At 35.2% G+C, this 61,101-nt stretch overlaps 3 protein-coding genes across 7 annotated transcripts in view; 1 reads left to right on the plus strand and 2 right to left on the minus strand.

The window, feature by feature from the left end:
* LOC138336590 (tripartite motif-containing protein 10-like) overlaps positions 1-7,800 on the minus strand; it is a 7,891-nt gene extending 91 nt beyond the window's left edge. Inside the window, 3 exon segments of the mRNA XM_069286104.1 lie at positions 1-3,927; positions 3,929-5,087; positions 7,706-7,800. The exon segment at positions 1-3,927 is cut by the window's left edge and continues 91 nt beyond it. Coding sequence (XP_069142205.1) covers positions 3,055-3,927; positions 3,929-5,065 — 2,010 coding nt within the window. The 5' untranslated portion in view covers positions 5,066-5,087; positions 7,706-7,800 and the 3' untranslated portion in view covers positions 1-3,054.
* A 7,316-nt stretch (positions 7,801-15,116) lies between these two features.
* On the minus strand, positions 15,117-51,487 carry LOC138336595 (lysine-specific demethylase 5A-like). 4 transcript variants are annotated; one of them, XM_069286115.1, is made up of 31 exons: positions 51,200-51,487; positions 49,587-49,664; positions 48,817-48,876; positions 48,299-48,361; positions 47,648-47,821; positions 47,242-47,385; positions 46,646-46,742; positions 45,965-45,984; positions 41,529-41,687; positions 40,870-40,989; positions 39,712-39,867; positions 38,615-38,707; positions 38,235-38,323; positions 37,699-37,861; positions 37,236-37,355; positions 36,875-37,069; positions 32,181-32,295; positions 30,670-30,861; positions 30,402-30,552; positions 29,895-30,012; positions 29,323-29,469; positions 28,509-28,717; positions 25,893-26,031; positions 25,437-25,616; positions 23,902-24,054; positions 23,321-23,492; positions 22,264-22,920; positions 21,312-21,535; positions 20,163-20,454; positions 19,565-19,852; positions 15,117-18,826 (listed from the first exon to the last, which is right to left on the minus strand). In XM_069286115.1, the coding sequence occupies exons 1-31, from the start codon at positions 51,350-51,352 to the stop codon at positions 18,153-18,155; spliced, it is 5,595 nt and encodes a 1,864-aa protein (XP_069142216.1). In that variant the 5' UTR covers positions 51,353-51,487; the 3' UTR covers positions 15,117-18,152. The 4 variants fall into 4 exon arrangements, with proteins under 4 accessions (XP_069142216.1, XP_069142214.1, XP_069142215.1 ...); XM_069286113.1 differs by having other exon boundaries at positions 45,893-45,984; XM_069286114.1 differs by having other exon boundaries at positions 47,209-47,385.
* A 300-nt stretch (positions 51,488-51,787) lies between these two features.
* On the plus strand, positions 51,788-60,686 carry LOC138336599 (coiled-coil domain-containing protein 77-like; the record flags this gene model as incomplete). Of its 2 annotated transcripts, none has more annotated exon segments than XM_069286118.1 (8): positions 51,788-51,932; positions 53,185-53,324; positions 55,071-55,192; positions 56,259-56,396; positions 56,983-57,148; positions 57,384-57,633; positions 57,863-58,085; positions 60,561-60,686. In XM_069286118.1, coding segments are annotated over 8 exon segments (1,197 nt in total), but the record flags the coding sequence as incomplete, so codon positions are not given.
* Positions 60,687-61,101: the final 415 nt, after the last annotated feature.

Consider the following 61,101-nt stretch of genomic DNA (forward strand, 5'->3'; position numbering starts at 1 on the left):
TTTGAGATGTATGATTATATATACTGTAAATGTGGGCGAAATCCTCCATGACAATAATACAAGGCGATTGTAGTTTAACATTGTTATTTGTCATTATTTTATCCAGATTTAAATTTTATTAAATTTGATGCTGCAAACAATCAGCCTCTATGTGGCGATAGTGAAAATGTGTGATATGGCGACTAAAAATATGTCTGAAACCATTAATTATGTAACGTCCGGATAATATGATATTTTAACTTGTAGAATGGCTTAAATCAAAAGGCAATGAACTGACGCCGAAAATGTTGACAGACCATAGGTCGCTGATTCTCCAACCCCAACATGTCATAGTTGGACATTTATTTATCATAAAGTCTGGTGTATATATCACTTACAACACTTTGTTGTCATTCACCAAAACCAAACTATTAATATTATTGCACAACTTAGGACAAATATGTTTTGTGCATCCTCAATACCTCAGGGATCACTATCACTGTCGTTATATCCACCCCTGGACTACGTCATAACAGTTCATGGAAGGACTAAAACTACTTCTCACATCAGCTGTCATCTACAGGATTGTGAGTACTCGTACTCGGTTTTTTTCGCTTGAACTGCCTTCAGTTTTGAGATATTCCAGGGGCGGATGTAACGACGTTTTCGTAGATAACCATGACAACCAAATTACATTTGATGTCTTATATTCTATGTACACGCATTGTAATTGTCATCCTTTAAAACCACTATAGGAACCGCAGAATCAAACTTAAAATATATTACTGAAAATCCCCATCCGGGCAGTTAAGGTGAATGTTTCAGAGCCTACTGTATGTTTGGGTTTTCAGGGTGCATCAGTTTCAAATGTTTAAGGTGTAGGTTGGGCAATACAAAGATTTTAGGAAGATATTTAATGCGTAAAGATTTGGAAATTCTTGTCTGTTTCTGACATGGGAGAAAATCAAGGTTGCAATTTTACGAGAATTTTGATCTTTTTGGTGAGGAATTACCATACCTGAAACTTTGACAATGGCAAACGTTTTCATTGTCGCCTTTGAAAACTCGTTTGGTTCAGTGATTCCTCTATAATATAAAACATTATCTCAATTTTAATTAGGCATCCATATATTACAATGCAATACATATTATCCAAGTTTGAACAATAACTAATGAATTATAGAGATCTAGTTACCACAGTATCTAACATATATAACACTGTTTCAAGAATCAACAAAATCATGTTATCTTCATAAGGATTTTTAGTGCTATTCTATAATAATACCATATTGTAAAACAAAGGACACTGAACGCGTACATATAATTTTAACGGACAGATGGATTTGTACATCTATTTCAGACACTACTACATTTGACATTGCTATACAAATTTCTTTGATTTATTGTTGTTGGATTAACCGCGGTAATTATTTCTGCTTGTCACTTAAAGTTAATTGAGTAATTATTTTATGTACACTGGTCCCCCAGGTGGTGTATAACTAGCATCTGAGTACTGACCAGCAAGATTAGAGCTGTAAATGTCAGGTGTTTATCTTTTGTATTGATTCTTCATTTAAGTCCAAGTTTATACTTTGTAAAATCAGTGAAGGCTACGACCACCGAACGGACAACAGGGCACTATTTTGGAATATCCAGGATATGCCTACCGTTCACGGCCAAAGTACTAGTGTAATAAAATTTCGTCACAAGAAGTCATTACAGATCATTGTTTCTTTACGAAATCAACATTTTGTATAACAAGTGAAACATTTCCTTGTTATACAAACAAGCTATGATAAACAGAGGTGATTTGATTAGATATTTGTATGCATTATGACATATAACAATAATTGATAATAGGTCACGAATAGGTTGACAAGAAAAAAATAATTAATAATTAATTTATTTCCCTTTTCCCAATAAGTTTATGATAAAATACCATTAATTAAATATAAATATCGTAATGCTGCACAAATGTGTCAGAAACAATCTGGTGGTATAAAGGTCCTGAATGATGATTAATTGACTGAGATAACTATTTGTTATGTTTATAAGATATGAAATATTACCGGTAGAAATGTTTAACTGGTGAAAAGTGAAAGTGTAACAGTTCTGTTGTACGGTGAGCGTTGTCAAATCACTATAACGTCGATAGATGCGAATAAATGTTCATTTACCTCTGTGTTGTTTTCTGGATCTGAATGAACTTTAGTTTTTAATCAAAACTATTTCACAATAAATAACAAAAACGACTAGATACGAAAACTCCAACGTATTAGCGATAAATTGAAAAGTAATTTCTAAATTATATCATATAGGTAATTCTTAACGTTTTGAACTATTAGAAATAACAAGTAACAGATTACGATGGATTACAAATATAAATGCTCGAAGTTGCAAATTATTTGGCGTTTTCAAGAGAAGCTTCGATATTTGTCCCACCTTTCATTCATGTACAGCACCTGTAAACGTTGATTTTTTCCCTTTGTCATTCACGCTTGTCATTTTTACCTCTGTCATTTTTCATTCGTAAATGTTCATAATTTTTTTTCACGCTTGTCATTTGTAAATAACTAATATCACAATGCAATTGCTGGAAAATATCCCGGATGATAGGTGTGAAAAAATTCCACTACTATATGTTTATCCATCAATCAATACATGTATTTTACTGCTTTGTTACTGTTTTGTTGCCGATAAAATGTAACAGCACTATGTATATGATTTGTAATGTAAGATTTCAAATCAATCAATACATGTACTTTACTGCTTTGTTACTGCTTTGTTGCCGATAAAATGTAACAGAACTATGTATATAACTTGTAATGTAAGATTTCCAATAGGATTAGTATCATGATTAATTCGTCTTCACTATTACCGTGTAGATATCAACACAACACACAACTCCACTATTACCGTGTAGATATCAACACAACACAAAATTACACACTATTACCGTGTAGATATCAACACAACACAAAATTACACAGCGAGTACAGGCTGCATATTAATATTCCCTCAATGTTTTCACGTTCAAACAGTATACAAGTACAGTTTATATGACTTTGTTTTCTTTTAAACAAGCTGAAACAAATGAACAAAGTTCCGTTGTTTTGATTTATTTGTGATCACTACTTTTTCCCCCAACACGGAAATCGCCCTCGGCCGTTCTATTCCATCTGCAGACGTCAGCAGTTCCCTGACGTTGGTTCCGTCCCCAGACATCTGTATGACGTTGTGGGAGTTACACCCACAAATATATACGTTACCCTCCCGGTCTACGTCTATACCTGTTGTATCCTTCACGACCCCGACCTTCAGTACATCTGTGTGTATCCCGTCACACAGTCGGGTGACGGCTACAGCGTCAGGGTCAGAGGTGTAGATGCTGGCAAAGACACGTCCATTCCTCTGATCACAGGCGAGATGCAGACATTTAGATTCAATGTTATGGAGCATGGTAGCTTTACCTCCGTTTTGTGGTACACTGTAAAGTGATGTTACTGTACTAACAACAAACGTGTTGTTATTGTATGTGACACCAAGACAGTTTTCAGTAAGGTTTTGAATTTTAATTTTAGATAGGACGGTCAAGGTTAAATCCCTTACATTGACTGTACATAGGGTTTTATCTTCGTCCAATGTCACTGCCACAGTGTTATCATCAATACGGCAAAAGTCGCAAAATTCTTCACTTATTTCTATCTCACATTTAAAATCACCGTTTTCCGTAAATAATTTCACTTTGTGATTTGCATTGTCTCCTACAACAATACGACCACCAGACAGGAGGACTATTCCATACACAGTACAGTCTTTATCGTCAGTGAGAACTTTGATGTTGATCTTTCTGGTTATCTTCAACTGACGATTGGATAATGCCCACCATACCACAGCGGTCGGTAGTTTCCTCTGTTGTTGATGGACGAGTATCTTCCCCAAGGGTAATGCTGGTCTTTGTGTCCAATGTGAGTATGTCAGGGTTATACTCGTGTCTCACACTGGTAGACCTTGACGACTTCTCCAACTCCTGTATCAGTCCCTTACACGACTCGACCTCCGCCTGACCTCTCTGGAACAGACTGATCGTTCCCACGGTGTCCTCCTTTAGGGCGGCATCCTGTGATGACGTCAGTGTCTTCTGCATAGCGAACATCAGCCGTTCACACTTCTTCCTCGATATATCTAGGTTTTCCTTCTCCTCTTTGAATGATGCTGTCAGTTTGTCTGTAAGCTCTTTCTGAAGTACATCAAACCGCTCGTTAATCTTTGTACGTAGGTCTATTAAACTTTCTAGTGCTGTGACTTGGTCTTCTGTCATGGACTGCAGCTGCTCCTCGACATCTTTTATTAGTATCTCCATTGAATTAACGCATTTTCGAAGTTCTCCAAGAAGATCCTCAATTTTCGTGGTTTGTATCTTGTCCCGGAAATCGTCTGCTGATGTCACCGCTTCACATTTCCGATGATCGACGATGATACACTTGTGACATCCAAGGATCTGATGATCCTCGCAGTAATACTCCAGTTTCTCCTGATGTTTACCACAACCAGTAGCCGACATCTTCCGTCGAATGGTGGCTGATTTGTTCCTTTCTGTGATATTCTCGGGCTCACAATCATCGTGAATCAAGTCATGGAAGCCGACTTTACAGGATTCACAGAAGTAAGATTTGTTATGCTCGCACCAAAACATTGCCGGAATGTTCACGTTTCCTTTCTTCTCACAAGGTTTACACATGATCAGCGTGCTTGTATTTTGTAAATGTTGCATCATCTCTACCGCCAGATTGTTGGTAGGAAATTGTTCGGCCCAACGTTGTTTGTCGTCTGACTGGTTTAACGGCTCGGTGTCCCTACGACATACTGGACACGAGAAAGAAGACGCCGACGCCATATTACCTGACGATTCATTGACGATATAGCTAGCGAGACATTCTTTACAGAATGAATGAAGACATGGGAGGGACTTGGGATATCGGAGCTGTTCCAGACAGATAGGACATTCAAGCATCAGAATGTCGAGAGATTGACTACCGAGGAGATTGTCTGATGTCTGGTCCTGAACAAATCCACCTTCCGCCATGGTAATGTGGCGTTTACCAACCCTTTAAACAAAAACAATAATATACAAATTAAAAAGCGCAACAAAATCTTTGTCTGTCTTGAACTTAAGAGATGAATGAAAAGTGTCAAAAGCGTCACTTTGGATTCCCCAACATATCACTTAAGAGAATATTTAGAAATAAAATCACCGGGTTTTAAGGCTCTGAACACGCTATATACATAAGTTATGGGAAACACCAGTTTAGATAGAAGACATCGTTTTGAGAAGTAGGCATGATAAATATGTTGTGTTTAAATTTCGTGAAAAATCAAGGAAGAGTATAATAATTCGTCAATACGTAGAAACAAAAGTAGTTTTTTATTGTGCTATACTTTATCCTCTATTTCGCACACATTACAGACATGTAAATAAAATCATTACAATTTAAAAAAAAAATGTCGATTTAAACGATAGACAAAGCTAAAACTGGATTTAGTGGATCTAATTATTACATTAATTGATTTGTTATTGTAAATGTGGCTGTTATAACTATTTTATCTCAATTACGCAGGTGGACTTGTAAATTTATATTTGATATTACTTCATACAGACCATGTCAAAATACATATATCTTTGCTGATATTTAATTACGTTACATGATTATTAAAATTGTCAAAAAAACCCGCTAAAAATCAATATAAATTTTTTATCGAGATATATATCTTATGCGATGAACAAATTTCTTGATTCCAATAGTCCAAAGAACTAAAACATTTAACCGCTGACGAACTGCTTTTAGTTTGCAATCTAATCAGAATAAGGTAACTCAACATAACATCCGAAAAAATGAAGAAAACCAATCGTCAAAAACGCGATACTCCGAGCTTGATTTCAATTTTTGTCAAACATGGTACACTTAACTGTTTAATGATTAAACAAATCAAGATCAATTGTTCAGTCTGCTGATCTTGAGAAGATCGGTATTAAATATGGTTTATCAACCAATCATTTCACGACTGAAATCAAAGATAGCTATATAAAATGACAAGGGTTCAGCTATCACAAAGAGCCACAAAATCAACATACTACAGTCTCCTAAACACGCCTGCATGGACTTCACACACGCAACAATCCGCTTACACGGAAGGCCGTCTTTAAGATCCCGGATGTTAATAGGACGTAAATCTAATCAACCAAGAAACCAAGAAACAAATCGAAGACGATCAATCGCTGAGCAGACATTTAGAACATTTCGGAGGTATGTCGCCGCTCATTTGTGTGAAAGTTGGGTGCACAAATATATCAAATACTCTAAATATATCTTCTTGATTCACGAAAAAAAAGATTATTTATTCTAACAACATTGTAAAATTCTACATTTATATATATTACTTTCGAGTAGAAGAAAGAACGATTTTCAAATTGGGTTTCTCCTTGATTGCTCATTATTTTGAAAGTGGAGTTCTCTTAACAAAACTGTAGATTGATTAAACTGTATTGCTATTTAACATTGATTGCATAATTTTCTTGTAATTATGAATTAAGTAATCAATAAAAAGATATTGCTATAATGGTCGATATATTGGACCCATTTAAGCGATGCATATCGCATGTCTTATTTACACAAATATACTATAGCCACATGTATAAATAGTAGAAAATAACCGTAGCCTCGTGAATAATTTAAAAGTAAATAAATAAATAAACATCATTTTGATAGTTAGTTCATTCCATGAGGCACTGCATTAGCAAAAAAACAGCATGTGTTCAATCAGTGCTTATATGGAGGGAATGAGTTGTCAGAAACAAATGTAATTTAACAAATATCGTATTTTGAGCATTAAAAATATTGTGCACGCAATAAAATCAATCTAAACGAATAGATGTGTTCACCCAATATTAAACGAAAATAAACACATCCAAATGGTATATGCACCAATATCTGATTAATAAAATATTCTCAATATTAATATATTTACACCTATATGTTATTTCTATACAGCTACGATTTGTCTATTTTCGTTTTAGATTACAGATATACACCATCACAGTTGTTTATGCTTTTCTGTCGTGTACGAAATGGTCCTTACATATGTGTGCTAGTGAAACACTGCCGCAGTGAATCATTTGATTAGTTAACATCCATATAATGGCGGCCAGGTCACCACAATCTATTCGGTGGTCCCACTTACATGTCTCGCAGATATTATTTGGCGGCTACCACATATCTAAATGACGACCGCTTTATTTCTAATTGACGGTCGTCGGATAATTATATATAGCGACCGCAAGTAACCTTTATTGTATTTTCGTTATCTTAAATAAAAAAATGTTTCTGCGTAAGCCTGATCTGGTTCAGTAGGTTTCCCAATATATATCAGTGTTAACCCAATAGAAAACGAAAGTAAACACTAAAATGTCATCCAAATGTGACATGAATCAATATTTAAAATATGTACCAATATTTAATAATAAATATTTATAAATATTTAAAATGTATGTACACATGTACGTTATTTCAACACATATACGACTGTCTACTTTCGTTTTAAACATATTACTGTACAGAGGTTAAATCAAACTTCTTAATTGTTAGATGTATTGTCACATAAATAACCGTACATATACCTTTTCAAATTTATTGTCAGTATAAAATTAATAAGTAATAGGCCTACTTACTTAAAGTAGCAGTTTTCACAGGAACATCGTCATTGTTGTTACCCTCGACCACCTGTCGTAACGTTTCGTTTCGAAGAAAGACGATTCTAACATACAAACACGGTCATAAATTAATCTAGTCCGGAATATTTTACACTCTTATTTTGCATTCCACGAATTTTCTATTTAACAGCTAAATGTTATAGTACATTAATAACAAGGACGTACTTGTGAAATTACATGAATGAAGATTAATTATGTATAATTACCATTTTAGTTTATAATGTAAAGCAATGGCTGCCTTTTGTTATTTCCATGAACATTTTGAGTGTGTAATCCGGCAACCTTGTCATAGAGTCCGTGAAACTCATTCAGTGACGAAGAAACAGTAATAGAACTCACTTCTAGTAGCCTTACTTGTATTGCTATTTAATGATATAAAGAAACAAATGACGAATACATTTTTTAATGCTAGGATTTTTATCAATATGCAAATTTTGAAATCAGAAATTGTTTTTACTTCATTTACATTACATATTTTACTTCTTAGCACCTGTCATCCGCATGATAAATAACATTAAGCAAATAAGCATTGCATGTAGTGATTTTTAAATCAATAAGCATGTAAAGAATGTAAAGACTTTAAGTTTTTGAACTTTTTTTCTTTTTTTTCGATTTTAATTTTCGATTCATAGACAAACGTATTGGCACAGTGAGAATATCTATCCATGTTATACATTAGCAGAGCCCTGTCCATTTTACAAATTTGCTACCATACAATGATGAATTTCGTTTTATATCGTAAACATTAGAAATACATTGCTTATCTGTTACCTCAGAAGTATATGACACGATTAATTAATTAATTACTTAAACATTTATGTCAAATTATGAAATTAGCTAACGTTGCCATTATTTTATATATAACAATAAAGTAAAATGATCGAATACTATCACTACTAGAAATCAAAACAATTCTTCATCGATAATACTACATTACTGAGCATATCTTGATATATGGAGAGATCCAAGAATTGACAAATCTGCGTTTATCCATATCTGTAATGTGACGTTCGTTTGATAAGATTATTTCGTTGTTGAAAAACATATATTTTGGGAAAAGTCTGGATTTTAAAAAGTATGGCTAATATTTCAGAGGTGTCCACCAGATGGAGCCCGTGGTCAGGTCAATCGCTTGACCTCCTCGGATTCGTAAATAGCCACACCCACTTTGCCGAGGAACCAAGGCACGTGAGCTATGAAATATTTGGGTACAAAGGTCACACGGGTACCGCCTGTTTCTGTCGACGTGTGTCTCGACCCCTTTACCGCCGGGGTAGAGAAATCGTGGATGGAAATGGTATGGACAAAGCAGTGACATTTGTCAGAGAAGTTGATACATGTTATGACAAAGAGCTTAAAAACATTGATGAATCAAAACGTTTTAGGACGAAAAACGTTAAGACAATGGAGGACAAAGAAGAAAATGATTTGGGGATTGAAGGTGAAAACGCAGACGTGTTGGAAAGATAACGATAATGCACTTCTCACATTAATTTGATTATTGTAAGCAATGCATGTTCTATGAAACGATTGTGTTCGGAGATCAATTGATGTTTTCATAATTTTGCTAAGAAAGAATTCAAGGTCATATGACGGTTACTCTGAAAAATGCATCAGAATTTTGGAATTTTACACAATTAATTCAGTAAAACATTTTCATCACCAGCATGGCAACCATAACTTTTAGGATTTATCTTCTTTTTGATGACAACACTAACATTTCACCAGCTACAATACCAGCGAAATCATCCGTATGTTGGGATACATTATTATGTATATTAAATCTCAGTCTATGATCATGAAGTGTACAGTCAAGATATGAACATGCAATACAGAACCATCGAACCATCTTAATGCAACAAGCAAAGAATTTCCAAACATACTCTCAAATATAACTGAAGAATACGTAATGCAGAGATATGGAATTGACCGTGTAAGAAGAAGTGTCTGTCAAAGCTGACAATATCATAATCATTATTATTGATTCCTTCGATTATATAACAGTTACATGACAACACCATAGGAATAGATTCATTGTTTGATTATTATTTACATACTTTCATTTCCTTCGTACTTCTGAAAAATTTATATTTTCATTCGCTCTACCAAGACAATTATAGAGGGACAAACTAACCTGAACTGAGTTGGAGCTAATTGATTATCTTAAATCTCGTAATTCGTTGTTTGCATGTCCACGTGATGACCTTTCGGCTCTGTGTTAAGAAACAATTTGTATTTTGAGGTACACAAACCACATGTGGAATGAATCCCTGCATGCTGACGATCCTTTCTATACAATTGTTTGTCCGTGTCATAGATTATTTTTTATTCTAAGTTGAAAACAAATCACGTGTTAAATTAGTTTTCCAACAATCAGCCCGCTAGTGCATCAGTGAAAATATTTACAGTGTTATTTCTATAATTTTCTTCGTGTTGGAAAGCATGGATTATACAATGATATTGTTACAGAACCAGTGAACATTGTATGTGTGTCGATTCGATGACTAGTACGATGTATACGATGTTACATTCCTCAGACAAAGGACAAGGCAGCATAAACTTGAACAGAAGGTGTAAAAGTGTACGAGTTGTCTTTGAAATGAAAGTCAACGATCTATGCTCAATGTCAGAAGTGCTGTGATGCTCTACGATTATAATGAGCCGAAGATAACTCGACCTTACTACTCTTTGCCTAATATCTTGTGATATTTGTGCGATAATCTGGAAAAATCCAGATCAACTGACCTTCCATATCAACACCATCGACGCCAGTAATAACATTGAACTCATTTATGAAGAAGAAACCGACGGCACTATGGCTTTCCTAGACACCTGGAAAAGAACACCGGAAAAGTGTTGGTACATAGGGAAAAGACCCCTTATAATATCTAAACTTCAATACTCACCATCTATTAATCAGAAACTAGGCGCAGTGCGTACATTGCTCGATAGATGCGAGACCGTTGTCACAGAACAGCAGGACCAATTTGAAGAACAAAATAAAATATACGGGTACAAAAACAGTGTCATAATACAGAGAAAACCAAAAGAAAACCAACAAAGGATAACACCAAAATCAAAATCCAAGTCGTCATCTCGTAGATCAAAGGTATGTCTGAAACCTACAATGAATAATCATACCCTGCCTTCACTCCATTTCTAACAGGAAATGCCATCCGTCAGAAATATTCTGTCCATATCCAGAGTTACGTCATCGTAGCTATCTGAAACCATCCAGAGAATATACTGAGGCTATGACATAACAACAGTCATGACACCACTCAGGACAATCCACATCATCCTATAGTACATCCTAAGGATAAAACATGTTACAGAGTGTGTCTACAAGATCGGATAAAAAATCGTGATGCATCGTATATAAGAGAGACAGGAAGACGCTTTGAGGTCGGCCTTGAAGAACAATTGCAAAATGCGGAATCCCAGCCTCAATCTGAAAGAAATCAACAGTTTCAGGTCAACAAATCGACTGCTTTAGACCATGTCACATAAAACCATGTGATGAACTGGGAGTAATTGACAACGAGAATGATATCTTCAAGTGAATACGCCGCAGTAGCCCAGTATTAAATCGAGATGAGGGGACACAGTCTTCGCACACATATGATCAGATATTAGACAAAGAGTATCGAGATCGAGTCATTTCGGCTCATACAATTCTACATCTTAGTACTGTAGTATACTCTGCAGTGCCGAAATTTTTATTAGGCAACGATGTTCGAGTTTCATTTTAAAGACATACACCTTTGTGGTCTGATGAAAGTGAAAGGGTACGCATCGTTCTAGTCACCGGAACGCCACACATAACATTATAACGGGTTGTTTACCATTTCACATTTTATGTGATGATTTGAATATCTCCAAAATTATAAATTTTATGTGATGGCGGGAAATCATGTTGACTATCACTTATTCATATGGAATTGAGCAATTTTAACGTTTTTATTCTGTTTGTTAGCAGGGCCCAGTAACATGGACATTCCTACACTTTAAAGAAATTCCTTGTCTTAAATCTCCCCATAGAAAAGCATTACAAGAGTTAAAGAAAAAAATGAAGTTAAGGAGCCTTCCTTAAATCTGTAATGTTTCTCTATGGAGAATTTTAAATTAATGAATTCCTTAAATCTAAGGAATGTTTATGAAACTGGGGTCAGTTTGCAATTTATTTTGCATGTGAGGTGTTGCTTTATTTAGTTATAGTTGTTTTCCAGTACAGGAACATCAAGTTCCTCTACGCCGGAATTGTATTCGTAATCTATAATGTATTTAAAGTTCGTTTATGGTGCCTTATAATCATATTAAAATTATTGTTTATCCCCTTTTGGAAATAATGAAATAACATTTTTAGTGCACATTTTATATAAGTTTGTGTAAATCTGTAATAAACCTCAAATAATCCCCTATTTTTACAGGGATAAGAGAACCTTTACAGGTAAAAATATTCAAGGTAACAGATATTTTGTGTGGTTTATTAGATTTAACTTTCTTTGCTCTTATTTTCGTTTTATACACCTGGATTACCGTGGTACACAAATATGTCTGGGCTTAGTTGGAGTAAATCGTTCATACCAGTTGAACTAATTTCTTGATGTCACTCTTTCGTCTTGGTGATTTAACAGATGTTTTGTATTTGTATGATTATATAGAGCAAATATGGGCGAAATTCTCGATGTCGATAACCACAGACTGTAGCTTAGCATTGTTGTATGTCATTGTTTTATTCAGATTTTGATTTTATCAAATTATATGCTGCAAACAATCAGACTCAAAGTGGTATTAGTAAAAGTGTTTGATATGGCGACTAAGAATATTTCTGAAATCATTAATTATGTGACGTCCGGAAATTATCTAATGACGACGAGATTTGATTTATGAAATTTTATTTTAATAGATTTTACAACTGTGTATGATATCTTAACATGGAGAACGCCGTGAGCTAGACAGACCATAGGTATATGATTTTTCTCTAACATGTTATAGTGATTTATTAGACATTAATTTGTCATTTATCAATAAATCTGATATATTAATATATATTACTGTAACACTGTTGTAGTCATTTATCATTTAAAAACCTAAAATTATATATTATGGCATATGACCCACGTATCTGATTCACTACAATCCAAGGGAAGGTTCCACGGTATCCAATACAGTATGTATGTATCCCCGACTTTCTAGGGGTTACTATCACTGTCGTTATAATGACAATGATAGTAACCCCTAAAGTATCGAGGATGGTTTTTGTGTATCTGGGTGATCATGGCAAACATGGAGACATGAAATAATCTCAGCTAAGTTGGTGTGATTCTTTTATTTTTTAAGGTTAAAGACACGTTGTTTTAGTCCCTAAGATAACTTTTTGGCTTGGTTTTAACTTATTGTATAGAATTTGTATTTTGGATAGAATCCTAAACAGATCAAACCAGGATGATTTACACAAGCATTCGTCCGTAATACATATGTAAAGGCAATTTAATATGTACCTGTACTAGAATATGCATCAATAATACATACATGTACTATAAATATTGTATTATAATTCATGATTTTATGCTTCCATATACCATTGGTATCTTTTTTGTTGCTCATGTATGTCAAAAATTATAATATTTTGAGCGTGTAACATGATTTATGGGACACCCTGTATAACTGCTGTTTGTAGTGGTATTTTGTAGAAGAAAAAAACAAAAGCGTGGCCCGGTTGAGTATGATTTAAATGATATAGATATGAACCAATTCAGAGTTTGAACATTATTAGCTGTAAAATGTCAAAATTATATTATTAATAGCTAATGATAAGCCTAATATTGAGGATATAATATCCAAGGAATTGTATTGCGAACATTTTTTTTGTATTTCATTATATTTGTAAATATATAACATATTAAATATAAACCTCTTCACATTAAGATATCCATCTATTATTTGCACGAACTTCGCATGTGTGTTATATGACTTTTATTGTTAATGTTATTTTTTCTGTTTTTGAAATCTTCCTATTTTTGTAGGAAATAAAGAGAATAATTATTTATGGGACACCCTGTATAACTGCTGTTTGTAGTGGTATTTTGTAGAAGAAAAAAACAAAAGCGTGGCCCGGTTGAGTATGATTTAAATGATATAGATATGAACCAATTCAGAGTTTGAACATTATTAGCTGTAAAATGTCAAAATTATATTATTAATAGCTAATGATAAGCCTAATATTGAGGATATAATATCCAAGGAATTGTATTGCGAACATTTTTTTTGTATTTCATTATATTTGTAAATATATAACATATTAAATATAAACCTCTTCACATTAAGATATCCATCTACTATTTGCACGAACTTCGCATGTGTGTTATATGACTTTTATTGTTAATGTTATTTTTTCTGTTTTTGAAATCTTCCTATTTTTGTAGGAAATAAAGAGAATAATTATTTTTTGTTGTTGATTTGCTGAATATGAATGTTCATGAAGAATAAAACAATGTTTACTTAATACAGATCGTTTTGGCTCTCACTTAAAATTTGGTACTCGAATTTTACATCGGTAATCCTCTAAAATGTGGATTTAAACCATCCTTCTGCCCCTTCGTCTGAAACGAAGGGAAGTAACTCTCAGTGGGTTGAAATTAGTGTTTTATCCACTAAACAAAATCTCGACAAATAAATGTTATGACTGAAACATAAAACAGTGAAACTAAAATGCCAACTGTCCATCAAACCGCACGTGACTATGCAATTTGTATTGTGTTGCTACGATGTCTGCTCAGACGTTGAATAGGTGCACGTGCGTTTGCGACAACGAGGTGTGGCTATATTATACCTAGCAATTAGTCAATGGGAAAAGAAAAAGTTGACAAGAGATATTTTACTGGAATCCTATCCACAATAATGGTTATTGCGGCTAGTTATGATCTAAAATGCTATATATCTAATTTATAAACATTGATAAATACTTATGTCCAGTCTAATCTATTATTGGATCTTATTTACTGAAATCACATCCTCAATCAAATTGTTTGCAGGATGAACTGACTTCTGGGTGTTAAACTTGCTATTGCTGTTGGCCCCTTGTAGAAATTTCTGAATGAAGCATTATATGTCTTTCTGACAGTTGACGGCCTTTAACTTACTGATCACAATCTAGAACGCTTGCACATCAATGTTACTTCATCACCACAATATATATGACAGGTGTAGATTATCTGGTACGATCAACCGTGGGTCATATCAGTTTTACAAACATCACCACTTGTTGAATTGTCACAGGAATCAATTAATAAATATCTGGATGGTAATCTAGTAAGTTGAGCATTTCGTTGTGGTAAATGGTGATAGAAAAAGTCAAAAGCCCATCTATATGTATTGATCAAAGTCAATAAAATTTATTTTGTTTTGGATGCATTTCTGCGATGTGACAAATTTGTACAGAATTGGACTATTTATACAACAGATGATACTCTATAAAGATCATATACTGATATTAAAGCCCTATTCACAAAGCACTTTGTCAGCATATACGATTCTACTAATACAATAATATATGTTCAGCTATAGAAGATATGGAGGATTTAGTTTTTCTATGTTCTCTGAACATACAATTAAATCTTTTATGTTTACCAATATCCGTGTCCTGTAGAATACAAATAAAGGCTCTTTTTCACATCACTACCTGACAAAATTTACATGTACACCCTAAGCTGGGGCAGACTGACAGTGACCTTGAAATCTGCCATTCTGGAGTGAGACGTATCTCCTGTAACAATATCATTGATGTATGATATAAAGAGGGCATGTAAAAAGGTCAATGTGTATGAACGACTTCATTAACATTGTTTTAAATCTGAAATACAATTATTCTCTATTGTGCTGAGTATCGATTGATATTCAAACAAAACTACAACAGATAATCGTTCAGTACAACATAAGGTCTCTCTCTATAAACTTTGTAGTCATAAAATTCTATCATCTGTGCCAATGTAAATAATGAACAAATGTTTAACACAAGCAAAAACAAAACTTCAAATATATAGGGACAAACTTTTAAAATTTATAATACCCCTTGAATTATTTCCCTTTATTTCAGATAACTTCCTGTTCAATGGCTGTTATTATAAAATTTATAATACCCCATGAATGATTTCCCTTTATTTCAGATAACTTCCTATTCAATGGCAGTTATTAAAAAATTTATAATACCCCATGAATGATTTCCCTTTATTTCAGATAACTTCCTGTTCAATGGCTGTTATTATAAAATTTATAATACCCTTTGAATGATTTCCCTTTATTTCTGATAACTTCCTGTTCAATGGCTGTTTTTATAAAAGTTACAACGCAGGAACAGAACCAAAAAGTTGTATACCTTAACAACATGAAAAATTACATAGGTAAAATGTTCATGGTCAATTGAACAAAAAGGATTTAATACATTTAATAACATGATTATTCAACTCTTTCAATCATGAACTATGGCGAACAAAATCTAAAGTATACATATTTTCTGCATGATTCCGTCATGTTTCGTATTAAAATCAAAATGTAGAAGGCAACAGTAGGACAGTATTAACAGATTGTTTTCTTTGTATAAAAACCAGATGCACAGGTGTAAAGAGAGTTTGAAAATAAAACTATACAACAATTTTTGCATTTAATTTGCTTTCCAAAAAATTCTTTTTGTACTTTTGCCAGCTAAAAATTTCAGACAAGTACCTACTTTTAAATGTAATAAAGAATTCACTAGGTAATGCAACTGCTCATAGCTCACTAAGTTTTCCCAAACGTTGCACAGTGGACAACAGTGATATACAAATATTCAAGTGCACCTATATATATCTACATTATATATAAAACAATGCATTTACAAAGCAACTAAGAACAAAATAAATTAATACTCCAAATTAATTTTACAGACACTTAATATTCTTTCACTTTAAAATCTTCTTATTTGTATTAATATTTTTTGTCTTAACAGCAAAATTGTTTTGTAATTTAGCTAAAACGTCCAGTTTCCCTCTGTGACTTCCTATTGTAAGAACAGACATGACCACATCATATTTCATATATGTAACACACTCACCAAAGTAAATCAAAACCCTACTCAAATCTTTTATCATCTGTACATGTTTTCACTTGCTGCTATTTTACATCAAAAGGATCTCTGCAATTTGTTTAATTTTATCGACAATAGAGGAGGTATGTAAACTAAATGCTTCTACCAACAAAAAATACCTGCTTTGTGGATTTCAGATGCCATTACCTTGAAGAAAAAGACATTTCAGTAACATAAAGAAAGCAATCCATATTCGTCTTAACTTAATTTCTTAACAGGTATTGTTAACATTAATGTACATGTTTTCTACAAACACTTCATACCTACTGTATTTCAATGCTTTATATGTAATTACGTTTAAGGTATTTGTACCTAAACTCCGGAAAAGTTAAAAACAGACAACTTGACTGAAACTATACTCTTTTTCTTTTCTGAGAATATGATGCTTTTGTCTGTAACATACCGGTTAAATTAACTTTAAAAAAAAAAAAGTAAAATCCCCTGTGAGAAAAATCTGAATTTATACATTGAAAGATTGTATACACGAAGTTAAAACAAGTATAGCTACACAAGTACCTCCAAAGGGAGCTAAAATGTATTGTAGGCACAGATCTATACGTTTAGCCTGTATGTAACACTGCCATTCACATCCATTCACGGCCCACAACATCCAAAAGTAGGACATAATTCTCTTAATCCTCTGCTCCGAAGAAAAGCAACTACCAAAATCCTCCATGACAAAAAAAAAAAAAAAAAAAAAAAAAACTTTTACAATATGGATACAGATTCAAACTCCCAATGCTGTCGTACAATATAATGATGAACAGAAGCAAACCGTTTTCTTTGTATTAGATTCAATGAGGTAAGTGAAGAATATATATATATATATATAGAAATACTGAGAAACAACATCCAAAAAATGTCTGTACACAACTATTGCCTTTCCATTCATACTTATTGGTATTCTTCGATTCTCTCACACTATTTCATCAAAATATAAGATTCAAATGAAAGCTTAGCTCTCAACTAGGACTAGGAATTCACAAAATGTGATTTCTGGTTAACTGTTCAGTCTAGGCCCTGATTTCATCGTGTAATGTACCTTGAGACATCAGACAAGTTCAAATTTGATTGAAGGTTTGAGATGGCTGTTGAACCCAGGGCCTAGCCAACACTCACATTTCTGTACATATGACAAAACATCATATGTATAGTTCCGAATCAAACCGTCCAGCTTCCTAGACCAAAAGCCTCTGGAAACCGAACACAAGCACTGACCACTACTGGATATCAGACAGCTTGACCAGTCAAAAAATATAAGGTATGAGTCACACAAGTAAATCAGGACACAGACTCGATCAATGTATCTATCTGACCACTGTCCATGAGAGGCGTGCCACTGTTTGAATCCCCAGAAGTGACTTCCACACTACAGCCATTCACTGATGGTTCATTCACAACACTATTGTCCATTACGGATTCTTCCTCTATCACAGTCTCTACAATACTGTCCCCTAACCCAAACTTGGTTGATGTGGATTCAGGTACTTCCTCATGTAGCACTTCCTCTGTCATGTCCATAGCATCAGAGTCTTTTGGCATGACCTGACACGTTTCATCACCAACAGTAGTAGCTTGCTCCTGTTGGAGTGGCTCACCAACGTCGCTGAGCGTGACTTTACTTGTCAGTGCCGAGTCTGCCGTTACAGACGAGTGAGGTTCAGACACTGACGGCATGTCCATTGTAAGGTCCATTGACTCATGACATGTCAAGTCTTGTGGTTCTGACTTAATGACCGGCACTTGGTTAAAGTCGGGAGCCTGTAAGTCCATGCTATGTGGCATGCGGGGGTCAGACATGGCTGGAGGAATGTACGGGTCAGAACACTGCTGACTCCTACATTTTAGACACTTGTATTCCTCGTCCTCCGAGATCTCCTCCTGTACCAGGCCCACACACAGTAGATGGTACCAGTCCTCACAGCGATCACATTGTACCCAGTTCACTTCCTCACCTGTACAAAACAAAATGTCAGTGTTACTAAAATATGTATTAATACATATATTAAATATAATATAATATATATATAATAAGACTTTTTCATATGTGGATATGAAGTATAGGGATATTTTACCCCAGGGTCACAAAATGTTGTAAAACCCAAGGCTTGTAGAGGGAGAAATATCTCTACACTACAGGCGACATATGTGTATTGCCCTAGACCAGCCAGTATTACATGTGTAGGTAGGAGAGAAAAATATGTGTATACAATACCAGGAAAGTGAGTTTCTTTGTTTTTTCTTTTTTTTTCTCTCTCTCCACATTTTAACGAGGACATTGTAACTGTATGATATTTACCTTCTTTTTCATAGTAATTAAAACCTGTAAATCTGGAAGTCTGGCTATAACGGCCAAATGTGCTGGTTCGTGTGACATCCAGTTTTGATAAGTTACACTGTAATACCAACCCTAGACAATCTTGCCTCAGCACTAAACTTACCTCAATGGACATAAATGCTAGTTTAAGAATGCAGCTAATGCTCTGGGAAATAAAGAAATTTCTGTTGGACATGTACATACCCTTGAGTCAATATGAAATCAGAACAGGACACGACAAGTGAAGACCAGACAGGACGGACTAGAGTAATTCTACATGCCAGCCCGTTTTGTGATAGAGGAGGGAGATGGAGGCCATTATAAGTTATTCTCAAACCCCCTAATGCTATGGTAATACCCAGTTGATGATACCTACCTGTAGGTTTCAGGCATTTAGGTGCAGCACAATCATCATCATTCTCATCTTCCTTATCATCATCTTGCATGACCAGACATTCCTTCTCCTTCCTCTCCCGTTTCACTTTAGGTTTTATCCTTTTCTTCTTTATAAGCTCATCAACCATAACTACTCCTTCTTTCTTGACCAATTTTTTCTTCTTTTTCAGTTTTTCTTCTCCTAATTTTTTCAATCTATCCGCTTTTTCTCCAGCCTTCTTTATCTTTTCAGCTTCCGAGGCTATGGTTGAAATGTCCATACTGGCAGCTGATTAAGAGGTAAAATTATGATTTTTGATGCAATGCTCGTAAATATCTTTAGCCCTCTGAACAATGTAATTAATAATTAAAATGAAATATTTAAAATTAATTTAATCAATACTCTCATCGAGCAAGAAAACACTCTTTGTCACAATTTTTAAATTCACAGCGAACTATTAATGGCATTAAAGTAAATTTGAGTAAAAAAATCTGATATTTCCCTAAATCCATTGAATATCATAATTAAATACATATATAATACTCTTTCACTCTACATAGCATTTTTAACACTTATTTTTTATCATTCAAATATTTACCAATCTCCATGTTGTCTAGGTCCTTTGCTACTTTCTTTTCCTTGATGGGATCTTTTTCCTTCTTGATTTTGATTTTCTTGACCTTGATCATGGCCACATTTCCACCACCTCCAGCTTCCCCAGAAACAGCTTCAGGCAACTCCTTAATCTCTTTACTTTTCTTGATCTTCACCTCTGCTCCATCCTCTAACTTCTTCCTCTTCTTCTTTTTCTTCTCTGGATCTTTTTCTTTTTTAATTTTGATCTGGAGTTTCTCCCGTTCAGCGGTGATAGGAATATTGGTGATGCTATCCTATAATAGAGAATAAAGATGGGTTTCCCTGATCATTTTATTTCATCATTATTTCATCAAGAAAACACAGACTGCCTTCTCCATTAATCATTATGACCTTAGTATGTTTTGAGGGTACAATTCAGTCAAAGATTCAGAGATTCATCATATATATTAAGATTCAGAGATTCATCATATATATAAGAAGAGTCAAATATTTCTTCAAAATTGCAAATAATTAAGTGACGGGTATATGAATATGAACAATTATTTTGGTTTGAATTTTATCAGGATCAATTTCAATAAATAGATTGAAGAGATCCAGACAAAGTTAAGTTCAACAATTCTAGCAGAAACATGATTGTACCAAGCAGTTTGAACCATGAAATTAATTGAAATAATTCCACAGCTTGATTCTGATGGATTTTATGTTGCTACCATTCAGTTCCATACCACAAATAGAGATAGTGTAATGGTAAAAGCTATTGGGTAGCTCTAAGGATGTGCAAAAATAAAAGTTAACACAATTTAGATAACAGATTAATAGATAACATATTTGATCCAATAAACATCTCTACCTCTTTGTGCGGCCACAATTCCACTGACCTACTTACAGACTGCAACTATGGAAATATCTAAGTGTCTCAATTTGCTTTGTTCTGTTTTCTAATTAATAAATGGCTGGTTTCAAATTTCGTCCTATTAAGCACCTTAACTCCCCTCTCATTTTTTTAAATAATATTTTAAGTGCCCTGGACGCTTATTGCTTCGAGTATGATATATGTATTAAAGTAGGTAATGTATGGATGTATCTTCTAAGGAATCTAAAATGAATGAATCAAACTTATTAACTTGCATATCAATAAGATAGGGCATACCTTATTATCCTCAAGTTCAAGGAATTTGTGGTCAGCCCGTGGTTGACAAGCCTGTAGGATCCTCCAGATGTGCTGGGTTTCGTCCAGTGATACTTCCAGGAGATCTCCCTCCATCATCAGTTCCTCTAACTGACTTTTGGCCGTGCCGGACAGCTCCAGGACGGGGGCCTCCAGGGTGCGAGCCACAAGTGGAGATTTCCGTTGGTGTTTACGTGGTGATGCACCTACAAAATAAACAAGACAAGGTCAACAGTTGTTTCCATTAACATTGAATATGATTTTTCCTACTGAATTTTTACATGTTAATTTCTTAGTGCAAATTGCGTCTTTGCAAAATACAAAGTAAGCTCCCTTGTGAGAAGGTATCCATTGTGACGTCATTATTTTGTGTGCTAAATTTACATTGTTTTCTTTGAAAAAAAATGATGTTACATTCGCAAACACTTGACGTCACAATCAACACCTTTCCGCAAGGACAGATAATTCTGTAATATGCAAATACAGAATAGTAAAAAGTGTTTATAATCAAGTTTTAATATAATGTCCTGTAAAATTATTTTCCAGACTTTTAATTACCAGTATTGTATGGAGGTGTTTGAAGGGAATTTTGAATCTTACTCAATGTCTAAAACCAAAATATTGAAAACACTAGCAGTACTCCTTTAGGAGCTTTACTCCAAAGCTTGTATTTCTAGAACATGCGTGTACATTGATATATGTATAGAATCAAACATCACTTAACAAAATCAGGCTCCAGGATCATTAAAGAATCTTAAATTTTGAATTAGCCAATCTTAATGACATAACTTTTTGTAACATCATCTTTGATTGGCTAAGTCTAAAATAAAGACAGTTTTTGACTGTCTGTTTCATGATCCTGAGGCCATTGATGAATGAAGGTGTTACACATGGTCTGGACTTCTAACACACCTTTCAAATGAATGCTACTTACTGTTGCTTGTTTTGGAGGCTGAAGAATATGCATGCTCTGACATGCCACTGTGATTTTGTTGGGCTGAACTGATCACTTCCACCTCCATCTGAACGTCATCCGAGTTATGTGATGACTGAGGTGACAATGGAATTGTAAAAGAGCTTTCTGAATCCAAACTGAAGTTCCCCGAATCTGAATGCTTCCCTGACAACGGTGCACTAGCAGTGCCACCCCCACTTCCCGCAGTCCCCCCAAAAGCACTCTGAGTTACACTGGCTAAATGCCCCTGTAACTCGGGATTATTAGCAGCTTTAAGCAGTTCTGCGTTAATGATTTTCTCTGTTTTTTCTCGAGCCGCCTGTTCCACCATTCTTTGGCTCAACACACTGAGTTTAGCCAAAGCTGAGGCAAGTTCACTTGTGGTAAGGGCTTGGCGGGCACGGTCCTGCCAGGCCATGGCACGTTCTGTTAAACACTGAAGAGCCTCCCCCTCTGGCAAGCGTACAGGAAGTTTCTGGAGGGATACAAGCAAGGAAAGAATTGTCTCTAGTCGAGGGCGCCTCGACCGTAAACACTGGGGACATAAAAACTTGAGATCTTTGGCAGCCTGTACTGCTGCAGCTTGAGACGATTTATTTTTCATATTTGCAGATTTCGGCAGAGGTACACAAGTTCCTGTAAAAATAAATATGAATATTAATAATCAACTTTTGCTGAAGCTGTTTCCTTTCTTTCTTATCTCTGTTTCCCTCTTATCAGCATTAAGCTTAGAGTAAACATGTTCTGGGAAACTGTTTTAAATAGTTTGAGTAGGACTCCAGATGTCTAAATCATGAAATCAAATCTATGCGAAAACGTCCTTAGAAACTTGAGACCAAGTTGCCATGAAAATATAAGCTGGTTAACAGTACTCCTTAGCTATGAAGTATATGTATCTTTGGGTAAGATTCTAATTTGTTGCATAATTTTGGATTTAAACACTGTATTGCATATGTGTAAATACAGAATACATGAAGTTAAACATGAAGAGATAGACAAGGTACCACTGTAGAACTATGATACAGAAGACACTTACCATGGAACCAGTCCTTGCAGAGCTCACACTGTAACATGAAGCCAGAGGCTCCCTTTCGACACACACAATATTTGACCTCGTCCCCTTCCTGGCTGATCTTGCTCACATTCCTTTCTCTTAGTTCACACATACAATCCACCTCTTTCTGTTCTGCCACTTTGAATGCTGCAACCTGTCGGTTAAAAATATAATCAATACTCTGTGCCATAATTACTGTTTCATAATTAAATTAAGCCTGACTGTGGAAGACAATCTAAACAGGACCAGAAGTGAAATGTCATAAAACAGTATGACAAATTTTTAAACAAGAGTTAAGCATAATCTGAACACATTCCAAATGTTAACCAAGAATCTTATGTATATTATCTGCAAGTGTAATTTAAATACATTCCAAATGCTAGCTAAGAACATTTGTACATTATCTGCAAGTGTAAGTGTACCAATCATTTTGTTACTATGAAATAAATTTAATCTAATGCCTGGGGAATTTTATATTGCTACCATTTAGTTTAATGTCATTAACAAAAGATATTAAATATATTTCATCATCAATATCTTATTTGCTTTCTGAGGATACTTACAATGGCAGCAGGGTCTCTCTGATCCTCGACCTTGATGTCTAGATTGTTGTTATTGGTTTCAACGTCTTTCTTGTCCTTCTCGCCTTCCTTGAATTTTTTCTTTTTGTTTTTGCCACCACTGTAGATGCCTATGTCAGCCCGAGGAGATAGCACCTGAATCACAACGAAGAGGTGGTTTTAGATATGGTCATCACGACAAAAACCTTTATGGCATTGCATAAATTAAAGCCAGTAAAAACCAAAAGATAGAATCAAGATACCATCTTACCAAATAAAATGTGCCATATGTAATGTGAAGTTAGCAATTCTACACAATATATGTTAGACATGTTAACCTTTGGTGAGCAAAAAGAGGTAGATTTTTGACTCAAAAGCGGTAGCATTGCAAGCGGCATTTTTCGCGACGTGTCAGAGATGTATAAATATCAATAATATGCAAAATAATTACAAAAACATATTTTGTTAACAAATTATGATTTAACTTTAATTATTACCATAGGCCTTGCATTGGTGGCTCATTTTGTATTTTTTAAATGTTAATTAAGGCTTACAATAAATATAGAAGATGAAAAATGCCAATAAATACATTGTATACTTTTATTTCAATGCTATTTATCTCCTTTTTTATTATACATTTTGTCTATTTTGTTTCTAAAATTTACACCAATATTCTAGAGAAATAATCACCCTGAAAAAAAAAAAAGATTTTTTTTTTAGCGATATCCTGAAAAAATATACCAAAATCCGGCTCCTTTATTAGAATCACCCTATTCCAAAAATGCGGCCATTACGATTTCAGTTTATGTTTTTCAGCAGACACTGTATGCCTATTTTACATTAAAAACGTGAGTAAATCATTTCAATTATAAGTAGTGGTTTTTTTTTTTGAAATGCTTACTAATTTTAAGCACAAAATTTATTGAAAGGCCAGATGATTGTTTTCTTACGGTAGGCCTACGTAATACACATCGTTACACTCAGACACGTGAAATAGGGAACGGATATAGGCTTAGCAAGTGACACCAACAAGCCAAGGTGGAACTAGCCCCAGGCTGCTAATTAGCACCAGTGGGTGTTGGTCAGGGAGTGTTCACATCTTCTTTGTTTACTTAATTATGAAGCCAGTCCCCCTACTCGGTCTGGTATGCATTTTGAAGCCACCATGGCAGCCCAACCGACTATAAAAAACTCAGAAATCGGAAGAAAAAAAGTGAGGACGATATTTTGCAGAAATCGGAATATTTGGATATTAAAGCGGTAGGCGGAATATCAGTCTCAAAAGCGGTAGACTTCCGCCAGAATCGGTAGGGTTAACATGTCTGTATATGTTCACCAATTCTCAAACCTTCAGATAAAATGCCAATAAATAACTCTTGATGTATTGTAGCAGTTGAAATTCTACACAAGACTTCAATTTCAAAAGTTTTTAATTTCAATCAATTATTGAAAAGAACTGCACAACAGGATGCATTTATGGAACCAGTGACCACTAAAAATAGATGAAGATGTATTGTAGCAGTTGAAATGTGACATACCTCCAGGAGGGAGTAGGTACAATTCTTCTTGAGGAATGTTCTGGCTGTCCTCTCCCTCCAAGACTTGGCAGCTGCTACCTGTGACTCGACTTGTGGCAGCTGGTCCAGGCGTACCGGGATAGGGCGGCCCTTGTTAACAAGACTTTCCAAGATGTCCAGGTAAGGGTAGGAGTCAGAATTCTAGTTAAGAAACAAAACATAAGATGTAAGTTTTCTTTAATGTAAATCACAAAGAGAATCAACAAAATGTTTAGTTTACTTTGTAATACTTTCTTTCACAGCTACTAAAATTGATGTTACCATTTTAAAGCATATTTGTAGAGATAAAGTTTTGAGATTGAATGGAAATACCGTTGAAAAACTGGAAATTATTGATTTATCTTGATCAAGAAATTCACCGAAATAAATCAACAGTATGCTAATTTACTGGTATCAACATTTTAAGCTAATATTTACCTGAACATTTTCCACTTTAACTGTCCAGTCCTTTGCCTTCTTCAGTGCATCCTTCAGTGCAGTTACATTTGGTAAGTACGCAGGAATGCCTTTAGCTTCATTAATAATGGCCTCCAGGGTTGCCATCACATGGCGAGGTCTGAAACAGATAAACTTACATCATGGTTTTGTGCCAGGAGAAGGGCCACACATTTGTCATACAATAATTATACTGTACCATCAGGGTTGGGGTAATTAAAAATGTAATTGTAATTAATTGCAATTAATTACATTTTTTCAAGTAATTGAAAGTAATTTGTAATTAAGAAATATTTAAATTACATGTAATTGTAATTGTAATTACTGAAAATGTGTAATTAACAATTACATTTCAATTACTTTTCAATTACATATACATATATATTTACTAATGTCTAATACTAAGATGTAAGACATGTATTTGGCTAGATAGAAATTTAAACAGGTAACATATGTGAGGCAGTGACCATAGTAGACAAGTACACTTGTATCTGTTTTACCTGTAGTTTACCACTCCGGGAATATACAGGTGTGAGGTGTGAACACATCGCCTGTGATTACAACTCACAAAGGTCTTGCTTATATAACACCTGTTGATCACCTAATTAGCATATCTAATGAAGGCAAAAATATAGATAATAGCTCAGATTAGTCTTCAACCGCCCCCTGCCAAGAAAATTAAAACAGAAGATTGTTTTCAGTTTTCTTCCCACTACACCCTCACGAAAGAGACACAACTCAGGTCTTAAATCCAATGAAGTAGACATCTACACGGGTACATTGGTGAATATTGCACAGAGAAATGTTGTGACCCATTAAAGTTCTGGAAAGATAATTCTTGCAGATTTCCAAATTTGTCTATTATAGCTAGCAAGTACTTACATGTAGCTATAACAGCCACTTCAGCTCCAGTAGAGAGATTGTTTAGTGTTGCTGGCAAAGAATATCAACCAGACAGAAACAGACTGTCTGATGATAATTTTCAAACTATGTCTCTGATGATAAAATACAATTCAAAAATATGAATAACTGGTACGGTACCAGGTATTCATATTTTTGAATTGCATTTTATCATCATAAGTGTATGAAAAGTTTTAAATGCATTTTTTTATTGAATCTATTTTTATTGGACCTAATTCCAATAAAAATGTATGTGTAAAACTAATACACCCTACCAATACTCAATTGTAACTTACAGTTTATGTGAAGCATGTGTTCTATCAAAATTTACTGATAGTGACATATATATGTATAAATGCTTCATTATATGACTATACAATTGTGTATAAGTTATTAAAAATAAACATATTAAGAAAATGTAATGTGTAATTGTAATTAATTACTTTTTGAATGTAATTGTAATTAATTACATTTACAAAACTGAGTAATTGTAATTGTAATTGGGTTTTGAACAAGTAATTGTAATTAATTACATTGCAATGTAATTGACCCCAACCCTGTGTACCATGCAGTTTGAACCGTGAAATGAACTGAAATCATTCCACAGCTTGATTCTGATGGATTTATGTCGCTACCATTCAGTTCCATACCACAAATAGAGATAGTGAAATGGTAAAAGCTATTGGGTAGCAATCCCCCCCCCCCCCCACTTTTTTTTTTTCATAAAACTATCAATTCATATCAATCCGAAAGTTTTCTCTCCTTTACTATGAATAGAAATTGATAGTTTTGATAAATTTGAAAAAATATTTGTTGATAATTTAAGATGAAATATATGAATTAATGACACCAATAACATTAACGAGGTTTCTACCACAATAGGCGGTGTTATTCAACTCATCAATTGTCAACGTCATCAATAATCGAGTGACGTCATGCATGTTATGTTGTGATCTCCACTTAAGTCAAAACTGCTGTTGGAAAGCGTAGGCTACAGTATGTGAAGTGGTCGTTGTGCCAAACACGTTATGTTTTTTATGTGTAGTATAATAATTTGTGTACCTCGTTTTGACAGAAAAGTATTTTACTGGTGATTTTAGTAGATTAAACGAGTCTAATGATACGGAGTTGAACTTTATTGCAATAGCTTGGCAGGAAGTAAACGGCATTGGTCCCATATATAGTTTGACAATGAGTGTTTTATTGTTGAAGTAAAATTTGAATTTAATAATACGCTAAATGAGAAATATTTCATCCTAAAGTTGTTCCTAATTAGAAAACTTTTATATGAATGGATTTTTCATCAAAATATGATTTTTGAATATTAATTAGTGCCTTTTTACTGATTAAAATTTCCCTACATTTTATTTGCATATCTGGGCAAAACACACATTATTTTATCCTCATCGTATTTATATCGGATAAAGCGGATATAATTGTGGTAGAAACAGGTCACATGACTCGGAGTTGTTGGATATGGAATGTATTCCACACTTGTAAGTTATTTTTTAAAAGTTACAAAAGGCAGTAGCTATAAAAGCTGGTGTCTTTTGTACCTTTTAAAAAATAACTCACTCGTGTGGAATAAATTTTGTGTGGAATAAATTCCATATCCAACAACTACTCATTGTGTGACCTCTACATAATTGCATTGTGATCACCATTGTATGATAGTCCTTTGATGATATATATCCTTACCTAGCCTGAAGACAGATTCTAGCCTTCTCTTCCCAGCGTTCACTGATAGTGAGGAGCTCCTGAAGCTCTGCCATAGCTTTCTCTACCGCGGGATGTGGAGCTAGGCCGACACCGGACTCCATCAGTTCTCTCATCACATCCAGGGTTACATTCAGTGGGTCTCGTAGTGTCAGACGAACCTCGTCCAGCCATTTTGCTTGTTGTAGTACCTAGTGATCAAGAAAATTTGAACTGAAATTTTCAACTGATGTGAAACAAGCAGTAAATAAAATAATACTGGTGATAGATTCTACTGTGAGATGTAACCAAAGTATCCAGATAAAACCCATTAGGTCCTTACACACTATCCCTTCTCTATGACTGGTCAATATACAAGTTGGAAATTACTCAAGAAAACAATGAAAGCTTTAAAATGATAGCTGAAAATAGAACCACAAATGTTTAAGAACGCAGTCTATATTTGCACACTGAAATGAAATATCTAACGTAACTGTTCAGTGTTTAAAATTATCTACATGATAATTAACTAATTTAATGTGAAATATATTTGTTGGTTGGTTGATTATATTAACCTCCTATCAACAGCCAAGTAACCTCCTGTATGTGTATGTGGTTTGTTGCATGTCGAAAGTATATTAAGTTTTCAGAAGAGTGTAGAATATTTGTGTTTTGACTATTTGTCATAATGGAATTCTTAATTTGTTTTATAGTGCTATCTTGCTGAAGTACAAAAAATCACCAATGGTAAGGGTGAAGCGTTTTACTGCAGCATAGCTTCACCACGAATCTTAGGTGAATTGCAATATCAACTGACCTGCTTGAGTCTTGGTATTTCTGGCAAGTCAACATCAAGTGTAACACTGAAGTCGATAAGCTGTTCAATCTTCTCTGAATCAGGGGTGTCCGCTTCCAATGCCTCCTGGGCATCTCTTTGGAACTCTATGACTTTATCCAGCAACTCCTGAAAATTCATTCGATTCTATCTTTACTCAAAAATCAAATGTCTTTATCAAGAAGATTAATATTATCAGAGAAACTCTTAGAGGAAATATAAGATATAATTCAACATATTCTTGTACTGATTTAGAATATACAGCCTTCCAAAGATGTACTGTAAATAAACTTTCGTTTGTCTGTGTTTTACTTTCACAGATTTTGCATTCAAGTTCGCAAACGTTTATCTCCACAAATTACAATATACTCATATTTCTTATAGGAATTTCAAGTAATTTTTCAACCTGCGAATTTTATTCTTTGCTAACTTGTTTTGAAATGAAGATTGCAAAATCTAGTAGTCGCGAAAGAAAGTTGTCAACCTGTACATTATACCTTTTTATGTCAGTCAGGTTAATATGTTAGTTAGTGTAACCATCAGTTTCTTCTTACCTTGATGAGTTTAGCTTCCTTAATGATGCATGGCAGATTGTAGACCTGGTCATAGAAACAATTCAGCTCATCTAAACTAAGCTTGGCTATGTATTTTCCTTCCATTGATTGCCTGTTTCTGTAGAAGAACAAAATCAAAAGACTGTAACAACATTTGATCTTATTGACGTACTTCAAATTTTCTTGTTATATATAATGTCTGCAGAATACATCTTTAGTCCAGGGTCACCTTAGTATGACCCCTTTAGTTAGCCAATCAGTGTGTCGCTTACAAAATTTTGGTGTGGTTGATTAATTTGGAAGTGTAAGCGACTAGTGCGTTTGGAGATGTCCCGATTCTAGACCAGGGGTCATGCTGAGGTGAACCCGAACGGGGCATTGTTAGAATGTTAGATCTTGTATTGGAGTGTATCATAGTGCATCGTAGTGGAGCAGAATTACAAGTTTAATTTTAATTAGACTGATCAATACACTGGATAAAACATCAAGATCTACACTAAACCTTACCTGGTGCGGACTTTCTTTGATACCAGTTGATTGGCGACACTAGCACATTTTTCTGCCTCGCCCACGGCATCAATAAGAGTGTGTAGTAACTCTGTATCAGGATACCTCTTCTCCTCCGCCTCCATAATCAGCTCTTTTAACTCAAGGATTTCTGTATCAAAGAAAACACATATTATTACAGTTAGGTTTACATATTTATCCTGTACACTGGCATCTATCCTTACCAAAAACTGTCCTTTATAACTAAATGCTAAATTTACGTGCTTACCCATTCTATCGTCCCCTGTGGACTCCAAGGCCTCGCCTACTTTACTTGTCCAGTTGTCAAAGGACTCGGCACGGACTTTGAGTTTGTAGAGCATGGCTGGTAGCTCGTCCAGTGTGTATCTGTACCGTAGGCAATGACGTGATGGGTCACAATCACACAGTTCATCTACATGGTATATACACACCAGTTTGTCTGTAACACAATGATTAATGACAATGAGACAGCAGTCCATGGTATCAAATATCACTCTCAAACACATCAAACTGCACCATCACCATGTCACAATGAGGAATTTCTGAACAAATTGCATAACCGGTATGCAACATATTCAAAATACATATTGCTTTTGAAGAAAAAAAAGAAAAAATATTAAAATGAATTTCCATGTACCGGTATACCTGTATACAGCAAATCTTTATTCAAACCAAAGATGAGGATAAACATCGTGGTTGACCTAATGCATATTTACATATTACAGAGTTATCAGTCCTTGCAGGTATTGATTAAGATACCTACCCACAAGGGAGGTAACACTGTAATATGTAAAGACAAATTCCCCACTGACTTACTAGGACTACAGGGACAGGTGACTCCAGACAAGGGAGGTAACACTGTAATATGTAAAGACAAATTTCCCACTGACTTACTAGGACTACAGGGACAGGTGACTCCAGACAAGGGAGGTAACACTGTAATATGTAAAGACAAATTCCCCACTGACTTACTAGGACTACAGGGACAGGTGACTCCAGACAAGGGAGGTAACACTGTAATATGTAAAGACAAATTCCCCACTGACTTACTAGGACTACAGGGACAGGTGACTCCAGACAAGGGAGGTAACACTGTAATATGTAAAGACAAATTTCCCACTGACTTACTAGGACTAACAGGGACAGGTGACTCCAGACAAGGGAGGTAACACTGTAATATGTAAAGACAAATTCCCCACTGACTGACTTACTAGGACTACAGGGACAGGTGACTCCAGACAAGGGAGGTAACACTGTAATATGTAAAGACAAATTTCCCACTGACTTACTAGGACTACAGGGACAGGTGACAGACAAGGGAGGTAACACTGTAATATGTAAAGACAAATTCCCACTGACTTACTAGGACTACAGGGACAGGTGACTCAAGACAAGGGAGGTAACTGTAATATTAAAGACAAATTTCCCACTGACTTACAAGGACTACAGGGACAGGTGACTCCAGACAAGGGAGGTAACACTGTAATATGTAAAGACAAATTTCCCACTGACTTACTAGGACTACAGGGACAGGTGACTCCAGACAAGGGAGGTAACACTGTAATATGTAAAGACAAATTTCCCACTGACTTACTAGGACTACAGGGACAGGTGACTCCAGACAAGGGAGGTAACACTGTAATATGTAAAGACAAATTTCCCACTGATTTACTAGGACTACAGGACAGGTGACTCCAGTGACTCCAGACAAGGGAGGTAACACTGTAATATGTAAAGACAAATTTCCCACTGACTTACTAGGACTACAGGGACAGGTGACTCCAGACAAGAAGCAGGTGGTTTTACATGCATCGCACTGTCTCTCGTCATCAGGTAAGAGTTCAAACGCCTCACGTTCAGCTTCCATGGTACCCTACAAATACACAAACGTTTGTATGTCAAAACATTAGTCTGTTTAATGACATTTTAAGATTACAGCAAAGACATTTATCACAAAATTTTTCAATTAACAAGAGGCCCAAGGGCCTTAACGGTCATCTGATTACCTTGGCAATAATCATATAGGAAATTAATTAGATATCGTGTAATGGTAGCCATCTTCGATTTGGGATCAACCAGAGATGTAACAACACTTTGTCAGGACCATGTCAGGATCATTTCATGCAAGTTTCAGCCAAATCGCACCGGTAGAACTTGAGAAGAAGTTCAAAATGTGTTTTCAAGATGGCGGCTGTGGCAGCCATCTTGGATTTGGGATCGACCCGAAAAATAACAACACTTTGTTGGGACCATGTCAGGATCATTTCATCCAAGTTTCTGCCAAATTGCACCGGTAGAACTTGAGAAGTTCAAAATGTGTTTTCAAGATGGCTGCTGTGGTGGCAATCTGGAATTTCGGATCAATCCGAAAAATAAAAACACTTTGTCGGGACCATGTCAGGATCATTTCATGCAAGTTTCAGCAAAATCGCACCAGTAGAACTTGAGAAGAAGTTCAAAATGTGCTTTCAAGATGGCGGCTGTGGCGGCCATCTTGGATTTCAGATCGACCCGAAAAATAAACGCACTTTGTCGGGACCATGTCAGGATCATTTCATGCAAGTTTCAGCCAAATTGCACCGGTAGAACTTGAGAAGAAGTTCAAAATGTGGTTTCAAGATGGCGGCTGTGGCGGCCATCTTGGATTTCAGATCGACCCGAAAAATAGGAACACTTTGTCGGGACCATGTCAGGATCATTTCATGCAAGTTTCAGCCAAATCGCACCGGTAGAACTTGAGAAGAAGTTCAAAATGTATTTTCAAGATGGCTGCTGTGGCGGCCATCTTGGATTTCCGATCGACCCGAAAAATAAGAACACTTTGTCGGGACCATGTCAGGATCATTTCATGCAAGTTTCAGCCTAATCGCACCGGTAGAACTTGAGAAGAAGTTCAAAATGTGTTTTCAAGATGGTGGCTGTAGCGGCCATCTTGGATTTTAGATAAACCCACAAAATAACAACACTTTATCAGGACCATGTCAGGATCATTTCATGCAAATTTCAGCCAAATCGCACCGGGAACTTGAGAAGAAGTTCAAAATGTATTTTCAAGATGGCTGCTGTGGCGGCCATCTTGGATTTCCGATCGACCCGAAAAATAAGAACACTTTGTCGGGACCATGTCAGGATCATTTCATGCAAGTTTCAGCCTAATCGCACCGGTAGAACTTGAGAAGAAGTTCAAAATGTGTTTTCAAGATGGTGGCTGTAGCGGCCATCTTGGATTTTAGATAAACCCACAAAATAACAACACTTTATCAGGACCATGTCAGGATCATTTCATGCAAGTTTTAACCAAATCGCACCGGTAGAACTTGAGAAGAAGTTCAAAATGTGTTTTCAAGATGGCGGCTGTGGCGGCCATCTTGGATTTCGGATCGACCCGAAAAATAACAACACTTTGTCAGGACCATGTCAGGATCATTTCATGCAAGTTTCAGCTCAATCCCACTGGTCAAACTGGAGAAGAAGATTGAAATGTGAAAAGTTTACGGACGGCGCACGACGACGGACGAAGCATGATGGCTATAGGTCATCCTGACCCTTCGGGTCAGATGACCTAACAAGAGGCCCAAAGGGCCTTCCCGGTCATCTGACTACCTTGGCAATGGTAAATTTAATTTCATATGGTGTCACTTTGTCAGGACAATGTCAGGATCATTTTCAATTTCTTTCAACAAATTTTATTTCAAACAAGAGGCCAAAGGGCCTTAACATGTAGGAAGTTAATTAGATATAGTGCCATGGTAGCCATCTTCGATTTGGGATCAACCAGAGATGTAACAACACTTTGTCGGGACGATGTCAGGATCATTTCATGCAAGTTTCAGCCAAATCGCACTGGTAGAACTTGAGAAGAAGTTCAAAATGTGTTTTAAAGATGGCGGCTGTGGCAGCCATCTTGGTTTTCGGATTGACCCGAAAAATAACAACACTTTGTTGGGACCATGTCAGGATCATTTCATGCAAGTTTCAGCCAAATCAAACTGGTAGAACTTGAGAACAAATTCAAAATGTGTTTTCAAGATGACGGCTTTGGCAACCATCTTGGATTACAGATCGACCCGAAAAATAACAACACTTTGTCGGGACCATGTCAGGATCATTTCATGCAAGTTTCAGCCAAATCGCACAGGTAGAACTTGAGAAGAAGTTCAAAATGTATTTTCAAGATGGCGGCTGTGGCGGCCATCTTGGATTTCGGATCGACCCGAAAAATAACAACACTTTGTCGGGACCATGTCAGGATCATTTCATGCAAGTTTCAGCCAAATCGCACCAGTAGAACTTGAGAAGAAGTTCAAAATGTGCTTTCAAGATGGCGGCTTTGGCGGCCATCTTGGATTTCGGATTGACCCGAAAAATAACAACACTTTGTCGGAACCATGTCAGGATCATTTCATGCAAGTTTCAGCCAAATCGCACTGGTAGAACTTGAGAAGAAGTTCAAAATGTGTTTTCAAGATGGCGGCTGTGGCGGCCATCTTGGATTTCGGATCGACCCGAAAAGTAACAACACTTTGTCGGGACCATGTCAGGATCATTTCATGCAAGTTTCAGCCAAACCGCACCGGTAGAACTTGAGAAGAAGTTCAAAATGTGTTTTCAAGATGGCGGCTGTGGCAGCCATCTTGAATTTCGGATCGACCCAAAAAATAACAACACTTTGTCGGGACCATGTCAGGATCATTTCATGCAAGTTTCAGCCAAATCGCACCGGTAGAACTTGAGAAGAAGTTCAAAATGTGTTTTCAAGATGGCGGCTGTGGCGGCCATCTTGGATTTCGGATAGACCCGAAAAATAACAACACTTTGTCGGGACCATGTCAGGATCATTTCATGCAAGTTTCAGCCCGATTACACCGGTAGAACTTGAGAAGAAGTTCAAAATGTATTTTCAAGATGGCGGCTGTGGCGGCCATCTTGGATTTCGGATCGACCCGAAAAATAACAACACTTTGTCGGGACCATGTCAGGATCATTTCATGCAAGTTTCAGCCAAATCGCACCAGTAGAACTTGAGAAGAAGTTCAAAATGTGCTTTCAAGATGGCGGCTTTGGCGGCCATCTTGGATTTCGGATTGACCCGAAAAAATAACAACACTTTGTCGGGACCATGTCAGGATCATTTCATGCAAGTTTCAGCCAAATCGCACCGGTAGAACTTGAGAAGAAGTTAAAAATGTGTTTTCAAGATGGCGGCTGTGGCGGCCATCTTGGATTTCGGATCGACCCGAAAAGTAAGAACACTTTGTCGGGACCATGTCAGGATCATTTCATGCAAGTTTCAGCCAAATCGCACCGGTAGAACTTGAGAAGAAGTTCAAAATGTGTTTTCAAGATGGCGGCTGTGGCGGCCATCTTGGATTTCGGATCGACCCGAAAAGAAACAACACTTTGTCGGGACCATGTCAGGATCATTTCATGCAAGTTTCAGCCTAATCGCACCGGTAGAACTTGAGAAGAAGTTCAAAATGTGTTTACAAGATGGCGGCTGTGGCGGCCATCTTGGATTTCGGATCGACCCAAAAAATAACAACACTTTGTCAGGACCATGTCAGGATCATTTCATGCAAGTTTCAGCCAAATCCCACCGGTAGAACTTGAGAAGAAGTTCAAAATGTGTTTTCAAGATGGCGGCTGTGGCGGCCATCTTGGATTTCGGATCGACCCGAAAAGTAACAACACTTTGTCGGGACCATGTCAGGATCATTTCATGCAAGTTTCAGCCAAATCGCACCGTAGTAGAACTTGAGAAGAAGTTCAAAATGTGTTTTCAAGATGGCGGCTGTGGCGGCCATCTTGGATTTCGGATCGACCCGAAAAGTAACAACACTTTGTCGGGACCATGTCAGGATCATTTCATGCATGTTTCAGCCAAATCGCACCGGTAGAACTTGAGAAGAAGTTCAAAATGTGTTTTCAAGATGGCGGCTGTGGCAGCCATCTTGGATTTCGGATCGACCCGAAAAGTAACAACACTTTGTCGGGACCATGTCAGGATCATTTCATGCAAGTTTCAGCCTAATCGCACCGGTAGAACTTGAGAAGAAGTTCAAAATGTGTTTTCAAGATGGCGGCTGTGGCGGCCATCTTGGATTTCGGATCGACCCAAAAAATAACAACACTTTGTCGGGACCATGGCAGGATCATTTCATGCAAGTTTCAGCTAAATCGCACCGGTAGAACTTGAGAAGAAGTTCAAAATGTGAAAAGTTAAACGCACGGCGCACGGCGCACGGCGCACGGCGGACGGCGGACGACGACGGACGAAACATGACGACTATAGGTCATCCTGACCCTTCACAAAATTTTTCAATTAAAAATGAATATATTCTCATCATTTGTAAAATCATTACAAAACCAGTGGGTTTTTTTTCACAAAATAATGCTACGTTTTTAAATTTATTATGTTCATTTAATAATTTTTCTAATAAAACTCCACTGACCCTGTCCAACAGTTTCTTGCGTAGTTGCTTTTCTTTCTCAACAATTCCCAACAGATCGAGGTGAGTACAGGCAGCGACCTTCAGGTCAAGTGTATCTGGATCGGCCGCCATCTTACACACCAACTCCTCGTGAGAGAAGACACATTGTCGACTGAGACTTCTGTAGTGTTCAATACACGCCCTTCCTATAGGCAGCTGAAGAAAAATAGAGAGAGCAACATTTAATAACAAACACTTAATCATTTTACATAAAATTTGTATCTCTTCACTCCAATAGGCATGCAAAAATTTACTTATTTATATCTATTTTTTTTTTTTTAAATACCAAACATTTTTCAAATATTTAAGCTGAGATACTAACCCAATCAGCTGGACAGAAGTTTACGGCCTCTGCGAAGTTGTAACCTTGGTTGAATCCAGCATGATAGGCTCTTGGAAAGGTCACAATGAATTCTCCAGCATGTTGGTTGGTTCTTACAATCTGTAGAGAATACAATCAATTCATTAACCGAATTGATAATTATTTTAACCAATATTCATTGAACACCTTGTCTTCTCCAGATTTCGTTATCGTTAAGTTAGTTAAATATAATTGATTAAATGTTGACAGACATTCAGGAAAAAAACATCTTTGAAATATCTAAAATGAAAGAAAAAAATGTGTATATTCATTGTAAAATATAGAAATGCTGCATGTTGTTTATTAGCTTCCTACAGCTCGAGACCTTATCACCAATATGAGAAAACATAAACACAATGATACCATCATACAGAGACAAACATTCCTCAACACCCATGATATCATCATACAGAGACAAACATACCGGAACACCCATGTCCATTAGGATGTTTGGATTCATGATGGTGGTCAACTGATGAAGCAGATCTGGTGAATGTTCAAACAGCTCTGGGGCATTGGCCTTCATGGCATCCTCAAATTGGTCGGCACATTCTCCTGGCACTCCGTACCATGTCTTAGGTTCACCCCTGGTAGGATCACATGTTATTGCATTAATTTTGGATTCCAAAACACTAACTACATAACCAATAATAACTCTATTTTAATTGAATGGTTAATTTCCAGAGCAGTAACAGCTATTCCAGTGAAAAATATTTCAAATATCACGTCAGATGCTAAACTAGGACAACCAATATTTCTACAGAAAACAACATACAGTAATATTACCAAAGAAGTCTCTAAATTCTTCTTATTGTTGAAGTATTCAAAACTAAACATGAGCTGAGAAGATTTTGAAAAAATTCTTAATCTTGTCGGTGAGATAAAGAAAAGCATCAGTATAGTTGTATAGCAGTCAACGAAGCCAATCATAAAATTTATGATACATGAAGCATTACATACCAGTGGAGATAATTGATAGAGTAACTCCAGTGATCCTCGTTATGCCAACAGAAGCTTGAGAAACACATGCCGACATAACACCAGGGAATCTGTCAACAATGAAACGATGCTGTGTTACTTGGATACACATTGTTAAAAGCTGAATTTTCATCAAATATAGAATTCTTTTCTGAAAATTAACAATTACACAATACACAATTAACACTCATTTACTTTATGAAAATCTTGGTGAGAGAGACAAAAGAGAGATACAGTATTCCTATCAAAATTGAACTTATTCACCATTGGTGACACTTTTTGTTCCTTCTAATTCAAAGGCTGGAAGAGTTCATTATTAATTCCAAGGGCTGAATGAGTTAAGAGTATGTAATAAACCTTACCTTCATCCCCGAGATGTCAGCGTTGATGTGGCAGAGAACAGATTGCTCAAGAACAGGAAGGTTGTTAAGATTCCATCCGGAGTTGATGTACTCCTTTCAACAGAATTATAGCATTTTATGCAGAATTATAGCATGTTGTACAAAACTACAGCATGTCGTAAAGAATTATACCTATTGTCTCGTGATGGGATTGTGCCCTCTCCTTCGGCTATGGCACTTTTCCATCCCTCAACAATACAATGAGGCAATAGTGCCCTCTCAACCAGGCCATAACAGATAAATAGCATGTCACACAGAATTATAGCATGTTGCATAAAACTATAGCATGTCATACAGAATTATACCATGGGAACTATTAGCAATAGTGCCCTCTGCCTCGGGCACTATCGAAGTGGCACGGCGTTTGGCGCGACTCTATTGTGACATCACTATTACAGGACATTTTAACATTAACTGAACCAAGATGCTGGAAACATAGAATGTATGGGAAAGGAAACAAATATTGCTTTTCTCCAGAAGATGATTCACCATTTCTCTATTGATCTACTTTCAACCTTCATGAAACTGAGTCTCGTTCAAAGATACAGATATGTGATAATTTATGTGTTGCACTTATAATGCAATACCATTCTAATGAATGAAAATACTTCAGCGTTGCAAGATGTTCCTTAAAGTGTTTTTCTTATAATGAAAAATGAAAAAGGCACTATACAAATGTGAGGGTGAATCGGTGATTACTAAGCCCATTACAACATGGTTGAGAGGGCACTATTGCCTCATAGTATTGTCTCTTGATGGGATAGTGCCTCGCGTTTGCCTTGGGTACTATTCCATCCCTTGACTATACTATGAGGCAATACATATAGAGTGCCTCGCGTTTGGCTCGGGTACTATTCCATCCCTTGACTATACTATGAGGCAATATATATATAGTACTCTCTTATACATAATAGATAAATTACCTATCCTTCATATCCACTTATCATCTATCATTCATGTCCACATATAAAACAGTCCTTTATAATTTCATTCACATAGCTTTTTAATGAGACCAAATAATTAAAATCATTTAAAGTATGTTACATTGGGGTACCTACCTCGTCTTCAGGAAACAGGTCTTTATTGTCCTTGGTGGGGAAGCCACTGCCCATATCTGCAGCGTGAATATCTGCCCCATACTGGACACATACATCTTCCTCAATACAATTGACTAAGCGCCAGAACTCCTTCTCCACAGTCTCGCACCCAACCATCTGTAGTGAAGAAAAGCATTGATTATCACAATTCAGGGATCAATCTAGCTCTGATTTATTACCGTTAATGGGTCAATTTCTCCTAAAGGAATAAATTCCCCTCTGGCCTAAAATTCCCCTGAAGATTTAAAAATTCCCCATTTGAAGCTAAAAAATGACCGTTTTTGTAACACAATTTCCCCAGTGACTTATTTTTCATGAATTTTTTATAGACTTTTGTTTGCAAATTTCTTCATATTTATCATACAGCTACTGCACATTTTATGATAAACTCAAATTTTTCATTATTGAGCTTAAAATCTTGCTTTACTAAATCTAAAAATAAAATTAGTTGTTTTACAGTACTTTTTCTTCAAAATGCATATAATTTTGGACTAAAATAAGAAGATTCAAATTCCCCTATATTTCACTAAACTTTTCCCCTATTTTGAAAAAGGGTAGTTTCCTCCAAAACCTAGATTGATCACACACAATACTGTAAACTAGATTTCTTTATAGGGTTCAAAAATCGTGATAAGTAACATATGCTGACTTAAAAGTTAAATGTAAATTCCTACGAATATAGATTATGTAGATAGGAATTCACAGCAATAAACTTTCGCGATTTTCTTGGATCACAAAATTCGTGAATTTAAGTCGCACATGAAAGAAGGTTGGTATGTACAGTAACTTTGGTACAGTATGGCAGACTAACTTTTCATAGCTATATTAATGGCTAGCATACTGGTCAAGGCAAATTATATTGCAAGGCCTTAGATCACATAAGCGGCATATAATGAAAGATATTCTGAATTCCACATGAAATTTAAGTTACCTGGAGTTACCAGATTCCTTTCTAACCAATATTATAATCTAACAGCATGTCCTTTCTATAAACATCTTTTTCTTACTCTTTGTATTTTGTATGTTTGCAGTGTAAATATCTTAATTTTGAGAATGATTCATTGAATTTCCATCTTGTTAGTCATGTTTCGATTATATAGTAAATAGTGTTCTACTTACATGGACCGGCATACTGAAGTAGTTAGACTTGAATTGGTCTGCCATTTCTCCAAACGACTGCAAACTGTATTCTCTCTTGGCTTGCTCAAATCCATAGGGGCCTTGAGGCTTACCACAAACCTGTAATAGAAAAGTGCAGAATTTTGTTTATAATCTTATTATAAATTATACCTCTCAGCAATCAAATAAACAAGTTTATCAACATAGATTTATTACACCTTTGTTACACAATAATAATTCTGTACCATTCAGTTTGAACCGTGAAATGAACTGAAATCATGCCACAGCTTGATTCTGATGGATTTTATGTTGCTACCATTCAGTTCCATTCCACAAATAAAGAGATAATGAAATGGTAAAAGCTATTGGGTAGCCAAATTTGTATCTAGCAAATTATTGCATATCTTTTTTTTTTTAAAGTTTTCAATTTTAGCAACTTTCAAGGATAGTAGGAAATTATCCTATTTTATTTTAAATGCAAGAGAAACTGAAGACAGAAAAGCAAAATTGGTGTTTCTTCAAAGGAATAAGGTTATTCATGAAGATTTCTTAATTCCTTTATAAAAAAAGAAATCTTTGAATAAATGGCTAGATGGTTAATTATAATATACAACAATGACTATAACCATAATAAGTAAATAAGATAAAATAATATGTACCTGTTGAATACATCTAGGGCATCGCCAGTCACCTTTGGGGACATCTTGTAGGGGTGGGACAAGACAGTAAGTATGGAAGGCGTCGTCACAGCCATCACATAGCAGCATATACTCATCCCCATCGCCACGACTACACATGTGACAGATATAGCTGTCAACCTACAATACAAACATTGACATTAGATGTCGCTTATCGCACAAAATACCTGTACAGTGGATCCTTGATATAGTCCAGATACTTGCATTCCCAGCACAAACCATCCAGATTGCAAATGTTCCGGTCTACTGAAATCTATTTATTGAAGCCAAAAATCAAATCCATTCCCCAACCTTTTTATCTGGATTGTGAATTTTTCTGAACAATCAGCCTCCTGATTATTGCTGGTCCTTGCAGTGTTATACTCTGACAATATTATTGATGGTGTGGCTGCTACTAGATAACTTTACCCAGTTAGTGTGTTTTCTCCCCAAATCAGTCGCACTGTCAGTTTGTCATACATGTTGATTATCACCAGATGGACCTTGGTTGAAGCCCAATCTATCATCTACTGATTAGTTGTCAACATCTCCCTCTATCTATCACATACCAGTATTCTGATTTTAGTTGTCAACATCTCCCTCTATCTATCACATACCAGTATTCTGATTTTAGTTGTCAACTTCTCCCTCTATCTATCACATACCAGTATTCTGATTTTAGTTGTCAACATCTCCCTCTATCTATCACATACCAGTATTCTGATTTTAGTTGTCAACATCTCCCTCTATCTATCACATACCAGTATTCTGATTTCTCTAACAGGTTTTGGAAAAGTCATAATTTACATAACTTCTTGCATCATTGAACATCTTTAAGTGAAATTCACAATCACCAAGACAGGGCATTTCTCAGTAAACACTCGTCTCAAACCTATAAATAAGTTTCTTGAAGACATCGTGATCACCATATGTGTATTTACAAACATTAATTGTTGTAAATTGGGTGTTGTTTTTTTGTTAGTTATCACAGGTAAGTGCAATGATCATGATAAATTCACTCAATCATCGTAATCACTTATGAATATATAAATTATATGAATTCTAACCAAAAGTCATCAATATCAAGTTTTAGTAATCACAATATTATCGTCAATGTCTACAAAACAAATTTCCCTTCCCCCATGGCCCCTTTTTTAAATATCAATATTTTGAAGACATAACCGATTTTTATTCCTGATATATACAGTGAAACTTCTCTAATGACAGCACTTTAGACCAAAATAATACATGAGTAAATAGATATCACAATATCTATCTGGAAGGAGGCTGATTAACTTACATCAAATTGATCATTAAAGGCCCAATATATGAAACTTTCAGCAAAAATTCAAACACTATTAATTACATAAGTACACTACATACACAGGTATTAGAACAAAATTAGCAGTTTCAGTCTGCAAAAGTATATCTTGTAGCTCTTATTATTAAACCATTGGTCTAAAGAATTTTCATATTGTGTAGACCAAACAAGGTAGACCAAATATTTTTTGATAATATTGAGGTAATCTTTGCTAGTATCTTTAATAGACAATTGAAATTTATAGTTCACAAATGTATAAGATAGAATTATCAATATTAGAGAGAGATTAATTTATCATTGGCTAATTGAACATCTGACATGGAATACTGTACACCAGTTTGGTTTGATCAAGATCTGCCAATCTCTCAACCAATCTCATTTCATAATGAAATCATGAGTAGTGAATGAATAACTTACAATGAAGTAACATTTAAAGGCTCACTACCTTCCAAAAACAGCCTTTGATTTTTTTAAAAGGAAATGCAAAATGAGACTTAATTTTGTAGAGACAAAAAAATTATTAGCTTACTGTTAATAATACAATGACAAGTGATTTTTCAGGGTATTTTGGGAAAAAAGTTTTTGTAACAAATTGGGAATTTTTAATCGCAAAAACAGCAGTCTTGGGAAAAAGTTACCCATTACTGAACATGGTATTACAGGTGATTAAATATTGTAAAACAGTAAACTGTGTCAATTTATCAAAAGGTGACGACCATCACAACAGTTTCAGAGTAGTTTGTTTTTAGATTAAACGAGGGGGAAGATTTCCAGGTTTTATTTGTTTTTCTTTGATTTGGGAAGTTTTCATTGTAATTGGGAAAAAATAGGGGGGTTTGGCATTGGGAATGGGGTCGTTTACCGACCCCAGTTATATAAGGTGAAAAATCACTGCTGACTTTCACCATATGAACAATTTAATTGAAACAAATCAAATGTTAATTTTCCTAAGGCAGGTTGTCAGTTTACCCCCTGTCGTAATTATATAATTACTGTGCATTACTTGACTATCACTTGCACTGTGCCTGACGAGAAAACAGTCAAATTAATCTACACTGTCGACAGCTTTCGCTGAAAATATTGTATTTGTTTGGAGTTGTAACCTTATCTTTGACAATCTATATATATATTTCCTTATGCTATTCTGGTTTTTAAGAAAAATATTATTTTTGTTTTGGAAAAGTAGTCGACCTTAAATATCAAAGCTAACTTATGACATCAACAACACATAAATTAGGAAACCAGATAGTTGAGATGGAATTGTAATAAAAAGTATATCAGTGTATTATGGTTATTTTCAAAATTTCCTGCTATTTTAGGTTGGTGATACGTACAACACAGACTTTTGGTCTATGGCACTGGAATTTTACTTAGACCACCTGGTTTTTAATTAGTCACGGTCTATTGGTCTACCTTTACTGCCGCAAACTGCAGTTTTTGTTCTACCCTTAGGATGTTCACACTTTGTGCTTTCGCATAATTATAATTTGACATATGTATACTGATGGTCAAGTCTCTAAAACATTTGACAGCTACATCTCAGCATGGTTATATTTACAGATTATGCTGCTTATGATTCAATGCAGCTTTTATGTGGACAAAAACTAAATGGTTTGTTACTTTTTCAGATTTTTTTCTGAAAGTATTTTGTTGATGTATGCAATCAGCAGCATATTGGGCCTTTAATATCAAATGGAAACGCAATGTTGACATTGAAAATACATTTGATAACAAACATAGCAAAAGCAACCAAAGTTATAAAGTGTTTCAAGTTTAACAATATAATACAAATATGGAAGGGTCTCATTTATATTACGTACCCACATTAGAAAATGAAACTATAAAATGAATATTAATATTGGATGATATTGGGTTAGAAAATGGAATGTAAATTCACTGTAGAAGTTAAAAGTGCTAGAAAAATTGACTACAATGGCTTGAAAAAAATAAGATTAAGGAAGATGTTTTACATATAATATCTTATATTTCTTTTTGCAATCTGAATAGCTGATGAAAGTAACAGAAAAAAAACTTTGCTAGTACTAGTGTGCCAAATGATAACAATTAAAATATATATGAAATATACTAAGTATGTCCAAGTTTTAACACTTGCAGAATACAGACTTTTTTTGCTTTTCACATGCACCTATATATGGATAGATGAATGTAGTTTTGTAATATAACAAAATGCATATGATTTTCAATCTGATTAAAATACATATCCTTATTCCATAGAGGATCTGACAACATCCTATTAGAGGTCACGCTCTGGTGACAATTTGGATTGACCAATCAAATTGTTACTTTCGGAATCTTGGGAGTAAATTTTAGGGGACAATGTATTTTGCATATTTTGTAATCATCTTGCCAAAAGACTCTATAAAAATCCTAGAAATGTAAGGGTTGTGAAAATATTTTACAAAAATAACAAAGACGATTTTTTATTTTTTCTCCATACAATACACACAACACTCACACACACTGTGGGGAATGTATGTCATGCAGCAAATGATCTACCATATAGCTGGTACAGTTCTAAACCGGATGTCCAGGGATTACCATATTTGGCTGTTATAGTCAGGTTTCTGGATTGCACAGGTTTTAATTACTTTAAATTAAGAAGGAAAATGCCATACAATTATGCCGAAAAACAAAGAATAAAACAAGGGCCAATTTTGACAAGTTATACTGAAATTTTCGAAAAGGACATTATTTTGATCGCTTTAAATATAAAATAATAGGTAAACAACATGTATGCAATTTGCCCCAACAGGAAATTTTGAATACACAAGAATTTACTTTTCTTGTTTTATGTCAAATCTTGAAGCTTACTCTGCCAGATTGCAAATTTTAATTCGCTAGAGTTTAATTGTCTCATTTAGCATCAGAATTGTTAAACTCCCCCCCCCCCCACAAAAACTAACCAGCTATATAGCATATGGAAAATGACAGCAGGTGTAAACTGAAGAAAGCAACGAGACAATGTGTCTAACCAGAGTAAGCAGCAGAAATATTCTACACTTACACTGCCGAACACTTGGCTTGTTCCATTTTTATCCTGGCCTTTCCCTTTAGAACTATTACTACCCTTACATACCTTTCCCCCGGTCTTCTCGTCTGCAAAGAGAACAAAACAAGACTTATACAAATATCGCGAGAAAAAAATAAAATTATAACACTAGCAATCTTGTTTATAAAATGTAAAATATTGAGGATTTTATACTTATGACTATCATGTCATACAAAATTTACTAGTTCAACAATTGGAATATTTTTCCTCTTGTCTTATATCTAATTATTTAAAGAGTTTATTATATTTCATATTACGTGTCTATTAGATTCTGTTTATCACATAACTGCTAATATTTATGGTAATATAGACAAAACTTCAAATTGCGTTTCTATATTAGAGTGTCAAAATCAGGCTCGGATTTCATTATTATGCGATGTAACAATAGTGTTATTACACATATGTCTAACAATATTTATAATATTGTCGTATGACATGGTGGAGTTGACCAATTATAAATGATATAAATGACCTTTTTGCAGTGAAAATTATAAGTAATTCTGTCTGTGAAAATGATAGCATTGAACTATTAAATAAAGGCATTCATCATTATTTTTGTGTCTTACTTCCCTAAAGAACCATTTATCACAAAAACTGAAGTGGCCTTGAATACCACTGAGTCTGTCGGATGCTTGGGTGAATGTCTATTATGCATTTTGAACGATATAATTTTAATTTCTTAAATTTATTTATTAACTTTTTAATTACCTTTAGGCACAGGTGGAACAGCAGCTTTGGGCCCTGCTCCGAAGAACTGCAATTTCTTCAACTCTGAGTTGACAGAGTAGTCAATGTCTAAAGATTCCTGGAAAAAAAACCCATTCAGATTTAAATATAACATACCACAAACTAAGGCTAAAAAATTCCACAAAATATTTATTATCATCATTTGATATTTCAAACAACAAAAATATTTTGTCATGATGATGAAATCAAATATCTCTGTACCTTTTTTTGTTTTTGACAAAATATTAGCTGAAGTAAAGACATTATTGCATTTTGTAACTTTTATCTGAATCTCTATTAAAAAAAAAACCCAACATTTTACACCCTCATCAATGTTATGTTTCCTTGCATACATGTAACTCAATATAAGATACATTTGTAGGGCAGTTACTATTGAAATATTGATTACTGACCAAACATTCTGATTCTGGTTTTTTTCCCTTTGTTTTTTTAAATTTGAATTTTGAAAGGATTTTTTATGATATAAATATGCATGCAGTGATTAGTATTGTTAGCAAAGATATAAATTTGGAGGAACCAAGTACTTCGAGAGCAGTTTGATGATCCGCGGTGCACACCTCTTTGTTCAAGGCTCTCTCTCTCTTGGGTAAGCGTCGGTAACTACCAGCAGCCGACTTGGCAGCAATGCCATGCGGTCGGTAATCTTTGTCATCTTTATCATCCTTGAATTCCTCTTCAGTCATCTTTTCTTTTTTTGTTGTCTATGGAAATTGAACATAGAATTATAAATTTACATATCAATCAGTTTCAACACAAATGTATGATATCATTTGAGTATGGTGTTACAATTATTTGACTGTCACATTACTCACACACGTAATTTTACTGTCACCTTGGACTTTGGCAGGCAAATTAAAACTCTATATAAGTCTATTAAATAAAGTAGAATTAGAATTTTCATAATAAATGGGAACTGATTTTTTACAAGCCATTCGTTTTTTATCAACATAAGAGTATACAAACCGCATCATATGAGTCCCCACGCATAAACAGGTAGAAGGGATACAGAATCCTTTCATAGTGGCCCCTAAGGACGGCCCCTACTCCTTTACCAGACGGAAAACCCATCTTGGTGGCTACCTTAGACCATCTTCTCTCCTTGGATAATATTTCCATCCCTCCAACATCCTCAACACACTACAACAAAAGACAGCAACATCAGTGAATAAAACTATCATCATAAAGTCTACTCAGTACTGTACTTAATTTTCATAATGATAAGTTTCAAAAGGTTTCCCACAGGTTTTATTGATAATGTCATAAAATAGTTTTCTTATACAGCATTAAACTTGTTGTAATATCAAGCATAAATTGAGTATTACTCAGATATGGATGGCTTGTATTATAAAGTTACAATTATCAGACAACATTATTTTTGTATATCTCTTATACAGAATTACATCTACATATGAATAAAATGACTATCAGATATCACAAATACTAACTGGCTGTTAAATTAGGCTATGAAAAAAAGTTCTGTCATCATGTGTAAGCTTTATTAAATGAGATGTGTACATTACATTTAACTTACAACATGATATTTATTAAACATGATATTTATTAATCATCAAAAATAGAGGGTTCTTGGATAAATCTTCAATTTTTAAATCTTACCTTGTACAACATGTACAAATCCAACAGTTTCTTCTCAACATGGGGGATCTTAAGAGAACAACCCTGTTAAATAAAACAAGTATAAAGTCCATATAATTGCACACATCACAAAATCGCCAATATATCACCACCATGCATGGTTTAATTAATTAAGCTACAATAACTATGAATATTTGAGATATGTGTCAATATAAAAAATACCAATCATTAATAGATTTCAGCTTAATACCCAGTAACCCAATGCAATTACACAACAGTATATGTAAAACCTAGCTATATAGTGCTATTTCATAAAGTTATATACAAGTTCAATCAAAATTCATAATATTCAAAATAAGTACCCTGTGTATATATGGGGGCATTAACAAATAGAACCAATTTGAACAAGTCTTTCATGAAATTATAGTAAAAATTACAGTTAGTAGCTATAGCCATAAATCAGTTCGCAAAAGAAATCAAATAATAGTTTCAGTTTGCATTTGTTGATTTAATACATTGTAATTACATATCAAACTCACCTGCAATTCCCAAAACCTGGCAAGCTTGTCCAAAAAGTTCAATTTTATCCTTGTTTGGGCCTTTGATCAAAATGAAAAGACAATAAATTTACCAATTGACAATTTTAATTAATTAAAAGTTTTATATTATAATAATCAAATTAATTTTATAATTATAACAATATGTAAGAGTTTTAGATTAAAAACAAATGCGTATTTTGGGAAAATTAATAAAATAAACAAAATTTATGTATTAGTTCAGATCAACATTTGATACATGATCTGTACGCAAAATTGATAGCAGCTGAACACACTTACTCCTTCAAGCGTTCAAAGAAAGTTTTTTTTTATAATTGGTTACATACCGGTGTACACATATTAATTTATTCTAAAAAAAAAGTGATCAATGATCAATGTTTATACATGTACACAGTTATCTTTCATGCATCCTTTTCGTCTAATATTATCTCCCAAAACAATAAAATATCAATGCAGTTTTTCAAAAATCTTAACTTTTTTAACAGAACATGTTTTGTTTTTTATTTATATTCAGTACACATCAAAATTAGAAATGTACACCACAGCTAGAATGAAAAAATTCATCCAATTTATAATGTTAAAAGTTTTTAACAGATTTTCATGTTTTTACAATCTGGATGAATTCCTACAGGTATGCATATGTATGATATGGTATATTTTTAAATAAAATGGATGAAAACTTACTTCTACGTACATACAGCTGATACCCATGACATGTCTGCACTAGAAATTAGTACACAATATGGACTTACCTCCAGCTCATTCAGCCTTTGTACTCTAGGAGTAAATCTGAATTTATCCACATCAACAGCAAATGGAGGTTGCCAATCCTGTCAACACCATATAAAATGTACAGATGCAATCCAACACTTACTGAGGACACACACATATATATATATATATGCATTCTACTCTTTTGTAATATGGCTTCCTCCCTTATATCCAGCTGGCAGCCATCTTGTTTTTCCACAACAAATTTTCAATACCCACATCACACTTTTATCATATCTGCTAATATTCTTTACACAATCAGGTCACATTCATCAAAATAATAAAGCTAGAAATAATTTTAAGAAAATTATTATACTTCAATGTATAATTAATTCTAAAGATAAATACATTAAGCTCTCTTTAGGAAGTAACCTTCATCCAGCTCACTTATATTCATTTTCAAGTCACTTTATATTTTCAATGCAATTGTAAATGAGTATCAAAAATGTCCAAATTCAAGAGGAAAAGATATAACAAACTGCTCCATATTAATCATAAATATGCCTAAATACAAATATTAAAAAATAATCATAATATATGCTTGCTTTAAATAAAATATCAATCAACTCGAGAAATTAAGGTTTCAACTGTGATTTTGTGCTGCAACTCTATCACTTTTATTCACCCAGAAGTGTTTCAAGAAAACTTTATTTCAATAAATTTGAGTAAAAAACGATAAAAGTATTTTGCTTTAAAATATAAGCCAAAAAAGTATGTTAATATGTAATATATAGTATCAGAGAAAACCAACATCATTTAAGAGTTTATCTTAAAAGTTGCATCATGATAATCATTTGGTGACACAATGTCACAAATAGATAAACTGAGAAGCAAATTTTCAATTTCTATTGCAGAGTAACAACAAAATAATTACTAGTTTCTTTGGTTGATTATTGTTCTTCAAAATTCTATTTCTATTAATATACGACATTGATTTATGTATTTTCTATACCCAAAGCTACTTCATTTGGAACACATTACTATATTTTCTTGAAAATAATTTTAGGGTTTTGATTATCCAAAGTTAAAAAATGAAAAATTTAATTAAAAAATGCTTTAATATGGGAAAAAAACTGGTTTCAAAATGTTTTTCTTTTGTCCATTATTCGAATTCAATAATTTTAATTATTATTGACAGTTAAATGCATTGTCCAGAGTTTTCATTGTGTGCCGTGGGTCTGTGTATTGCAGACTGGGCGTTCACACGCAGGCTTTCATAAGGTATGCATGAAACCCTCATCTGTATTAGAAAATGCTCCGGGAAAATAACGCGAAAACTTTCTTTAGTAAAAAAACAAAAATATTACGATGCCAATTTGATTATAACAATAATCAAAGGTTTACAATTAAGAAATAGACATTTGCAGACAACTCGTTGGCGTGCGACAAAGAAAAACATCCAAAATCATATGAAACTGACAGCGACAAACTAAACAAAAGCGTCGCCATGTTTGCAGATTTAGCTAGCACGTAGGCGATTGTCATGTCTTCTTTGCTGTATTTCTTTAAATACGAGAACCGAAGACAGCATTATTTACAACGAAACGATAGAATGAGAAAACATTCAACTAAAAAACATGGAATATTGACCAACCGGTGGAGGTTTAATTTTACAGATCCCAGTTTTCTCGGCGATAGGCCTGATTTTGTCCAAGTATCCCAACGGATCGGTAAACTCCTCCTCGGTTGGATTAAAAACAGGTGCCTCCGGTGGAGGAATGAAGCGGTTGTATGGGTCATCCGTCATGTTGATACATGCACAAGATGAAGAATTAACTGACAACGTTTAAAATACCATATAATTATCCAAAACGGTAAGTTTGGTATAAATCCATAGAAATGAAGGATAAATCCAATATGTGTACTGGTGCCTGCTAACACAGTTGCTTCCGATTGCGCACAAAAAGTAGATCTTCACACTTTTGGTTGTCTTTTCTATAATATTAATTTCTTATGGATATTACTGTTAGTCATGCATATTAAATAATAATTCGCAAATTATTTTAAGAGTATTGAGTATATTTATTTCTTTTTTTGTTAAACTCAAATGACCTCAAATATCTGCGGATGAATTTATCCATACAAGGTCATGGATTGGTCATTGGAACTTCTGGTTGTCTCGGGCTGAATACTATTAGCAAAGAAAATATTTGAATTTAAACATATTTCGAATATAGATCTAATGATTGTTTTTGTATTTGAATTATACGCCAGAAATAATGCGAAAAAATATTTTACTGAATATTGTGTATTATATTTATTTGCACCGGACTAAATGTAAGCGGAAATTTCAAAATGGCGTCTGCTGTCGGGAAAAGAAGCAAAGGGTAAACAAAACTGCTGTTTTGGTCAATACATCCGTTTCCTAGATTGCTGAAGCTGTCACTTTTTCAACGCTTTAACAGCTTCGATTTGCATTTAATTTTCCATTTTGATTTGAACCTATATTGACGTATTTTTTTTATTTTTTGAACTCGCACTTTGAAATAACGAGTTGAAACTTGCTCACGTGTAGTTTTACCATAATGTACAATATGGTATGCTGCAGCAATTTAAAATTAGTAACACATTTAAGAATTCTTCGTTTCGCATTTATCCGTGTATTTTTCTTGATTTATTCATAAATTCACCAACCATGTTAAAGGCTGCTGTTAGGTACTAGACTACAACTAGCCGAGGTCCAAGGTGATTCTGTCAAAGTCTGAAAGATCACTATAGACCTAATGTAAAATTTGGATAGTTCTAAATGCTATGGTGGCTGACATCGGCCATGTCGCATTGCCAATCCCAGCATGCGACAGTGCACCAATGCATTTTCTAATACAGATGAGGGTTTCAATGCGAAGTGCGACAATCTGAATGTGTTATGTGTCAAACACACTATTGTGCATGGCACACTATCACTCTTCATTGATTGACAGAGTGATAATGTTGCATGTGCGACATGGCCGAAAGAACCTAATAATTAAACAAATCTCATGCACTCAGAGTTTTCTCACTTCACAGTTTCACATAAACTCGAAATCTAAGCTTTTAGAGTGAAACATTAGTGTTTATTTCTGTAGCGGCATTATTTTTGGACTAGGTTGATATTTGGTAACTAGATAGCTCAATTTGTGAAGAATCCAGCTCGATTTCGGAGGTTCCAGGTTATGAACTCCGGCCTGGCCTCTACATTTCCTCCTCAGCAATTACATTGCTGTTACCATTCAAATGGACATATCTCGACCAATTCCATTATAATAGAGAAATCCACGAAAGCTGACAACAGAAAGGCAAGGAGAAAATGTGGTCACTGACAAGATGTATTTGGAAAAGTTTTATATAATTACCAGGTGATTTTATTATGATATACTTGGCTGGTAAGCAATGATATTATTTTGTTTAAATGCATCAGCTGAATAACGGTGAATTTTATTTTAATTTACTGTTACTGCACATCATTGTGACATCAAATCACAATGGTAATCATACACTATTTGGCTTATATGGCCACTAAGAGAATTGCTATTGTCAATTCTAAAAAAAATCATTAAAACATGATTACAAACTAAAATTTCAGTATGCTTTATTTTCTAGGGGAGGGAAAGAAAGAGGTTCCCCAAAGGTATCAAGATCTTTGAACAATTCTACAGTGGAATTTTCTGTTGACGAACAGGATGAAAGTTATGCAGTTGATAAAGGCAGTCCAGACTTGCCTACCATCAATGAAAGACTTGGTCAGTTTGATTTTATAATTGCAGTAATATAGTGCCAGAATTAATGGATTTGTTATTTCATCAATCAATCAGTAAGCATTCATAATTATCAAGTGTTGTAGTCAAAACATCCTCTGTACTCCAGGGGTTACTATTACAGTTATAATATCCACCCCAAGACTATTTTATAGCCAAACTAAAGGCTCTGTCTGCAACAACGGGTAAGCAGGTCATTTAGGCCTTTGATAGTAGTAACCCCTGGAATATCAAGGACATGTTCAAAATGATATATCATCATGCACAGTCAACCAATAAAGTAAACAGAATTAACCAAACATCAGTAGATTTTTAGCCCACCATCATCAGATGGTGGGCTTTTCAAATCGCCTTTCGTCTGTCGTCCGTCCGTCCTTCCGTCCTTCCGTCCATCCGTCCATCCGTCCGTCCGTCCATTCTTGTTACCGCTATTTCTCAGAAAGTACTGAAGGGATCTTTCTCACATTTCATATGTAGGTTCCCCTAGGACCCTAGTTGTGCATATTGCATTTTGGGACCGATCGGTCAACAAGATGGCCGACAGTCGGCCATCTTGGATTTTGATAGTTGAAGTTTGTTACCACTATTTCTCAAAAAGTGCAGAAGGAATCTTTCTCAAATTTCATATACAGGTTCCCCTAGTACCCTAGTTGTGCATATTGCATTTTGGGACGGATCGGTCAACAAGATGGCCGACAGGCGGCCATCTTGGATTTTGATAGTTAAAGTTTGTTACCGCTATTTCTCAAAAAGTGCTGAAGGGATCTTTCTCAAATTTCATATATAGCTTCCCCTAGGGCCCTAGTTGTGCATATTGCATTTTGGGACCGATCGGTCAACAAGATGGCCGACAGGTGGCCATCTTGGATTTTGATAGTTGAAGTTTGTTACCGCTATTTCTCAAAAGGTGCTGAAGGGATCTTTCTCAAATTTCATATATAGGTTCCCCTAGGACCCTAGTTGTGCATATTGCATTTTGGGACTGATCGGTCTACAAGATGGCCGACAGGTGGCCATCTTGGATTTTGATAGTTGAAGTTTGTTACCGCTATTTCTCAAAAAGTGCAGAAGGGATCTTTCTCAAATTTCATATACAGGTTCCCCTATGACTCTTGTTGTGTATATTGCATTTTGGGACTGATCGGTCAACAAGATGGCCGACAGGCGGCCATCTTGGAATTTGATACTTGAAGTTTGTTATCGCTATTTCTTAGAAAGTACTATAGCGATCTGTCTCAAATTTTATATATAGTGTGTTTGAAAAAGTTTGAAAAGCAGGGAAAAGATCCCTCTTTCCATTGTCAGACATAGATCATTCTTTGGTGGGCGCCAAGATCCCTCTGGGATCTCTTGTATATATTATAAATGGAATGACAAGTACATTGTACATTAATTTATGGTTTTAGTAATGTCAATAATTTAAAATGAAAGGAAGAATTTAGTAACATATGAAGAACCATTTATATGTGAAATTTTCAAAAAGCAAACTTGTCTACTCAAGGCTATGAGATCGATGCAGAGCCGAGCGCTCAGATTTTTGGTCAATAAAAAAGTATACTCCAGGTAAAAATTTACTGCTCTGGATTGATTACTTCAGAATAATCCACTGAAAATTGAATCTTGATACCAACACCTCGTCAGTATCTGTAGTAAAACAATTCTAGCTAGATAGTTTTATAAATTCAAAATAACATGTATATGTGATTTGTAGGTTTTGTTTCCTTTTTACAGGTCAGCTCCGTCCTTCACGAGAACTGCTGGAATATTATCGAAAAAAGATTGCAGAATATGATGAGGAACATGACTCAATGGTCAGCAAGTTAGAAGAATACAAAATTACATATGAGGAACAGGTAAGTGATGGGACTATTCCTAGGATAGACAGCTATTAGCTATATACCTATTCAATACATGGAATATACATGTAGTTCTTCCTATAAATTCACTATATGTAGTTCTTTTTATTTTTTTTATTTTATTTCATTCTATGTTTGTTATATTAAAACATTATGTACACTGCACATAACAGAATCTATGCTTATAATAGGGAATAATATAATAGAGAAAAGAAAAAGAATTATGCAAACCAGGTTAATATTAGCATTATTGTATATCACTAGGAAAGCTATATCTCTTTAGCTTAATTGGTTGAAAGTTTGAAAATCTGAGGTCTGAAGGTAGAACGAATATACGTACCCGGCCTACTATACCTTTCGGCCGGGTACGAATTGGTCCCTATGTGTCGTAGTGGAGCACTGCCTCCGAAAATCACTTGGGCATAATTATCTATACTTTTTTGTAGGTTTCCAATTATTTTATGCGTATATATGCATTTACATATTATTTTTGTCCAAAACAAACATAACTACCATTATTAATATCTACCGTACCGCTCACAAGACGTCAAATTCACATTTTGTGGACTTGCCGTATAAATTCCCTTCAGAAAGACCTTCATATGTATTATGTAAAAATAATGCCTCAATGAGAATTTGATATTTTATGTGGTTCAGTTCCATTGCCTAGTAGGTAAGCGATATCAAACAAGTATGATAAAAATGCAAACAAACATTTTATAATGGTTTGCATAATCATTACTTTGCTCCATTAGCAGTAATAGGCACCAATTGTAGCTCTAAAGACGACACCATTTTCTGTCAGAAAGTCTTTGAGTTACAATATTGCAGCTAGTCTGAAGGTTGCTGCCTAGTGAAGGTCATGATTTGAAATTAAGCATATACACTCTGTTACATAAATCAGAGTTTTTTATGTGCTGGTTTAATGCATGTGTATTAAAGGCTTATAAAATCAGATGTTTACCACTCTCAAAATTTAGGTTGAACAGTCTAATCTAAAATGATTTTGAAATTGGGACATTTATCAGATGAATTTTCCATGCTTCCATTATTTTGTTTTCAGCATAAACTACAATGGGAGCTGAGACAGAGAGAAGAGGAGATTGTCGAGCTACAAAAGGCCCTCAGTGATATGCAAATTTATCTATTCCAAGAGAGGGAACATGTTCTTCGACTGTACTCAGAAAATGACAGGTTAAAGGTCAGTTGATTATAGGTTAAAGGTCAGTTGGTTACCTGTTTGGTAAAGCTTTCATTACCGATGTAGCATAGTATTTTGAATCATGGTATATTGACCCCGGGGTCAAAATTCCATACTACACCGGTAGTCACATATGGTTCATGCAGTTTATGGGAAGTTTCTAGATATTTCATAATCATTATGAAGTCTTCCCATTTTTATATGTGATTCAAGACCTTTTGCCTTCAACTGATACAGAGTAAAAATGAACCTTATAATTTTCCTATGGTACTTGAACCCAGGTAAAACTATTTTTGTGCATTTTGTCTGTATGCTTTGTCATAAAGCGTTTGGTCCTAAACTTGAAAAGTTCGATGATATAGGAGATTTCAGAAAAGATGGCAATGACGTCACACAAAGATATATCCGGGTGCTCAAAGGCACAACCCTGTATATGTTGTGTTTGTACCCTTGAGGACCCGGATGTAAACTTTCTGTGATGTCATGCCATTTTATTCTAAATCTCCTATTGGGTAAACATTAACACATAATGTTAAAATAATTTTACCATGGTACAGCCCTTAAGACATTTTTTATGCAATTATAGATTCGAGAACTAGAAGATAAGAAGAAGATCCAGCAGCTACTGAGCTTGAGTGGAACAACAGAGAGTGAGATCACTTATTTCCTCAAAGAACCTCCAGCCAAAGCAATTGTGGAACAGAAGACCAAGAACCGACCGCAGAGCGCTGCCGACACAAGGCAGAACAGAGGTATTAAATGCTTTCTCGTAGCTTTGTGCTTATGCCATTCTTTAAACGTAGATTGAAGGGCAGGTAACTTTGTCAATCTTTTGTCAATCTTTGTGTTAACACTTCCCATTCTATCTCATCAATACTGCTAGATAATGTTAGGAAATACAAAGCAGTACATATGTATATGTATGCATTCTGATATATACATGCATTGCTGCATACTTGAATTATTTTATTTGGGATATATTAAAAGGCCTGAAAAAGAAGCAGCTTCCTCTATCTGAACGACGGCAGTCTATGTCACCAAACCCAGAGGAGAAATACAAGCATGATAACGAGATACTGGCCCTCCAAGTAGAAGCCCTCCAAGCCCAGCTCCAGGAGCAGACCAAACTGGCCAAGGAACAGACCGAGGCATTGGCCGAGGATCGCAAGGTCAAGGAGGAAGAGATGGCCACACGGCAACAACGAGACGAAGCCAAGATACACACACTAACAGAGAAGTAAGTCATATAACGGTAATGTTTATATTGTTTTAAAAGATAAAAAAAATTATGCTGAAAGGTATGCTGTCATATTACCTGTTGTTCCTGTTGACTACAGTTTTTCTAATACTTTGGTTTCAACCCACAGCTAGACTTCTGGAGTAATTGATTCCTGAAGTTAGTATATTTTTCACTTTTATTATACACTTATTGAAGTTTACCTAAATATTTACTTTGATATTTACAGATTACATAAAACACAAGACCTCCTCTATGAGAGTACGAAGGACTTCTTGGAGCTGAGATACCAGGGCAGGTCCCACGAGCGACAGTGGATGGCTGAGAAGGATCGTTTACTCAGGGAAATGGACAACTTCAAGCAGCAGCTCAACATCTCTAAGGACTCCATTTTAAATGTGACAGAAGGTGGTACATATGAAGGAAGAGCTCACCATGCAGAAGAAGTTAAAGTAGGTGTTGAATTTAAAAACTTAAAATTGTTATATAATTTTTAATATTTTAATCTCTGTTGATAACATAATGTTGGTTTTAAATTCTCTTTAGTCCCTTGATAGAGTAATGTGGGTTTTATATTTCTCTCTAGGCTCTTGATAGTGTAATGTGGGTTTTAAATTCTCTTTAGTCCCTTGATAGGGTAATGTGGGTTTTATATTTCTCTCTAGGCCCTTGATAGTCTCAAGTGACCTATTCTAATCGCCTTTTGTCCGTCGTCGTCCGTCGTGCGTCGTGCGTCGTCCGTCGTCCGTCGTTCCGTCGTAGCGTCGTATGTCCGTAAACAATTTACATTTTCGACTTCTTCTCCAAAACCGCTGAAGCAATTTCAATGAAATTTTGCACAAACCTTCTAAGGCATAAGGCCAATCAAAATTGTGAATTATATGGTCCCCACCCCCCAGGGAGCTATGGGAGGGGCCAAAAGGGGTAAAATTGACTAAAATTTCAAAAATCTTCTTCTCCACTCACAGATGTGATGGAATTAAATACTCTTCATAGATAGAAAGGTCCTAAGGTCCTTTACAAAAATTGTGAATTATATGACCCTGGGGTCTCAGGTTTCCCCCTGGGGAGGGGGTTAAGTTTACTATAGTTTTATATAGGGAAAACACAATTTTTGAGTATTATTTGATCAATTTGTAATAGGAAATGAGTCAAATATATTGTCAGAATTATCAGTATGAGATGGCCATTGAATCCAATTAACCAATTTTTCACATGACTGATCCCAGGGGCCTTAGGGGGGGGGGGTCAAAAGGGGGTCAAATAGGCTATAATTTCAAAAATCTTCTTCTGAAATTCTGGAACTGATAGAATCACATACTCTTCATAGATGGAAAGGTACTTAAGGTGTTTTATGAAAATTGTGAATTATATGACCCTGGGGTCTCACGTTTCCCCCTGGGGGAGGGGGTCAAAATTTACTTATAGCTTATATAGAGAAAACATATTTATGAGCATTTTTTTGCTCAATTTTCATCACGGGAAAAGAGTCAAACTTGTTTAGAAATTATTAGCCTGAGATAACATTTTAATATTATAATCTATGTTGGTCCTGGTCAACCCCTCGGGCTGCAGAGGTGTGGGGCCAAAAGGGGCAAATAGGCTAAAAACTTTAAAAATCTTCTTCTTAAATACTGGAAATTGGTAGAATCAAATACTCCTTCATAGATGGACAGGTCTTAAGGTGTTTTATGAAAATTGTGAATTACATCACCCTTGGGTCTCAAAGGGTTTCCCCCTGGGGAGGGGGTTAAGTTTACTGTAGTTTATGTAGGGAAAACACATTTTTGAGCATTATTTAGTCATTATAATAGGAAATTCATAGTCAATTTTTGTCAGAATTATCCCTATGTGATGGCCATTGAATCTTATTACCAAATTTTCCATGACTGATCCCCAGGAGGCCTTAGGGGCGGGGCCCAAAACGGGTCAAATAGGCTAAAACTTCAAAAATCTTCTTCTGAAATTCTGGAACTGGTAGAATCAAATACTCTGCATAGATGGAAAGGTCTTAAAGTCCTTTACAAAAATTGTGAATAATATTACCCTGGGGTCTCATGTTTCCCTTCTGGGGAGGGGTCAAGTTTACTATAGTTTATATAGGAAAAAACACATTTAGGAACATTATTTTGCTTAGTTTTCATAGGAAATTAGTCAATCTGGGTTAGAAATTATTACCTGAGATAGCATTATAACATCATATCCAAATTGGTCCTGGCACTACCCCCAATCCAGGGGCCAGTGGGGTGGGGCCAAAAGGGGTCAAAATGGATAACATTTCAAAAATCTTACTTCTGAATTCACAGATTTGATGTAACCAAATAATCTTCATAGATTAAAAAGTCAAATTTATAAAATCACTGACTGACTTCAAGGGCCTGATGGGCAAATATATACCGGTAGTGTTTATATGCATGTCTTTGTTTCATTCTGTATCTGATATCAGGTGACCGCTAAGGCCCATGGGCCTCTTTTATATTTCTCTCTAGGCCCTTGATAGCGTAATGTGGGTTTTATATTTCTCTCTAGGCTCTTGATAACGTAATGTTGGTTTTAAATTCTCTTTAGTCCCTTGATAGGTTAATGTGGGTTTTATATTTCTCTCTAGGCCCTTGATAGCGTAATGTGGGTTTTATATTTCTCTCTAGGCTCTTGATAGCGTAATGTGGGTTTTATATTTCTCTCTAGGCTCTTGATAGCATAATGTGGGTTTTAAGTTTCTCTCTAGGCTCTTGATAGCGTAATGTGGGTTTTAAGTTTCTCTCTAGGCTCTTGATAACGTAATGTGGGTTTTAAGTTTCTCTCTAGGCTCTTGATAACGTAATGTGGGTTTTAAATTTCTCTCTAGGCTCTTGATATAAATAATAGTTGGTTTTACATTCCTCTCTAGGCTCTTGATAACATGTTGGTTTTACCTTTCTCTCTAGGCCCTTGAGTATCAACTACAGCAGTCTCAGAAATTGGCAGAAATGTACCGGGAACAAGTGATACAGTTGGAGGACGAACTGTCTCGGATACGAGAGGAAGGCGATGTCACTAGAGAGGTCTTTAAGGTATTAACATGTCATTGCTTTTTTTTCTCTTCAGATGATGATAAATCATAAAAAATTTTATAAAAAAAAACATTTGTTGAATTATCACCAAAAAAAAAAAAAAAAGATAGTTCACTGCATCCTGTTCTGTATCAATTGATACTTAATTAATCCAAGGTGTTTTGATTATGGTTAAAATAGAGGTTACACAATGAGTGGTTATTGAATATTGAATTTATTCCACTTGACTGAGTTATTTTTTAAAAGTTACAAAAGAGACGAGCTTTAGCGAGTGTCTTTTATAACTTTTAGAAAATAACTCAGTCAAGTGGAATAAATTCAATATTCAACAAGCACGAGTAGTGTGACCTGTTTCTACCACAATCATATCATTTTTTAGCTGATAGATTTTTTCCATTATCAAACATAAAGGACA

Source organism: Argopecten irradians, chromosome 12 (assembly GCF_041381155.1).
Source record: "Argopecten irradians isolate NY chromosome 12, Ai_NY, whole genome shotgun sequence".
Classification (NCBI taxonomy): domain Eukaryota; kingdom Metazoa; phylum Mollusca; class Bivalvia; order Pectinida; family Pectinidae; genus Argopecten; species Argopecten irradians.

What these genes read in the sequence shown, in the direction of transcription:
- LOC138336595 (XM_069286112.1), bottom strand. Translation starts at nt 51,352, where the DNA reads ATGACGGATGACCCATACAACCGCTTCATTCCTCCACCGGAGGCACCT. An exon ending in AGAGAGACCCTGCTGCCATT is followed by an intron (nt 23,493 to 23,901) that starts GTAAGTATCCTC and finishes TTTAACCGACAG; the next exon opens with GTTGCAGCATTCAAAGTGGC. An exon ending in TTGAACTTGAGGATAATAAG is followed by an intron (nt 20,455 to 21,311) that starts GTATGCCCTATC and finishes TCTCTATTATAG; the next exon opens with GATAGCATCACCAATATTCC.